Source organism: Triturus cristatus, chromosome 6 (assembly GCF_964204655.1).
Source record: "Triturus cristatus chromosome 6, aTriCri1.1, whole genome shotgun sequence".
Taxonomy (NCBI): Eukaryota; Metazoa; Chordata; class Amphibia; order Caudata; family Salamandridae; genus Triturus; species Triturus cristatus.
Window position 1 is genome coordinate 795,584,379 of NC_140589.1, and position 72,089 is coordinate 795,656,467.

Sequence of the window (72,089 nt, forward strand, 5' to 3'; positions counted from 1 at the left end):
GTGGTTTTCAAGCCAGAATATATTTGCCAACAGGGCGCCCCCACCCCAAGTCAACGCCCGGTGCAGTGGCACCGATCGCACCACCCTAGAGCCGGACCTGCCGTGCTGCGTTAGTTTCTTGTGAATCTGTCCCTCTGTGTCTATAGATAAATGCGTTGATACATATAGGCCAATGTCTTTTTGCATATGAAGCTGTTCCTTAAAAAGTTGTGGTTAATCTTTACATTTTGAAAACATCATGGTTTTACTTCTTTTTTTAACTAATTTCAATCTTCAGAGCTGTAACACATGAGAATATACCTTCAGCTTCCCCCATAACCAATTGGTGTTAGAATAAAAAAAAAATATAGCATAATCGGCATACATTAAGCATGCACTGGCAGGAGGACAGGCCTTGCGGCCAACCCCAACCGAGGTCAGTGTGCAACGAGGGCTGTACACCCAAAGGCGTTAGCTGCCCTCAGAGGTTTGGGCCCAGGGAACTCTTCTATGTGGTAAATGATTAAAAAAATTATTTTAATGTGTTGAAAACAATTACATTCAAATTCTGGAAAATTATTCAATAGGAGATGATTCCACTTTTCATAACAATTCTTTAAGTTTTAATCTTTTTTTCTTGCCAGAGATTCCAAGCGCAACATATATCACGTTTTATGAGAAATAAACAGGGAACACCAACAAAAAGTGCCAACTGCTCGAACACCAATGCTGCGACCAGAACAGAGATGGTGCTGTTCCCCCGTGCAGCATTATTAGTCAGTCCAAGCATTCCTAGGAGAAAGAACAGATTCTCATAGCAACACTACAATGAGCGCGTGCTGGCGCCTCTAAATGTGCCACCGGAATTACAAAGCATTTCTAAACTATTACCATGCACTTAATAAATAAAGAGTATCAATAGTTGTGAATGTGAGATACAGACAGGCACTCCCGCCCAGTTTCTCTTTATATTACGGTAGATAAGAGACTCCAAGGCTGTTCTGGATGATAATGGTTTGTTAATGAAAATGCTTTATAAATAATATATTTTGTTACGCAGCCTCGGGTCTTGTATTGGCGCTTTTAGGGGTATATTCACAAGAACATGTGATAACTACCGCAAGAGTAGCGTAACACAACTTTCAATATCGCAGCCCATCGTGGGAAAATAACCCTGTGACAACGTGGGATTCACAACAAGGCGGTAGCATGCGATAGTCCACCGAAACTGCGGACAATGTCTGCGATAAAACCACCTCGATGGAGAAAAAAAACACAAACCACAACACCAAAAAACCTGCGATGGGCCAAAGCGTGATGAGGAAATCAGTGATAAGCAATGCCAGGCCTGCAACACATACCTGGCAGGTGGGAAAAATCCCCATAAAAGCAGAAAAAACACCTACACTCAAACTGACCTACACCCATGCACCATGGAGGCAGACGGAGCAGGCACAGAGGACGAGCGCAACCCCACAAGCACCCCGGACGACCAGCCTGGGACCTCGGGGACAGGGAAGGGCAAGGACAAGAAGACGAGGAAGACGAAGTTGAGTCCGCAGGTGAACAGGATCATAGGCACGGAGGTGATGGAACACCATCAACAACTCTTCGTCACCTCCAACGTGTCACTGGGCACCAAAATTACAATATGGGGGGACATTGTCGACAAGGTGAATGCCGTCAGAGAGCACAAGCGGACGAGGTCAAGAGGCGATGGAATGACATCAAGTGGAAGACCAAGCAGAAACTCTCCGCCAACCAGAAGGCAGCAATGCAGACTGGAGGTGGGGGCCCAGCGCCACAGCTGAAGCTGGATGACATGGAGGAGCTGGTGTCGACAGTCATCAGTGTGGACACTGTGGCCGGAGTCGGGGGTCGGACACTGCTCGACAGGACACAACACAACCGCAACAGGGTGAGTGGCCACCAGGTACAGGGGGGACGGGTGGAGATGGGCACAATGAGACACATGCACAATCAAGCAGAGCACAGTGCACACCCACAATGACTCTGGGTCATTGCCCAGATCTACAGACTGTCACAATGTACAATGCCATGCTGTCTGAATGTCAACCTGTACCATGTGTCTACACACATGTGGACACATTGTAATACACTATCTCCCCTTCACATCGCAGGGGCACTGTCAACACCTCCTGCAGAGCAGTCCCAGCCACTCTTCATGGATGACGAGGAGGACAACGCCAGCATCGACATCCAAACCATCCAAGACATCATTGACCTCATCCACCACTCACCTCCAGGCTCAGGGTAGCCCAGCTACATCGATGAGACCCCACCCACCACCCAAACGACCCAGCAGGAGGCACCCACAGCCCTGGCACCCTCCCAAGACCTCCAGGAACAACACATGGCCTTCCAATGCCGTGTGCTGGAGTGCCAGATGGAGACGGCTTAGCAGGTGCGGGTGGGCTTCGGCATCATGGCTGCCAAACTGGACACCATCCTTGGTTGTCTATGTCCGCCCCATGGTCTCCAACGAGCCCTGACGGACTTCGCTGGAGTCATGACGCGGAGAGAAGAACAGTTGCTCAAAATGGCTCCAGCGATGCCAGTTGTGAGCTGGCACACATACAAAGGCTCATGGAGGACATGGTGCGGATGAAGGCGGAAAGGATGGCAGCCACCGCTGCACATCATCGAAATGTAGCTGGGATCTATCATGCCCTACAGATCTCCCCCATGACATTGCCACCACAAGGCGTGGCGCTAAGGAATGCTGCTGCCCCCACACCATCCACATCCCCGCCCCCTGGTGTGTCAGTGCCACCCAGTGCGGCAGCCGAATCCACTCAGGCCTCTGATGAGTCAGTGGCATACAGTGCGGCAGCCGTATCCACTCAGGCCCCTGATGTGTCAGTGATACACAGTGCGGCAACCGGATCCACTCAGGCACCTCATGTGTCAGTGCCTCACAGTGCGGCAGCCGGATCCACTCAGGCGCCTGATGTGTCAGTGCCACACAGTGCGGCAGCCGGATCCACTCAGGCCCCTGATGTGTCAGTGGCACACACTGTGGCAGCCGGTTCTGCAACACCCACAGGTTGGGCGGGGCACACACCCTGGGATGAGGACGTGGATAGGACTGTGGTCAGAAGGACCAGGCACTAGCATTCATTTCCGCCACCTGGCCTGTTTCTGCTTGGTGCTGCACATGGCCTCATAACCTTCCACTGACGCATGATACACTCCGATGCACTCACCTTGGAGAGCGACATGGACTTCCACTTCCGGATTGATGACCAATGACACGGCGACCAGGCTGCGGACTGTACGCTTCCCTTTAGCAGGACTTGTCATCCCTGAATGGACTCTGGCTGGCCCTCCACGGGCCCATATTGTGTAGTGTGCTGGGCATTGCCCTGAACCGCTCCAGCTGCATAACAGCACTGGATGTGCAATAAACATCCATTGATGCACTGCTGTGTCATGTCTTTCATCAGTCATGTATGCATGTGTGGATGAATGTAGGGGCAGTGATTTCCCTTGCGTCAATGATGCTCATCCTGTGGGATGCCAGTCAGAGGGTGCTACATTGCATTTTGTGTACCGGGTCCCGTGGACACTTCAACAGGCACACATGCATCACTCACTTTGTTGTCCGGACATGGACTGAACCACGCCCAGAGCCCATGTGTCATTGTGGCAAGCCCTGCGCTGGTCTGGCATATGGCAGGCCAGACCACTCTGCTTACGCTCAGAGGGGGGCCCTCTTTGCTCCCCATCGCAGGCGAACTCGCTCGTGGTGTGCAGGTCACTGGTCTAGCTGTCAGCATGTCACAGCCACTCCCTGAGGGCAGGTTTGCATGCACACCACGCCCATCTGACACAGGCGTCACAGGCCATGTGACTCCGCCAACAGAAGGGGCCGACGACGTCACATTCTCCTCTGCCCGTGGTGACTGGATGATGGACGCCACGGTTCCCAATCATGAAGGGCACAAGAGTTTTGTAGCGCACAGGGTTAGTGGGAACCCAGGCCTGCGTATGGCACGGGCCAACCACCACGTGGTGCTGACTGGGGTTGCACAGGGTTAGTCGCACCTGGTGCATTGCGACAGGCACCCCGCCACGGGGCGGTGACTTTGGGTGCACTGAGTTAGTGGCACCTTAAGCTGCTGAGCGGGTGGGCACCCTGCAATGAAGCCCCGTCCCGGCGGTCCGGGCAACTCAGGTTTCGTGTGCCCTGCTGGACCGCAGTGTAGGCCAGAGCCAGCGGCCAGCGAGGGCCTAACGCCACGTGGCCTCGCTTCCGGGTCACAGACTTAGTGGCACCCATTGGGCTGATCAGGTGTGCAAAAGACACACAATTGATGTACGTAATGCTGAACAAATCAAAACTGAGCAGGTGTGCAGCTTTCAATGTCCCTGGGTGCACTGGTATGTCCTCTGCCATGGAGTATTGAAGACCCAGCACCAAATGTGAGACCTGTTGTCCTGTGGAGCGTGGCTGCATGGTGTGGAGGGTGCCATGTTCCCGGGCCCCAGGCTTGTGGCTTGCAGCGGCACGTGGTGGGACATCCAGTCTACACGCCGATGGCAGAAGGTGAGCAGTGTGGCCTGGGTGTGCAGGGGCGTCTCTCTCTCTCTCCCTCCTCTCTCTCTCTCTCTCTCTCTCTCTCTCTCTCTCTCCTCTCTCTCTCTCTCTCTCTCTCCCTCTCCTCTCTCTCTCTCTCTCTCTCTCTCCCTCTCCTCTCTCCCTCTCTCTCTCTCTATCCCTCTCTCTCTCTCTCTCCCCTCTCTCTCCTCTCTCTCTCTCTCTTCTCCTCTCTCTATGCCCCTCCCTCTCTTCTTCTCTTCTCTCTCTCCCTCCCTCTCTCTCTCTCCTCTCTCTCTCTCTCCTCTCCTCTCTCTCTTCTCTCTCTCTCCTCTCTCTCTCTCTCTCTCTCTCTCTCTCTCTCTCTTCTCTCTCTCTCTCTCCCTCTCTTCTTCTCTCTCTCTCTCTCTCCCTCTCTCTCTCTCTCCCTCTCTCTTCTTCTCCTTCTCTCTCTCTCCTCTCTTCTTTTCTCTCTCTCTCTCTCTCTCCCTCCTCTCTTCTTCTCTTCTCTCTCTCCCCCTCTCTCTCTCTCTCTCTCTCTCTCTCTCTTTCTCTCTCTCTCTCTCTCTCTCTTCTCCCTTTCTTCTTTTTCTCTCTCTCTCTTCTTCTCTCTCTCCCTCTCTCTCTCTCTCTCCTCTCTCTCTCTCTCTTGCTCTCTCTCTCTTCTTCTCTCTCTATCTCTCTCTCTCTCTCTCTATCTATCTATCTATCTATCTATCTATCTATCTATCTATCTATCTATCTATCTATCTATCTATCAATCTATCTATCTATCTATCTATCTATCTATCTATCTATCTATCTATCTATCTATCTATCTATCTCTCCCAGTCTTCTTTTCTCTCTCTCTTCTTCTTCTCTCTCTCTCTCCATCTCTCCCTCTCTCTCCATCCCTTCTTCTCTCTCTCGCTCTCTCTCCCTCTCTTCTTCTCTCTCTCCTCTCTCTCTCTCTCTCTCTCTCTCTCTCTCTCTCTCTCTCTCTCTTTCTACTCTCCCTGTCTTCTTCTCTCTCTTCTCTCTCTCTCTCTCTCTCTCTCTCTCCCTCTCTTCTTCTTCTCTCTCTCCTCCTCTCTTCTTCTCTCTCGCTCTCTCCCTCTCTTCTTCTCTCTCTCTCTCCCCCTCTCTTCTTCTCTCTCGCGCTCTCTCTCCTCTCACTCTCTCTCTCTCTCTCTCTCTCTCTCTCTCTCTCTATCCCTCTCTTCTCTCTCTCTCTCTCCCCCTCTCTTCTTCTCCCTCTCTCTATGCCTCTCCCTCTCTTCTTCTCTGTCTCTCTCCCTCTCTCTCTCCCTCTCTTTCTCTCTCTCTCTCCCTCTCTTCTTCTCTCTCTCTCCCTCTCTCTTCTCTCTCTTTCTCTCCCTCTCTCTCTCCTTCTCTTCTCTCTCTCTCCCTCTCTTCTTCTATCTCTCTTACTCTCTCTCCCTCCCTCTCTTCTTCTCTCTCTCTCTCTCTCTCTCTCCCTCTCTCTCTCTCTCTCTCTCTCTCTCTCTCTCTCCCCCTCTCTCTCTCTCTTTCTCCCTTTCTTTTTCTCTCTCTTCTCTCTCTCTCTCCCCCTCTCTCTCTCTCTCTCTCCCTCTTCTTCTCTCTCTCCCTCTCTTCTCTCTCTCTCTCTCGCTCTCTCTCTCTCTATCTATCTATCTCTCTCCCTGTCTTCTTTTCTCTCTCTCTTCTTCTTCTCTCTCTCTCTCCCTCTCTCTCCATCCCTTCTTCTCTCTCTCTCTCTCTCTCTCTCCCTGTCTTCTTCTCTCTCTCTCTCTCTTCTTCTCTCTCCCTTTCTATCTCCCTGTCTTCTTCTCTCTCTCTCTCTCCCTCTCTTCTTCTCTCTCTCTCTCTCTCCCTCTCTTCTTCTTCTTCTCTCTCTCCCTCTCTTCTTCTCTCTCTCTCTCTCTCTCCCTCTCTTCTTCCCTATCTTTCTCCCTCTCTTCCTCTCTTTCTTCTTCACTCTCTCTCTGTCCTTTGATGTGTGTAGGACACACCTTCTCATCATTTTTTTTGTCTTGCAGGCTGTGACCTACGGACTGTGCCGCGGGGAGCCCGCCATGTGTCTTCATTTAATTTCGGTGTTCATTTCAATAAAGTTTTATTTGTTACTTCGAAAGTGAATATGTGATGCTCATTTCTGTGACGACACATGCATTTCAACTGTTGTCATTGTGCGACATCATGCAGAATATTTTGGACATGTTTTTGTGTAGCTGATGTGGCATGTCTTTGTTGGGGGGTGCCGGGGAGGTGTGGTCCAGAGGGTGGTGTCGGAGGGTGTTGGGGCCCTCTTGGGTGTCCGGGCCGCATGATGTGTGGCTCCATGGCATCTGTTGCCTTTCCGATGTGGCCCTGGGCTGGTCTCCCTTTTGTGGTGCTGGCTGCCGTCCGACTTAACACCAGGTCAGAGCAGGTGTAGATTTCCTGGTGCTAACGCGCCTTATCGCCGGTTTTGTGTTCTTATCCCCGATCAGGCTGGTCGTTGAGAATGTTGAGGTGTGGTGTTGTCGCAGCTTTTGGCATGGGAACGCCTACTCTGCATCTCATTAGCGATAGTTGTGGGGATCCTCTGTGGCGATGTTTTTAGTGGCTGCTTTCGAGTGTAAACTGGTACTGTGGGCTGTTAGCACCAGCTTGTGAATGGGGAAGTAAATTTATCACGGCTTTGGCTCCGATAAAGTGACGTTAATTCGGCGATAGCTCCTTGTGCATATGGCCCTTAGTGTATTCACTATAGTGTGAACCAGTGGATATATGCTTCCTCAGCCTATGCATGAAGAAATATTTATTTATTTATTTATTTATGTATTTTGTGGGATTTCTATAGAGCCGCAAGTGTAGCATCATTGAGACTTGAGAGGATTTTAATATACACAGGAAGCTGTGCATACAAGTGGTGAGTTGTATCAGTAGAGAGCATCTTGTGTGATTTGTTCTGGTTAAGTCGTGTTTTGATACAGAAGGCTGTATCAGATAAAGAGAACACTAGCGGTGGCTACAGTTTTGGCCTGACTAGTACCTTAAGTGGTTGAAAAGCTGGAGCAGCGCTATTTCACCAACCTTAGGAAGTGGTAAATTGTTGCTTGTCACCAGAACATTCAAAGCATGTGCTGCTTTTGGCAAGAAATATAACAGTGCTTATTGACATATCAAAATCAAACAACTAAACATAACATGACAAAGCAACATAGCAACACAATTGAAACATGGCAAAGCACATCACAACAAAACAGTCAAAACAGAAAACAACACACAAACTGCAGTACAACACAACAAAATCACATTGCAATAATGCAGCTCAAACAGACAGCTGCACATAAAGCAACAGAACCAATCACTAAACACACAACCAAATCAGGCATGGCCCAAGCAGGTAAGAGCGGTAGGTCGTGGGAGGGGGGATTCGACATACGATGACAAGGGAAACTTAAATTTAAAAAGTAAACCATGGTTTCCTTTTTTTTACTTAAGTTTCCCTCATCGCCATTTGTTGAATCCTCACCGACCTTACCTGCACGGGCAGCGCCTGAACAAAATGGCATATATCAACTGTGCACAAATGTTATTGTCACACTTTACTACCTATAGGATCCTATTTTCCTGATACTGTGGTAAAGGATATTTAGAGCAAGCACTATATTAACAATGCCCAACAATGCCTATCGAAAAGATTTTGTGATCTGGCCCGTTTAAATTCAGGCTGTACGAGACCTGCTGGGCTTTATATGTATAAAACACCAAAAATAAATAAATATTGATTTTACAGATAATGGCAGAGCTAACTTTCAGGGATGGTTACTAAGAATTGAAGGATGTGCTGTTGGTTCGTCATGCACATCGAGGGGCCTTAGGAGTTGCATCGAGCATTAACCAGTCACTGCGTGTACAGTCACAGTTCTCAGTCAGAACTAGGAGTGTGCAAAATATGTATAATTTGCTTTTGCATACTTACAAGAAATTGTGTATATTTATGCAAAATAAAAATCCACAATTTTGTGCTATATTGTAGTACAAAATGTGTCCTCGTGTCCATTTTGCACTGAAAAAGGGCAAAACACAAAACAATTGAGAATCTCTACAGTGAATGGCACAAAATTATACAAATTGGTGCAAAGGCGTAATTTTGGGAAAAATCTTAAAGTAAAAAAAAAAATGAAAACCTTGATTTGGCGATGGTCATACTCAACCTATCACTGAGGATTTAAAGAAGCAGTGGTTCTGTCTCTCCCAAAAAAAAGCCGTGGACGATCCCTCCATTTTAAAAAATTACCTCCCAATTTCCCTTCTCCCCTGCCTAGCCAAGATTTTGGTAGCCCACATTGCCAATTACCTCTGCTCCTTTATTGAAGGCTCCTCCTTTCTAGACCCCCATCAGGCAAGCTTCCACCCCTTTCACTCAACGGAATCCGTTATTCTTTCCGTAGTAGATGATATGAGAAAAGAGGCTGATAAAGGTCAGGCCCAGGCGTTGGTTCTCCTGAATCTATTGGCGGCCTTCAACACAGTGGATCATGACATCCTTTCTGACTGTGTCAAGAACCGCTGGCCTGCGGGGTGGTGCTCTGGATTAGTAAAGTCCTTCCTAATTGGTTCACCTCCCCCATTTTGTTCCTCCAAGCTCAATCTTAGCCTCAGAGTTCCTCCTAATCCCCCATCCTATTCAATTTCTATATTTGCCCAATGGTAAACTCCCTACAAAGGCTAAAAGAAAAAATATACAACTATTTGGATGACATGAAACTAGTGTTTGACCTTGAGGACGCCCAGAATTGATAGCATTCTTCCAGAACACCATGATCTTTATATGGGAGTGGAAGAAGTGTTATGTTAATGTTATGTTAACAGGGTATTTGCAGAGCGTGCAGCCACTCAAATGAGTGTCCCGGCGCTAAGTGGATGTGGCAATTCATTCATACGCAGAGGCTATTGCTGGAACAACCACATTTTTAGGGACTTCCTGAACAAAAGAAAGTCATGCATCTGTCTTAGAGTTGGCGGCATACAGTTCCAGAGTTTGGCAACTTGCACCTGAAACGATCGACCTCCAATTCAAGAGCAGAGGAACACAGGAGTGCGTGCCAGCGACAGCGCCAAAGAGCGCAGAGTGCGCCGAGGGTGGTAAAACTGGACTCTTTTCCTAAGATATGGGGCTCCAATGTCGAGGAGGGCCTTAAAAGCCAAGACAAGAGCCTTGAAGTGGATCCTCTTGCAGATCGGGAGCCAGTGAAGGAATTTCAGATGGGGGGACATCTGTGACCTCGGGCCGAGAAAAACTATAGCCTTGGCTGCAACGTTTTGAACCACCTGTAGGCGGGTATGTAAGTATTCTGGTAGTCCTAGGTACAGGATGTTAACGTAATCCAGTCTGGAACCGATCAAGGCCTGGACCACTGTTTTCCTGTGGGGGATCGGGAGGAGGGGTAAAAACTGTTTTAAGGTTTTCAGAAGGCCGAAACATTGTCCGTCTACCACTTGGATCTGTGATTTCATATTTGGGTTTCTTCCATTTTCACCCTCAGGTTTTTGACTACACTAACCAAGGTATAAGGCTGATTCATATCCTGTTGCCACCAGTTGCACAACAAGTTATTAGGGGGGCAGGCCGAAAAATATAATTTCAGATTTTTCGGAGTTGCATTTCAATTGATTTAACGGGAGCCAGGCAAACACCTCCTATAAGCAGGAGTTGATCGCTTCGCCTCTGAAGTCTGCGTCCTTATCACATGTAAAGAGCAGTTGAGTGTCGTCAGCATACAACACTACCTTTGCTCCATGAATCTCAGCCAGGTTCGCTAGGGGAGACATATAAATATTAAACAGTGTAGGGATGGGAATAGAGCCCTGTTGGACTCCCACTTTTAAGTGGGGAATGGAAGCTGAGAAAGGCGGAGCCCAGACTGTTTGCTGGCGGTCTGTCAAGAAAGAGGCAAGCCACTTGAGTACCATCCCCCCAAAACCGGATTCCTGGAGCCTCAACAGGAGTCGGTCGTGAGGGACGGTATCAAAGGCCGCCGATCTAGTAAAATCAATACGGCTTTGCCGCCCCTGTCTAGGATGTCCTTGAAGTGCCGTTTCAGTGCTGAAAGTAGGCCTGAAACCGGATTGACTCTGATGCAGAATGTGGTTAGTTTCCACAAAGGAGGAGGTAACCTAGTGGACATATTTTTTCAATTTTTTGGACAAAAATGGTAGAAGAGATATGGGTCTATAGTTTGAGGCTATCTCCGGGTCCAAAGTCGGCTTTTTCAGAAGGGGAAGTATTAACGCCTTCTTCCACCTTGCGGGGACCTGCCCGAGCTGCAACGAGGCATTCAAAATCTGATTTACCTATGGGTTTATGGTCTCCGCTATTGATGCTAGTGTGGTAGCAGGGCATGGGTCAGAAGGAGCCCCCGACTTCAATGTTTTCATAGTTTCAGAGGAAGTAACCATGGGGAGAGGGGGGAATTCCATAAAGGATGGGATCCTAGTCCAGGGGGAAGGGGAGGTGGGCTCGGTAACTGCTGCTAGAGCAGGGAGGTGAGGGGAAAAGGTATCCTAAATATTTTCGATTTTATCCAAAAAGAACAAGGCCATGTCCCACCCATGTCTCAGAGGGTGAGAAAGTCCTAGCGACCGCTCTAGGAAAGGAGAATTCTTTCACTAATTTAAAAATCTCCTTGCTTTTGTAATCTGCCGTCTCGATTTTCGAGGAGAAAAAAGTTTTTTTGTTTGCTTTGCTTGAGGGCAGACATGAACCAAGGGGCAGAAACACGCGTGGACTTGACTGAACGAGAGGAGGGGGGGCAAGTTCTGCTGTTCGGATTGGAGCCAATTGTCCAAACAGGCAACATCGTCCTCAAGAGTGCCACTCAGGATAAGAGGGTACTTTTCGAGAGCCCCACTCAAAGCCTCTGGAGTAATGAGGTGGAAGGGTCTAAAACTGCCCATAAGGGGCTTTCCGTGGGGTTTAGAATAAGTGAACTCACGTTTAAGAGGGAACTCGAGGAGAAAATGAACCGACCACACAAGCGGGGGATGGCTAATTTCAATGTTTACAGAGGAAAAAACCTGATCCAAAATGTGGCCCTTCTCGTGGGTAGGGGACTGGATAAAAGGCATCAACTTGAAAATAACTAAAGATTCCCTTAGTCTAGTGGCGCCCGAGTCATGCGGTCTGTCCAAGTGGATATTAAAGTCACCTAATACAAGACAGTGTTTGTATTTCATCGCCAAAGGGGAGACTGCATTGCTAATCGACTCATGGAACAGCCCGGTAGGACCAGGGGGTCCATACACTCGAATACCCACCAGCGATTGATGGGGGGATACCACCAAATGGAACCCAAGATTTGTTGCTCTGATGACATCATCAACAGGGACCAAAGTGCAAGAACAACAATTTTAAAAAATAATAGCTGTGCCCCCACCCATACCGCAGAGGCGGTCTTTCCTGACCAGTTGATAACCCTTAGGGATAGCCATAGTAATAGTCAGGTTGGAGGCATTGTTAAGCCAAGTCTCAGTTAAGAACATAAAATCCGGGCTTATGTCCTCTAGCAAATCTTAAATATTTGGGGCATGTTTCCTCATTGGCCGAGTGTTAAGGAGCAGGCCTCGTAATTTGCCTGGCTCATGGGACCGCCCTACCTTGCAGGGACCGGAGTTGCCTGGGGCTCTCTGTTTACATGAGACACCTTTCTCGGCAGTTGAGGCCGCCCAGCGAAACCGGGGACACAGCACTGTAACGGGATCCGGGTGAGGGAAAAGAGGGGAACGGCAGCTCGCGCCCCCACTTAATTCCCGGAGCCTATTACTGCTGTAACATAGGCGAGGGCTAGAAGCGGGGAGCTTACTGGCAGCGTGGCCGGTGCCGGTTGCCTCCGGGATGCTGACGGGCGCAGACGGGCTTGCCTTTGGCACTCCCACTGCACGGAAGCAGCATCACGGTATGTATAGTAAAGGAGGAGAGAACCACTAGAGCGCTAACTGACCCTGATGGCCCGCTCTGACAGACGGGTAACCGCAGGCACGTAGGATACAAAAATGGGAGGTGGAGAGGAGCCAAGAATTGAACAAATAAGGGAGGTTAAAAGGTTAAAAATACTTCCAGTCAATTTAATAGTTTAAAAGCGAGAAAGTGCATAGTGCAGAACAATGAAATATTAGCAGCAAGCAGCAATTGCATGCCGCATTCGAAGCAGCCACACCTCACGCGCTGCGTGGTGGCCGTATCGTGGTATTTATACCAAAGGAGGAGAGAACCACTTGGGGGCATATCTACAAGGCGGCGATAAAAAATTATCGCCGCTTTCGCAGCTGTTTTCAGCTGAAAAGAGGCGATCATTTTATCGCTATATCAGCAAGGTCACGCTATCGCGTGAATCCTTGCCTTAGCGCCTGTTTACTGAACGCCCAGCTTTGCATCTCTAGTGAGATGCAAAGTGGGCGTTCCTTCCCGAAATTACTGGAGAAATGTCACTAACCGACATTTCTCCAATTATCAAGGGAATCGCTAAGAAGCATAGCGATAAGAAAAGTAGCGCTAACCATGGTTATCGCTACTTTCCTTATGCCTGCTTTAGTTCTGACTTAGCCCTGTAATCCAATGGGAGGTGGATTACATGGCTAAGACCACCCTGCCCTATCAGCAAGGTATCGCCGGTCACAGTGCGATTATCGCTGGATTTCCAGCGATAATCACACTGTTTTCCAGCTAACGCTTACATTTCTATCGCTTTGGAGATAAGCGTTGCTGATAGCACACTACATCCGCGATAGAAAGCAGAGATAGCCGGCGATAATTATCCTAGCGCTATGTGCGCTTAGCGATAATTATCGCCGGCCCTTGCTGATATGCCCATAGATCGCTAACTCTCCCTGACGGCCCAGCTCTGACAGACGGGTAACCGCAGGCACATAGGATACAAAAATGGGAGGTGGAGAGGAGCCAAGTATTGAACAAATAAGGGAGGTTAAAAGCTTAAAAATACTTCCAGTCAATTTAATAGTTTAAAAGCAAGAAAGTGCAAATTGCAGAACAATGAGATAATAGCAGCAAGCAGCGATTGCACGCCGCGTTCGAAGCAGCCACACCTCTCATGCTGCGCGTTCGCTGCATCGCGGTATTTATAGTAAAGGAGGAGAGAACCACTAGAGCGCTAATTGACCCTGATGGCCCCCTCTGACAGACAAGTAACCGCGGGCACATAGGATATAAAAATGGGAGGTGGAGAGGAGCCAAGCATTGAACAAAAAAGGATATTAAAAGGTTACAAATACTTCCAGTCAATTTAATAGTTTAAAAGCAAGAAAGTGCAAAGGGCAGAAAAATGAAATAATAGCAGAAAGCGGCAATTGCGCACCACCTTCAAAGCAGCCACACCTCACTAGAAGTGTCATCAACTAAAACTGAACTTGGAAAACACTGAGGTGGTGATTATCAAAAGAAAATTGCATTGCTGGAGTACCTCCTTTTGGCCTCAAGAGCCAGGCTCCCACCCCATTCCAAAAAAAGCAGCCAAGAGTCTTGACATACTTGTTGATGAAGACCTCTCAATGAACCCTCAGATTGCAGCAGTGACTTCTGCCTGCTTCTTTCAGCTCCACAAAATTAAAAAACTCAGGACATTTTTCCTTATTGAGGCCACCATCCAGATTGTACTCGCACTCATGATGCCCCATATTGACTACCCCGACGCTCTATACCCAAGTCTCCCTAAGTGTCCGAGCCAAAGACTGCAGCTTGTTCAAAATCAAGCAGCCTGATTGGTCTACAAACAACAGAGATACTGCCACTCTAAACCCTTGTTATAGAAACTGCACTGGCTTCCAGTCGTACAAAGAACCCTGTTTATAATAGGCTATATCATCTTTAGAATCCGGCAGAGTAAAAGCCCCAACTTTGTGTCTTCCAGAATACAGAACTACATCCCTAGGCATAATCTCAGATCAGCACCCCTCAATCTCTTAGAGGTTCCCAAATTCAATAGGAAAAGTTTTGCATTGCATTGTAATGGATGTTTCCCCATGCTTACAATGCATGATTGATGACCCCACACCCATCCTAAGGCACTGATATATTGCTTGTTGGATTGTGATTAGCTCATATATGCCTACTCTTTCTTTACCTCAGCCCCCTGCTTTTCCTCTCCTTCTCCTTCCCCTTCTTCTGAAAATTTTTCTTTCTCTTCTTTAACAAGCATAGTTCTCAGGCTTAAATTCTTGTGTCCTGATGATGATCCCTAGACCCTAATCGGGATCGAAACATTGTGGACTTCAGTGTCTTGACTTTAATTGCTACATGTATAATCTCTAAAAAAGCAAACACAATTCTATTGTGACTCAGAATTTGTATTAAGTCGTAAGTCACCCAAATAAAAAATGCCTGAGGCCTGGAAATCTTGTGATTTCTGTGGTTTTTCCCCACTCATTTGTTTCATTATTGGTTTTAGGTCTGAACTATTGTTTGACTAAATAAATGATTTAAAGTCTCCATTCTATGTTTGTAAATATAGTCTTTTATTGTAAATTCTATGAATTTTTAATTAATCTGTCTTGGAAGGGACCATTGTTTTTGTGATCCATATGTAATTTTATTCAACTATGAAATTCCAAAAGAAGTTGAAGACCTGGCTTTTCAATTAACCAGCCTACCATAAGTAGGGATAGGTACACACACTTGCTCAGTGCCTCTTTGTTGGTGATAATGCGCTTTATAAATACACATAACATAACATTGACCAAAGACCCAATGTCTCAATGAAAAGCAAGAGAAAGAGAAATTAAGACAGGAAAATAATCTTAGAACACGAGTTGAAGAAATTAAAACACTGTTGGGCTTAGCCCTCTGTGCAGGTTCACCCCCAAAGGTTTTGCCCTTCATCCCTCCTGTTTTCGGAATCCGTTTTATGTTGGCTTTTAGAACTCTGTGCACTCTAACACTACTAACAGTGTTAAAATACTTGTGCTCTGTCCTTAGTGAAATGGACTTACACCCAATTGGCTCATTTATTTACTTATAGGTCCCTGGTTAAAGTGGTACCACTTCTTCACAGGGCACTATAAATTAAATACTACTAGTGGCCTGCCCCACTTAATGTGCCACCCACTTAAGTAGCCCTTTTAAAATATTTCTCAAGCCTGCCACTGTAGCCTGTTGCAGTTTTAAACTTCTATTTCGACCTGGCAAAATAAACTTTTGTGCCAGGCCCACAACTTCCTTTTTAATAAAAATAGGTCACGCCTAGAGTAAGCTCTAAACAGCAAATATGGCAAGGTGCATTGTATTTAAAACATTGCACAAGTCTTTTTAGCCTTACATGTCCTGGTAGTGAAAAACTCTTAAAATGGTGTTTCACTACTGCAAGGCCTACCTCTTCTATAGGATAACATTGGGTTAACTCATTACATTAAATAAGTGATAACTTGTTCTCAGGAACAGGTAGAAATGTCAAGCTTGGGTTTCTCGACAATTATAATTAGAAATGAAATTCTCTTTATGGTAACGTTGAATTTTAAGTCCAAATTCTGAAAAGGCCATTTTTAGAAAGTTGGCGTTTTCTTCTCCTAACCATTTAGTGCCAGCAGTCTGTATCCTGGGTCACACTAAGTGTAGTTGGCAGTTGGCCTTTGTGTATTCCTCTCAGACAGTAACACACAGAAGAACTGGGTGTTGGCAGGATGGGCCATCTTGACTTGATGGGAGGGGGAGGGAAGGAGCTGCTTCAGCACATCAACAAAGAACTTCACACTAGTTTTTTGTGACTCCAGAAATCCTGGACCAGAGCAGGAAGGAAGCAAATTCCAGAACCAGATGTGGCGGGAAGTCCAGACGTTTTTCATACTTCAAAGCTGGTACTAGCTATTAACATTGGACCTTCATACCAACTCTTGAGTACACCCTGGACCTGTCGATACTACAGAAAAAGGACTGCCTTGCTGCCAAAATACTGACGTGCTGTCTGAGGCCTTCCGTGCTGTCCGAGAAGGAAGACTGGACCTGCTTCCTTTATCCCAGGCAGAGTGACTCCAAACATCAGCTGACTGACCTCATGTTCAGAGCTATAGGGACATAACAAGTTCCAGAGGCCTCTCTGCAACTGGACAGCAGACCAGCTGCACTGACCTGCCTGGACCTATCCACAACAACGGGCAAAGCAATGCTCTGGTGAACCGATTCTTCTTGCTACACTGATCGCCAGCGACAACTGGCAACATTAATTTTGCACTTCTGCTACAGCACCGACAGCCCGCGAAGCCCTCCAACACAAAGCTCCAGAAATGACCTTCAGTGCAAACGACTGGATCTTTGCACAACAATGATGATCGTCAGCAATGCCTGGCTTGCTATTCGCACTATAGAGGTGACCATTGTGATGTAGTCCCAGCTCTCAGCAACATCCTCCACAGCGAACTGGACTCTTTGCGCCGGACTTTAAGAAGGTAACTTTTTCAGCGGGGCTAACTTGGTCTCAGTATCCAGTCCGCACCCTGAACTTATGACTTTCTTCCAGCTTAGCAAAACCAGATGACTGCAAGTGCCATTTTGTGCTTTTAGGCACTAAACCTACTTAAACATTTGAAATTGAATATATCTGATTCGACTGATTGGATTTTTGATATTTTGGCTTGAAATCATTGATTGAATTTTACCCTGTTTTTCTAAATCAATATAGGATTTTTCTTGTGTTTTGCTTTCTCTTTATTACTGCTTTTGTGCTGCATAAAGACTTTAAACATTGCCTCTAAGTTCATCCTGACTGCTTTTGTGCCAGGCTACCAGAGGGATAAACAATGGTTAATATAGGGACTTTTTGTGGTTCACTCTGACAAGGATGGTGGCTGTATCTTGAGCAGGGTTCACACCCCCCACAACCAACACCCCAATTTCTCACAGCCAGCCAAACTATACCTCTGTCGCAAGATATGCAAATCGTTGATCAATAAATCAAAAAGAGTCTACTATCCCTATTAGCTCTCAAAGGTAAATTGTCCATCCTGGAACTACATAGCATCATCTCATAATTTCTAAATCTGGACTGCACCACCTCAATGATCCCTCACTTCTAATCTTTCTCTGATGAAATATCAGATGATGTCATCCTGAATGGAAAAAAATCCTGTGAAACGCCCCTGAGGTCCACAAGTAACAAGATGATAACAGACCCTGGCCTCTTTTCAAGAACTCCACAGATCCCAGTTCTTGGAAATGGCCAACCTCAAGCCTTCAAGGACTTTCAACTGACCACCATCACGTCAGTAAGAATAATTATCAACAATTCCATAACCTTAGAACTCTACCCCAGCAATCAAAAGGCCTCATACTTCAAGCCAATATTCAAGAAAAAGAACCTTGATCCAGCAGACCCAGTCCAGCTAGAGACCATTCCCAGTGGTTAATTCTTAGAATATGTTGTTGTAAGGAGCATCCTTCATAGGAATATCCAACTTTTTAGAAAAAAAACAGTCTACAGACTGGTCTACAAACTGGCTTCTTCCTCGGCATTGTAGTATAATTAAAATTTATGTTCAAGACCTGCAGATTATGGAATATTTCAAAAACCCTAAACTGGGTGCAAAAGACTCTCCTGGTTATGTCTCTTGCCATCCTAAATGCAGTACTGAAGCTTACAGCATTTACATAATTTGCAGAATTGGTCAAGAAAGATCAAAACATAATACTGCAAGCAGAGGACTCTATAGAACACATTTCCAATAATACAATGAGGCCCATTTTAAAGCATTTAAATAACGCCAAACACTGAGAATCAAAGTTAACACTGACAAACAAATTGCTTAGTATTGGAGCACTGACATTTGATAACATGCTACTTCGTGAGATAAGAAATTACATCAAGAAGAAAGCAAACAAATATAAAACGCTCAATAATCCGAATTAAATACTATGGAACCAAATGTTTTGCTTGAAGGCAAATCAAACCACACACGATCACTTTGACGGTTTATGCCCCTCCTCTGTATCGTCAATACCACATTCATCCAAGGAATCTACTACTATGAACTCAAAATATGATAGAACTGTAGCCTGGCCCTGCATGATCTGGTCAACTATGCCCCCCTCACCCACACAGGCAGGTGGAAGAAAATATGTTGAATGTCCATGAAAGATGTAACGTCGTCACTATAAAAAAGAACCAGTGAAGATTGTAAATGGGCACTGGTGGCATTACACCAATTTCTACTGTTTGCCTACGATAACAGAAATAGACTTGTTTCCTGCTTAGGAAATGATACATACCATACCAAGCAGGTGCAGTTAAAAAGCACGTAGAAGCTTTATCAAGCCACGTTGGTATGTTGCCTCTTTCTTCTTTTTGCTTCCAGTTTTTGTCTTCTTGTCTTCAAAGAACATATGGCTGTCAATGATTAACATTTTAACACCATTTATACATGACAATGCCATGGCAATTATAAATAGGACTGATTTATAATAAAAGAATAATTCAACATTTACTAAGTTGAGATAGTAATAGGAACATTGTATTAAATGTGTAATATGTTTTAATATATTGCTACAATATATTGCAAAAAGATATTTCTAAGTTTTTCCAACACATTTCAAATTTTATTACTTCTACTTCTCTGAGAATTTAACTGAAATGTTACATTTTTCAGTAATACGTTATGAATAACTTTTGTAAATGTATTCAGTCCAATAGTAGCAATTTGCAATTATAGACATAATTGAACTCCTTAAGCAAATTAAAATAATTTGCTAAAAGTAACTTGTCTGACTAATGATACTGGATAAAAATTACTTGTTTTAGCTTCAAAAACTGAGATTAGGGTGTACAATGCTTTAAATAGTTTTAATGGCATTTTATGAAACCATTGCAATTTTTTTTTTTTATTATAAATTGTATTAGTTGGCAAATGCTTACGTGGGGCCTCATGTAGGTAGCCAAATACCGGTCGGTAACGGCCGAAATTCGGTAAATTTCCCGTTACCGACCGGTATTTAGTCAAGTGAGATGTAGGAGGCCAAAAACCTAAAATCGGTAAATATGAAGCGGTAAATACCGATTCATATTTACCGAGTTCTAAAATACCGATTCATATTTACCGAATACATGTTTACCGATTTGGTAAATACGAAGTGGTAAATATGAAGTGATAAAACGGAAAAAGACATGTAGGTAAATTCGGTATTTTAGAAATCGATGAAATTCGGTAATTAAGAGTCGGTAATTAATACAGATTTAAAGCAGGTGGTAATCATCAACAGTGCATAAAAGAAATCCCAAAATGCATCAGCGTGGACAACATGGCCGCTCTGTATGTCATTGCAAGGCGTCTACGTCTACAGGCAGCAGGACTGAGGATTTGGAGACGGGAGGAACGCATTTACAGACAGCGCATCACACTATTTCAACTGACTGAGGATGAGATACATGAAAGGTACAGGCTACACCCCCAAACCATCATGGACCTGATAAGGGACCTGCACCCACTCCTGGACCAGCCAACACCAAGGGCGCATGCTATACCACCACATGTGCAGGTACTCTGCAGCCTACATCTCCTCGCATCTGGCAGTTACCAGGTGGTGATAGCTGCGGTGGGCGGTGTATCCCAGAGTTGCCTGTCCCGTTTCTTCAGGAAGTTCCTGGATGCCATGATGCAGAGAATGCACCACTACATCAGCTTCCCAAACACACAGGCTGACCTGCAGAAAACTAAAACTGACTTTTATCGCATGGCACAGTTCCCCCATGTAATTGGCTGTATTGATGGCACACACATCCCAATCTGCCCACCAGCTGCCACTGAGCACATCTACAGAAACAGAAAGTCCACCCACTCCATCAATGTGCAGGTTATCTGCGATGCAGGGAACATCATCACTGACATAGTTGCCAAGTTTCCTGGGAGCACCCACGACTCCTACATCTTCCAGAACAGTGGGATCTACACACGACTGCTTGCCGGAGAATTTGGAGAGGGATACCTGCTAGGTAAGTAACAGTGACGCACCATGAAACTAGCAAATTAAAGTGTATTGAGGCATGTGACTGATGGTTCCCTTTCACTCACCCAGGCGACAGTGCATATGCCGTGCGCTCATTCATCCTCACTCCCTACCTACACCCATCAACCCACAGTGAGAGACGATACAACGTGGCACACAAATCTACTCGCAACGTGGTGGAGCGCACGTTTGGACTATTGAAAAGCAGGTTCCGCTGCCTCCACAAGAGCGGAGACGCACGCCAGTACACACCCATCATCTGTTGCAAGATCATCGCCACTAGTGCAATGCTGCACAACCTTGCCACGAAGAGAGGTACAGAGGTGGAACTCACAGATTTTGAGGACAATGAGGATGATTCAGGACAGCCAGAGGCCAACGCAGATGGAGTGCCAACAGCAACAGATGGGAGAGTGAGACGGGCAGAGATCACATGCAACTATTTCTGAGTAAGTAAGGGGACACAGGCAGATGTTGGTTGTCATGTAGTAGTTTAATAATGCGCCACTACGCCACGAAACCAAGATTATGCAAATCAGGTAACATTGCACATTCACAAGTGTGAAGACCAGGGTTACGTCACCCAATAGTCTATTGCTACGCGGTGCAGCATCAAAGTTTGCGGCCACGCGCTACATTGTGGGATGGCACGGATTCAGCCTCCTCACTGGTGCCAGCCCCATGCCGCCTGCTGCTCCTGCGTGTTTCTGGGACGGGGGGTGTGATGCTGCTCCTGCTGCTGGTGTCCATGCTTTCAGCAGCATCCCCTGCACCACTTGTGGCCGCCTGACTGGTCAATAGGACCTCCAGGGCACTGGTGACCTGCACCATCCCCCTAGTGACGTCGCTGCTGCAGTGTGTCAGGCCCTCCTGCATGTTCACTGAGCGCCGGCAGAGAAGTGATGTTGCAGTTGCCAGGCGGTTGAGTGCCCTGGTGTGTCTGTCTCCCCTCTGCCGTTCCCGGCGCCTTGCAGCTCTCTCTGCGTCCAACTTGCTGCACAACAGCTGCATGGACTGTGACACGTCCCGCAGGCCCGCTGCCATGTCAGAAATCCCCGCCGCCATTGCGCCGATGTTCCTGTCCATGTGTCTGAATGTTGTTCTGAGTCCCCGCACATGCCGCTGTACTGAAATGACTGCCTTTGTTTGCAGGCGCTGTTGTTTTAACATGTTGGCCTCAAGGCCCCCAAAGACCCCATGGCTGAGATGGATTGGTGGTGGACTTTGCTCACGCGACCTGCGGCGCCGTCCTGCACCCGTGTCTTCTCCCTGTGAGGTGGAGGGCCCAGTGGTATGTCTCCCATCCTGGGGCATAGTATTTGGCTCCGGGCCCCTGCTGTCATCAGATGATGTGTGCAACACGCGCAGCCTGGCAGCAGCACGCCTCCTCGACCTCACTATTGCAGGCGGTGATGTGGCCGGTGACTCCAGCATGAGTGGTGATGCTGGCTCAGGTACTGGAGATGCTGGCTCAGGTACTGGGGATGCAGGCTCAGGTACTGGGGATGGTGGCAGTGGCAACGCTCTCTGGCCAGAACTTGTGCTGCCCATAGCTGAACTGGATTGACGGTGTGCCCCCTCTCCTGTGCCATCTGCAGTCCTGCGCGATGTTACGTCTGTGGACAGAAATGCAACATCAGCTCAGTGTACCTGAAGGCATGCATTGCAAGCAAGACAATAAATTGTTGTAACACTCTCACATTGTCCTCTGTCTGCTTTAGGCTAATGTCTGTACCATGCATCATTGTTCTGTGCTATTCTGTTCATGGTGGGGGATCCCTGACTACATCTCCCATAATGCATTGCCTGTCTGCAGTAACACATGGACTGGAGTGGGATACTCATTTCACATTGGGGGATGTGGGATAGGGGTAGGGGGGCTACATTGCTGTGCATTCCTCTTACCTTGTTGGGTGGCGGCTCTGGCAGAGCTGTCGGCATCCCCAAGGCCCACGACACTCTCGGGCTCGATTGTCGACTGCACCAGCTCCTCCAGTTCGGTGAGGGCAGGTGCCCTGTTAGTTCCACCTCCTGTCCGGCTGGCCTCCTTCTGGATGTCCCCCATCTTCCTCTTAGTCACGATGCGCAGGTCGTACCAGCGTTTTTTCAGAACGTCAATGTCCCTGTGGGTCACTCCCACGGCATTTACCTGCGCCTGGATTGCCAGCCAAATGGTGCGCTTCTCACACTCTGCCACTTGCAGGGATTGCCTCCCAAAAAGCTTCTGGTGCTGCTTCACCACCTCCTCCACTAGCACCTGGAGTTCCTTGGGGCTGAATTTCCCCTTGTGCCTCCTTTCCCCTCCTGTCCTCTGGCTGGACATAGTGTAGTTTGGTCTCACTAATCAGCCACTGGCTCCCTGCCTCTCCTCTGCACTCCAAGCCTCTCCTGAGTCTGTTGATTGAGTGCACCTGCCTGGGTGTGGCCACTTCCTACTTGGGTGGGGTTTGGTTGCACAGGATTGGCTGTTTCAAACAGTCATGTGATTTCGTTTTTCCGATTCGGTATTTTCCGATTCGGTATTTACCGATTCGGTAAATACCACCTCGGTATTTACCGATTCGGTAAATACCACCGCGGTATTTACCGAATCGGTAAATTCCGATTCGGAAAATACCGAATGTTACCGAATCGGTAAATGTTACCGACTTGTTACCTACATATAACTTACCGATTCTTAAATACCGATTCGGTACGGTTCGGTATTTAAGAATCGGTAAATTTTATTTACCTACATGAGGCCCGTAGTCTTTAATTTTTACATAGGTGTCCCAGCTATTTTTGCAGCTCGAATACATTTTAAAACAATCGAAAATAGCATGGATTGTAGTTAAAAAAAAACTTTGGATAACTGACGTTACTGTTGGCCAAACAATTAAGATGTTTTCCTTCCATTATATAAGTTAATGGAATTGTTTAAAAAAACTGAGATTATTTGTTACATGTTGCCTATAACTAACACGTTTTTACAGCTAACCCTTACTTTCATAACTCTTTTGAAGTGAACATATCATTAAACTAACATTTTACATTTGGAATGTTAAAGAACATTCAGTCATTTAGTTTACCTTTAAAAATGGAAAAAGCTGCTTCAAAATAATGACCCTAACGTTTAATCCTATTAACGAACTCCTGTGCATGCACATATTCGCAGTTAAAATGAAATCTCCTTTTAAGACTCAGAGTAAAGTACTTCATCTAACGCTCACCATGACAAAACATTTAGGTACATATTTATGATTTTTGTGGCGCTGGGCAATGCAGCCAGTCACCTTCCTGTGCTACCCTGCATCACAGAGAAAGGGCAGAAATGTGTTGTATTTATCCATTATGGCGTATTCCTGTCCTTTTCCCTTGCGCTGGTGTCATTTTGGCAGCCTAGCGCCAACGTAGGCACCCTTGCACCAAAACCCTTGTACCATGGTGCAAGGGTACCAACATTGTAGGCAGGATTGTTTTGTGTAAGAAGGGACACCTTGTTGCACAAAAACAATCCTAAGAGACTTTTTATCTTTCTATGTGTGCTGCAGAATGCAGCACACATAGAAAGAGGAAGAAACAAGGAGAAAGAAAGATATTTCTCCTCGCTATGCATTCCCAGGTTTACCTGTTGTAAATCTGGGAATGCGTCAAAATACACCCATGCCACACCTATGGAAATGCCTCCCTGGCGCATATTAATGCAATGCAGTGATTCGGACTGCATTACATTACTTGCGATTTTTTAAGCCACGCAGGGCTTGCGCGGCTTCATACATCTCATTTTTTATTTGCTTTGCTCTTGCACCAAGTTGTGTGGTGCAAGAGCGATGGAAAGGAGCTCATAAATATATGTCTCTTATTTTCAGATCCGCAATGTATGACTGAAGCCTACATTGATATCTTGGATCAACTAATTGAAGATTCAGAATAGATCCCATTTAATGCACTGGAGGTTAGAGGACTGCCAGATAGCAAATGATCACATTTCACCATTTTCTATCAACCTGATGTGGCCACGGTGAGTTTTTTTCCACAATAAGCATCTAAGGGTATATTTATGAGCCACTTTGAGTCGCTCTTGCAACACGCAACGTGGTGTAAGAGTGATGCAAATGTAAAATGAGATTTATGGAGACAAACAAGGCCACCTTGCTTGGCCCTGCATGGCTTCATAAATCTAGAGTAATGCAACAAAGCGCAAATCACTGTGTTGCATTATTCTGCATCAGGGAGGGATTTCCATGGGTGTTACCTGTGTGGTTCTATGCAACATCCATGGATTTTGATGCATTCCCAGATTTACAAGAACAGGTAAACTAGGGAATGCGTCAAATGGATACGCTGCCCAGGAGAGGCATAACGAGGAGAAATATGTTTCTTTCTCATTGTTTTTTCCTTTTGCTATGTGCATTCTGCAGCACACATAGAAAGATGAAAATACCTCTCAGGATTGTTTTTGTGCAGGAAGGTGCCCCTTCCTTTAGAAAAACAATCCTGCCTACAACACAGACACCCATGCACCATGGTGCAAAGGTGCCTGCTTTGGCGCTAGGCTGCCAAAATGACACAAGTGTAAAGGAAAAGGAAAGAAATGTGTCTTATTGGATAAATATGGAACATTCCTGCCCTTCCCCTGTGATGTAGGACAGCACAGCAAGATGACTTGATGCACTGCCCTGCACCACAAATATCAAAAATATGCCCCTTAATTTGTAAAAAGGGCAGGCCTGAATTTAAGGTTGCATGCCACTATGTTTCTCCTGTTAACATACTATGGATGGGCTGCAGTTAAAATTATTGTCATTGAGTGGATATCTAAAAATGGCTCACATCTTATCCGAGCCACAAACACACATGTTAAGGAGGATATTAAGAACGATGATTACATTTACCCTGACAAATAGCTTTAATATGGGAATCACTGCTATATGTTTTTATAAAGGGATGCACAGGACCAATGTAAGTAGCAAAGATAATAAATGTGCATTTCTAAGGTTGAAAATGGAAGGACAAATCACAAATGTAATGACTATTAGAGGAAGAACACACTCTACAAGAAAAATATATGTCCTGTGGAGATACAAGGCAAACTAAGGTTTGCAGTGCACATCACTTTTCCATGCAAATGAAAATTCTGCATCAGTGTTTTGTCAATTGGAGTACTCTTGGAAATCTATAGGAAGTAGATTCCAGGAACGCACTAGAAATTGTTTGTTGATCTTACAAAAGTCATATATGAACTCCAGACCAAGAAGCAATCCTCCAAGTGTGCATTCCTGACTTTTCAAAGACAGGCCCCATGAATCGGGTCTTTGGTGAACTGTGCAATGATACTCAGCTTCCTGGGGTCCATACACAGTAGGCAGTACTTTCTCCAATTGCTCAATACCTATGAAAACCATTAAAAAAAAAACTATGAAAACCTCATGATCTGGGAAAATGCTCACATTAACAAAGTCATTTCTGCTTCAGTACCTTCTTGGTCAGTTTTCGCAGACCGAAGCTGGTTCAGCAGATCTGTAAGTTTATTAATCTGGCTCAGATAATCACCCAAAGGAACATTGTAATGTGCTGGAAAGCTAGAGTGGCTAAAGAAATCCACAAAATGGCTGCTCAATGTGGTCAGAGGAAAAGTGGCCACTCTCACGGCCTTGTGAAGGTGCAATAGCATGGTCCCCTTGATGAATGATTGGAACACCATCCTGTTTACCTTGGAGGGTGACTGACATGCCGCTGCATTGAACAGTGGCAACATAGAATGGCATACTTGTTCTTGTGGTGTTGGCGGCTTTGGGGACTTCCAGACTAATTGTTGTGGCTGGTTTGTGCTCAGTGGTAAGCTCACACATATTTGAGGACTTGCACTAAAAAAGGCAGCAGGACTGATTGGGTGGAAGGAGTTGGCTGGTTTCAATAATTGTGATTTAGACATTACTTGATAAAGGTATTTAACTTGAGCATATCTGAGACATAAAATATTGGGTTGTGCGATGTTAACATTATCCGATGTAATACATTACCACGTGGGGCAAAGGAATGAGGAAAGGTTGTGATTAAATAACTGAAAAGCATAAAAAAGATCTATTCAAACACAAATAAATTTCACCATCTTTCCCCTTCTTTTTAATATTCGTACCTATATTTTATCTTTTCATTCTTCTTGTGGAGTTCTCTGCCCAGGGTTTCTGGTACTGTTAAGTGGGTTAGAGTCTTAAACTATTTGCCCCTGCATTAGTTATATGCCTTGCTTTGGCTACCACAGTGCATACAAAAACGTGGAAAAATCTTTTAATGAAATGATCTGTAAAACTGCATTTGTCTTTAAAAGATTCTGACAAATAAAGATTAGTTGAGATATGTATTTATTAAAAGAACACTGGCCGATATCTTCAAATTCTATTTAACAATAGCAATAAAAGTAATTTTTTTTTCATAGAGAAGTGTTAATCTATCCTCTAAAAAAAAAAATGCTTTCTTTAAGATGATACTGCCTCTCTGACTATTCAGGGTGAGTGGCTGCCACCCCAGGTGGCAAGCATCCTTCTTTGGCTTCTTTTATCAGTCCAGTGGGAACACCATGAATCTGGTCAGTCTGTCTTACATGCCCTGTGTACCCTTGGTACCTTATACTAGGAACCTACAGGTAAGCCAGCCTATACCAATTGGGGGAAGCCAATTCAACATATATTTTAAAATAGGTTAGAACACTGGCACTGAGGTCTGGTTAGGAGACTCAGTGCACTCCCAAGCGGCCTCCCCCCACGCCACCCATAACGAGGTCAGCGCCAGGTGCAGCTGCAGCGGTCACACTGCCCTAAAGCTGGCCCTGCTCATACCCAACAGAATCCTGCAAATAGCCATCTTGGACTGGACAGAGCTCACAACTCATGCTCCCATTTGAACACACACGCGCTACTCTGCAACCAACATTTCTTGTAAATACCCTCAAACCTCCCTAGGTATGTAATACGATTTTACATCTTTTCTTCGTAAGTATCAGGAAAGCCAACAGTTGAAAGAAAATGAGGTCTGGAGGAGATTACCTAAATCCTCTTCAGAAAGAAAGCGCTTTTCTGTTGAGCATTTTTTTTATGATTTGAAGGACTCTGTAGATTTTCTTATGCACATATTTTGTCGACAGAGATTCTTGATTTGCCTTTTATTTCAAATTCATGCGACACTTCTTTGCTTTCATGCACGAAACTGATTTCTCTGGAACAATGTGTGAAATGAGCTATTCATACATGTCTACTTGGTATTCCACTGGATCGGAATTCTTCATCGTCTGCAATTTCAAGGCTGTTCTGCATGCATAAAAGATGACTGTGGTGCCACCACAGAGCCCCTGTGTTCCATGGCCAGTGAATTTAAAAAATGTGTCCTTCTCATAATTACGTCCCATTCTAGCGAGGATCCTGCTCAGCTCCGCGGATCACAGAGGCCACTGAAAGTGAGGCCATGTTGCCACGAATCCGGCCTTGGAATGTAGGGATAATGGACACTGTTCTCGCTGCCCCTTTCCGCATGCTGCCTCCCGACCTTGCCCGACCAACACGAATGTAATTGATTTTCCATTGCCATTTAAAGGATTAACAAGCAGCAATTAATCTTCTTACAGGTCTGGTTACATTTAATCCTATAAACCTGTCTAATATGCTTAGAGCAGAGGTGTATCACAGAGTAACTGCCTGACACAATGTACACCCTGCCATAGTCACTTACGTTTGTTAACTTTCTTTTGATAAAATGCTCAATATTTTTTAAAAGAATGGCGGCTTCCAACTCACACTTCAATAATATTAAACAATAGCAATGTGTTTCAGGAAACTGAATCATAGATTTTAAAATCAATTTCGTACAAGATCAACATAAAAAAACTTGCTGTAACCTTAATTAAAGGTAAAATGTAGGCCTTATTATGCAACTAGGTTTTTCCAACAATTAACATTCAATTTGAGCTAAAATAAAACCCTAAAATGTATTTATATCCACGAGGCAGAAAAGCATAATGCTATTGCTTTTCAGCCAACACACAATGTCTAGGTGTTTACATTTTAAAATATTATGGTTTGTGTTTATATTTGTATAGACATGTGCTTACTTTTCAATATTAGCCTGTAGTATTACTACTATTTAAACACCCACATCGTATCCTAGTGAAAAATGGCAAACGTGTAAATAAAAATAGAGGAGAGAAACAACCTGAGCAAATAAGAAATGGAGTAATGAAGTATACCACAATACAGATTATTAGAGAACATTTCTGTTGAAGAAGCACCTGAGTCTCGATGCCACATCTTTATCAGCATGAGGACTGTCGAGTGACAAGTAACTGAGTGGCATAAATCCCAAATATAAACACACCTACAACTGAAGGAAAACCAAGAGTGACAGGGCCAACAATGTATCATGATCTCTCTGAACACACATCTTACTTCTGAAACACACAGAGGCATTGAGATCTATATAATTGGTGTGGATGCAGATAGACAGGCATAGTTAGAAGCACGTTTTAGTGGCATAATATTCCATGAAAGGGTTGCACCAAGGTCCCCAGATTATCTAGTCATTTTGTGGGCGTCCCCTTGTCTATAGTCTTATATTCAGTTGCCTCTGCCTGACAAAGTAGCCCATGCCTCTTCATCATTCTGTGAAGGGGCCTGTGAGTCTGCTCGCCAGTTGCCATTTTGCCACCATTATGTTCCTGGGTACAAATGTATGCGTGTGTCTTGGCTCTTCTATTTCTTCCACGATATCGAGTATGGCTATTACAGAGTTAATTATAACCAGATGTTCCACTACCTTCCCAAGTGTAGCATGGCTTCATGGTCAGTATTCACTGATGTTCTGGCATTCCCATATTGGTGAATGTATTTCCTTATTGTGTTTTGCATCTCAAGCAATGAGGGCCATGGTTTTTACTCATTTTCCAGGCCCTTTTGGGTGGGACTTTGCTCTCTTGAGGTATTTGAACTCTCCAAGATGAAGGTAGGATGATCTAGCCAGGGATGGTGACGATGTTTAGGTCTCCGTCCTCTCTTAATCTTGAATTTTCCCTATGTCAGACTTGTATCTGGTTTGCAAACCTCTCAATGGGTTTAGCATGTTAAGTACTAATGGCTTATATGTTACGGAGAGTCTCTTTTTGCTCATTTATTCCATTATCACCTTTGGCTCCCGTTGGTTGAATTCGGGAATAACTGTTTAATTAGTGATGTGTACTGCTACGGTGTGCTACTCTGTAAATATTGAAAATGGGACTTTTGAAGGGAGAATTTCTCTGTTAATTGATCAAAGGGTTCATATGGTTGCCCTCCTAGATATGTCTCCTAATGTTTGTGATTCAGATAACTTCCCAAGCTTTGAATCCAGTTAGGCACATAGTATGGGCCAGCCATGTCCCATGCCACAATGGGGTTTCGCTGGCTCTCATTTGATCTATCTCAGAGTGCCGCACAAGAATTGCAGTCGGATCATGTTGACTTTGGCAGTGTTTGTGTTATTCCACCACATAGAGCAAGTCAAGCAGGACTGGATCATTTAGTAGAGTAAGACTGGATCATTTAGTAGAGTAAGTTCTAATCAATTGGTTGGTTCATTTCTATTTCTAAACGGCCAATTATTGATTGGAATGAATTGGGCTGTACAGCAACATACTCCGATTTCTGCTAGGCCCAGTCTACAGTCATACGTGGTTGTGTACCCTTTAGAAATGAGACCCTCAGGACTCCACCCTCACATGAAAAACGTATCAAGGAAGATTTGTGTCTGATGGAAAAACGGGGAAGAATTTCTAGTGGGTAGTGTTGCAAAACATATATGAGGCAGGGAAGGGAAATCCTTTTGACCCCTTAGTTGCCGAGGCTTTTTCACCCCCATGGCCAAACCAATGTTTGGGGCACTTCACACTTAGGCCTTCATAACACTTTTCCACACTTTAAAAGGACAGTAACGGAGACCGGCCCGGTACCTGCAAAGAGTTCAGTGGGAAATCTCTGACTTCGGCAACAGAGTCTACACGGTAGAATCGAGTCAAACCACCAGGGAAGAAGAGCTGGAACAATTGCGCCAAGAAATAATACGCCTTTCAGATAGACAAATCGACCTCCAAGCGCATGCTGAGGATCTGGAGAACAGGTCGAGGCAAAATAACATTAGTATTCGGAATGCCCCCTCCCTGGCGGAAGCAGGACAAGTGGAGGAATTCGTCCAGGCCCTTTTTGCCCAAATCTTAGGCGACACGTTCGAGTCAGAGATCCGTCTAGATTGGGTCCACCATGTGGGACCTCCCAGAGCTTCAAACACGCCTCCTCTGGACATCCTTGACTGCGTCCACAGCTTCCCCTTGAAAGAGTGCATCCTACCAACTGTGTGAGGGACTGACGCAACGCTTTTCAGGGGACACTCGTTGCAACTGTTCCAAGACCTTTCAGCCATCACACTTCAAAAGGGATGGGAGTTTCGCTCAGTGACTTCTTTTCTTAGAAACCACGACATCTCATATGCCTTGGGCCATCCCTTCTGCCTGATCGTTGAATGGGAAGTGAAGACCCTCCAGATACGCTGCCTCAGCGCGGCTTGTGCTCTACTACGGATCGAGCAACCGGAGGCCGAGGTGGGGAGCACGGACTAGGCTGGGGATGGAGTAGGTCGGTGGGAGCAACAGCGACGGAGGCGGTGAGCCAAGAAACCCTCAAAGCCTGACCCCGGGGCTATGGCGCAAGAAAGAAAGGTAGTGCTTGAGAGCCTCGCTGGGGGGTACGGTTATAGGGGAGGTAAGTTGAGCAAAACAGCCTATCCCGACAACCACTGGGTACACGATGGACGCTATGCAGGTCCAAGAGGGGTGCGGTCTTCATGATGCCCCTTTGGCCACAATGGACCCCACCAAGAAACTTTCTCGTCTGAAGGCAAGGTTGTGTTTTGTGACCCTGTCTCCCCCAGAGACTCTATTCGAGTTTGTAAGCAGGTCTGTTTTTGGGTGTTTTTTCTTTGAATGCTTGTTTTTTAAGTACCATTGTGAAATGCAAGCAGGGGTAGATGAGAATTCACTCTCAATAATTTGAGTTCTGGCTCGGTGGGCCGCCGTGGAGGTTGGGGCCGTGAGACAAGTCACCCCAACACAGAAATCCCTTACACTCCTATTATGACCATAGGCGACACTCTAAAGATTATTTCCCTGAAAGTTAAGGGGTTTAAGAATCCTATTAAACATGGGGCAATCCTCTCCTATCCTGAACATACCAGAGCAGACATTTGCCTTCTCCAGGAGACGCATCTTCTGGCTGGAGATGCTAAGCGACTCAAGGCTAGGGCCTTTCCACAGCAGCTATTCTCTTCTATGGGGCGAAAAGCAGGAGGGGTGGCTATCTTGTTTTCACGCACATTCAAAGGTACTGTAGACCCTAAGCTAGTTGAGCTTAAAGGTCGCCTCCTTGTACATCAAATACAGTTGGGCACACACACACTCACGCTGGGCTCCCTGCACGCACCAAACGAGGGGCAGGAGGACTTCATTCGGGAGGCACTAGACGAGAAGCTCACTTCACCGGATCATTTGGTCCTGGTGCGGGGCGACTTCAACACAGTCTTCAACAAACACTTAGATCGCTCGGTACAAAGGGAGGGGCGGTCTGGGTCCCTGTCGGGTGCGGGTATTGCATGACTGAGGGAGGTGGGGCTGGTGGATTTATGGAGGGCCTCACACCAAAATACTAAGTCTTACGCCCGACTAGATTATTTTCTGGGCTCCCTTGATCTACACCGGCTTCTCCACTTAGTTGAGATAGAGCCGAGAACTCTCTCAGACCACTCAGCCCTCGTCCTAGAGATTCACTCCCCCCTACAGCAACGTGCCCGGCGACAATGACACTTAAGAGAGACTCTATTGCGGATACCAGACATCCAAGCTAAGATTATAAAAGTCATCACTGATTGTTAGAAGTCAATGACATCAAGGAGGAACCCCTCCCAATGGTCTGGGATGCATTAAAGGAAGTGGTCAGGGGGAGCTTATATCCCTCTCGGCTGCCGACAACAGACAGAGGAAACTCAAAAGAGCCGAGCCCCGAGGCTAGTTGGAGGCGGCTCGGAAACAACTAGCCAGACTGGATCAAGACAGGGCAGAATTTGCTTTACTGCGTCATAAGCACCTGTATTATTTCAATGGCATCAGAAGCGGCAGGCTTTTGGCTGCGCGACTAAGAGCCCAACGACAGGCTAATACCGTTCACTCTCTTCAGACAGAAAGTAGGATAGACCTGACAGATGATTCCTCTATAGCAGACCAGTTTGAGGACTTCTGCGCGACGCTGTACTCGAGGCAATATGCCCCTCCATAGCAGAATACCTTGGTGATGCCTCTGTTACCAAACTGAGTGACTCCCAGGCATCCACTCTAGACAAGCCTATCAGGCTGGACGAGGTTATCTCGGCCATCTCAAGGGAGAATCCTTTGAAGTCCCCAGGGCCGGATGGCTTTTCCGCCATTTTTTACAAGGCTTTTTGTGTGGAACTTGCCCCAATTCTCACTCGACTCTTCAACTCAATAGCAAACTCGGGTTCTCCCCCGGCTTCCAAGTTAGACGCAATTATCACAGTTATCCCCAAGCCAGGCAAAGATCCAAAACTCTGTGCTAACTATCGCCCCATATCACTCCTCAACGCTAACTCAAAACATTTTACGGGCATTCTGGTGGCACGCCTGAACCCCTTGATGCATGGGCTTATTCACCCCGATCAGTCGGGATTCGTTCCGCAGCAGCTTTGCACAGATAATACTAAGAGGCAAAGGCCCACCGGTGGCAAGTGTCTAGCATGCTATTTTCAGTCGATGCCGAAAAGGCCTTTGATCGGGTTGATTGGCTCTTTCTTAGAGCGACAACGGAACACATCGGCTTTGGCGAGTGATTTCGATCCTGGGTCTTCAGCGGATACCGGCCCCCTCGAGCTTCCGTGAGGGTCAATGGAGTGGGTTTGGAGTACTTTTCCATTTGCAGTGGTACAAGGCAGGGCTGCCCACTCTCCCCTCTCCCTCTTCTATTTGCTCTTTACATGGAGCCCTTGGCACAGAGGGTCCGCGACCATGGCCTCATCAGATGGACCCCCTTAGGGGGAAAAGAACATCGCATCAGTCTGTATGCAGACGATGCAATGGCGATACTGGACGACCTGGCTAGGAGTTTGCCTCCCTTCCTGGTAGAGCTGGAGAGGTTTGAGGTGGTAGCAAGGTTTCACATGAACCTCCACAAGTGCTCTTGGACTCACAGTTCCCCCTCTAGAGCTTGAAGAGCTAATGCGTGTGTATCCTATTTGCTGGGCGGACCACTCTTTCCCCTGTCTGGGCATCCAACTGTGTAGGACGACAGAACAAACAAATACTTTAAACTATGGGGCGCTGCTGACCCGTGTCCGATCTGAGCTTGATAGATGGTGACATTATGCGCTCTCCCTCCTGGGTCGAGTAGCAGCCACTAAAATGACTATGCTACCCAGGATCCTCTTTTTCTTTCAGGCACTGCCACTGTCTCCTCCAGCTGGTGCGATAGCGGGCCTTCAGGCAGCATTGAGTCACTATGTTTGGGCGGGCAGAAGGCTAAGAATGAGCAAAGAGCGGAGCTGGTTCCCCCCAGCGGAAGGAGGACTGGGGGTCCCCTGCCTCATCAGATACTATCAGGCAGCCCAGCTCCGTTATCTTGTGGAATGGTCCAGACTCAAATCCGAGAAGAGGTGGCTGTTCATGGACAGAGCTCTGGCCGGTACATCATTGGCGAAAGTCCCGTTCCTGCCCCGATCACACAAATCCCCAACCCTAAACATCTCTCCCAACACAAGATCCTTACTTCGAGTCTGGGACAGGTGTATCCGCAAGGGAAGATTGACCTCTTTGCCCTCCCCCCTGACTCCAATCGCAGATAATCCAGCATTCACGCTGGGCATGGGGGCATCCTTTCAGGCATGGCGGAGGCACCCTGTGGGGCGATAGGCCATTTCTTCAATCATGGGGGGCCGGTGCCCTTTGCCACCCTGAGAGCGGACTATTCCATCCCCGAGGCAGAGCCGTTCAGATATCTCGAGATCAGGCATTGGGTGACACATCAGGCCATTCGCCCGGGGGCAGAGAGGCCGCTGGCGGCATACGAAAAATGGCTCATGGGGAAAAATTCAGATAAGCGCCTTGTCTCACAGTTATACATTCTCCTGCAGCCTTCTCGGACCAGCGACAAACCCCCCTCGCAAAAACGCTGGGAATCTGAGCTTTTTTGCTCGCTCACCCTCAAGGAATGGCACAATATCTATTACAGGGCCCGGCATACCGACATAGCGAGCACTGAAAATGGCAGTCAAAATCACCACATATTGTTATGTTATGTTAAAAGTGATTTGTAGAGCGCACGTTCACCAGGCGGTTTCTTGGCGCTGAGGCAGGACAGCAGTTGTATAAGAGTGAATGAGTCTTCAGTTGTATGCCTGGGTAAATAGCCAGGTCTTAAGTAACTTTCTAAACTCGGTGTAGGAAAAGGCGGTAAGCAGATTAGAGGGGAGGGTATTCCAGAACTGGGGGGCCAAGATCGTATATCTAAGAACTCCATGGTTCTTTCATTTGAAGCTGTGGGCAACCAACAGATTTTAATTTGAAGAATGTAGGTCACGAGCTGGAATGTACCTCTGTGTTATTGAAGCGATGAAGGTGGGCCAGCGTCCTGAGTGGGCTTTATGGATGGTACAGCCCAGTTTGACTAGGCAGCATTGGTACTTAACCCCGGTGCGATTACACAAGGATAACCTGGCCAACAGTGATGCCTGCTGGAGACAGTGCATGGCTAAAGGAACGGTAATACACATTCTTTGGGAGTGCCCGGTATTAGCTGCATTTTGGTCTACAGTCTTAGACAACATTGATACCCACTTTTCCACCCAGCTCCCTAGATTCCCCTTGTACACAATACTTGGATTGCCTAACCCAATCACTTTCCCACTCACGTCCCGTAGAGGCTCCCAGATCAGTATAGCCCTGGGGGATGCACATCAGACCATCTTGGCGCTATGGGATTCCCAATCTGCTCTGTCCCATCTGGCATGGCTCAGACGCTTGTGGTACACTTTGGGGATGGAGAAGCTCACCCTCTCATTGACGTCACAAGATGACACTTTCCGAACAATCTGGCAGCCCTTCATAGCCTTGTTAACCAAGGACTTTAGAGAGTTAACTTGCCCTCGATACCTGCGGCTACTTCGCTTGACTGAACCCGATACATCTTAGTTCGCAGATCACTCAAAAGGAATATTGCACTTCCCTGTGCATTTCCTCTAGCTAAAACATGTTTCATCAGGCATTGTAGCCTTGACTTCTTCAGGGTTTTATTAAGTCGTATTCAGTTTTTTTGTTATTGTCTTCTAGATTCTTTTTCAAAATTAAGGGTAGGACAGGTGTCAGCAAATTGTCACTGATAACTATCTCTAAATGGTGTGCTGTGCTCTGTTGTGATCATGATAAGTAGTGTCAGCTCAATTTGTTTTATTAAGGCACTTCAGGGCATGTTTACAAGTGGATTTGCATCACTCTTGCAGCACGCAAAGTGGTGCATGAGCGAGCACAAGTCCTAAATGAGATTTATGAAGCCATTCAAGGCCACTTCGCTTGGCCCTGAGTGGCTCCATAAATCTGGAGTAAAGCAATGCAGCACAAATCGCTGCCTTGCCTTACTGTACCCAGGGAAGGTGTTCCATGGTCGCTGTGTGGGTGTTTGCACGTAACTTCCATGGTTTTTTATGGTTTCCTAGATTTACCTGAACTGGAAATTCTGGGAATGTGCCCAAAAGACATGCCTTCCCAGGGGAGGGATAATGAGGAGAAATATCTTCATTTCTCCTCATTCTTTCCTCTTTCTATGTGTGCTGCATTCTGAAGCACATGCCTCTCGGGATTGTTTTTGTGCAGGGAAGTGGCCCTTTCTGCACAAAAACAATCCTACATGCAATGGAGTCACCCTTGCACCATGGTATAGGAGTGGCAAAAGGGCGCCAGTGCAGGGGAAAAGGCAGGAATGCACCATATTGGCTTAAATACGATGCATTACTGCCCTTTCCCTGTCACACAGTGAACCGTAGGAAGGTGATTTCCTGCACTGCATGACAAGTTCGTAAATAGGCCCCTTAGTATTTATTCCAGATGTCTAAACATGCTGATTACATGTGAATGGATACTGCAAATATGTCTGTGAACATCTTTGGAATTTTGGCTGGAAACATACAAGCTTGCATGGATGGCTTACAATTTAGAATATATGAGACAGATGACAAAGCAAGTAAACTGCTATATTGGTTGGGCAACGGAGAAATGGCAGGGTGAGTGATCCCCACTATACAATTTCTCCTCTACCTCCTTTTGAGGGATAAAACTTCCCTTTCCCACCTTTTGAAATTCTTTGTTAGTAGGACATGGCCTTCCCCTGGACAGTGCTTAAAGGATTTCTATAGTATGGCCATAGACTGTACCGAGGTCCCAGGTGTGTCACTAAAGAAGGCTTTTATTTCCTCTTGAAGGAAGCTTTCAAAGAGTCACTAGCCATTAGGCACCAGACACCTACAAGTGACGTAGGAGTAGTTATAAGGGACAGTGGTCTAAGAGACACTTTAAAGGATACCTATACCAGACGCGCCTTGCCTAGCATTATTTCTGGCATTAGGAAGTAGTCGATTTTAGAGTGTAAGTGGAGGAGAACTGAGTAGCATTTTTACACTCCATCTGCCATTTGATCCAAGTGCCATGCGCCCCAGAGTCCTAATGTAGTAGCCCAGCAAAAGAGAAAGGGAGGGGGTTTGGTGTGAGGTATCAATGCTTCTTGCATAAAGTTCAGGGTTTACCACTGCATATTTATCTCCATCATATATAGCCATCCACGATGGGGAGGTGGTCACGTGCTTTGACAGTGCTTATTGTTGTATTTTGTATTGTATGTCAGGGATACTGATTAGGATGTTGGGGGAAGAGATTGTGGAGAGGAAGGTTCTTAGGATGGCAGTTACTGGATGCGCTTGCCTGGGCTGCTCGTATGTTTATAGCTAGAATAAATCATTTATTCGTACCAGTATGTTTGATAGATTATAATGCGATACCAAAGGGGATGATGGACAGAGCGTTTGAGCAAATCAAACACTCACCCCCACTCAACTGATCTGGGTTTAATCCATCATCATTCTTTAGCTCACTCCACCACCCCAGTTCAGACATGGCCATATGCAAATCAGTATGACCCTGTGCCTCATGGGAACAGTCCAGCCCGAACTGCCAAGCCATGTCTTCCCTGGACCGGAAACAAGCATCCTGGGACCGGTTTCGGGTTCATAACCCTCATCAGCCAGGCTATCTTGAATCCAGTGGCAAAGTGAGCAAGGGACCCAAGTCTGTCCATACCCTGCCAACTTAGGGCGAACAAAGCGATACCAAAGGGGATGATGGACGGAGCGTTTGAGCAAATCAAACACTCACCCCCAGTCAACTGATCTGGGTTTAATCCATCATCATTCTTTAGCTCACTCCACCACCCCAGTTCAGACATGGCCATATGCAAATCAGTCTGACCCTGTGCCTCATGGGAACAGTCCAGTCCGAACTGCCAAGCCATGTCTTCCCTGGACCGGAAACAAGCATCCTGGGACTGGTTTCGGGTTCATAACCCTCATCAGCCAGGCTATCTTGAATCCAGTGGCAAAGTGAACAAGGGACCCATGTCTGGGCATACCCTGCCAACTTAGGGCGAACAAAGCGATACCAATGGCTTAACTTTGCTACAGTTGCGATGAGCAAAAGAAAAGAACCCAACCAGCCCAACCTGAGAATTAAGAGGGGCAAGTGGTCTCTGGACCGAACGGTTATCCTTCTGACTCAACTCACGTCAGACACTGATTGTAAAGAGAACCATTCACTGGAATCAGCGGTATGGGGTCATTGGGTGCCCTAAAACGGGGAAGTGCTCTTTGTGAACTGCTCAAGCAACCACATGTGCTGTTTCAATTATGGGTTGTGCTCCCCTCATGCACCTACTTGTACACGAGTTGTGAGTGTACAGGCTCTTGAGCATTCAAAGCGCAACTGCCCCGAGTGTTCACAGCATGATTGTCCACATGCTAACGTTGTATGCTTGAGCTGCTGCTATGTGTTCCCACTCCGGAACAACATTCAACAATTGACTATATGGACATTTTTCTAGAAACACTGTGTAGTAATTACACGAGGCAGAACGTAGTAAACTGCAAGTCTTTAATCATACCAACTCCTACGGGCACAACCGCTTGCTTGTTGCTGTTACAGTGATCTAAAACCGTCCTCGCCCAACTGTCAACTGTCAGCACCCCCACGTCACGGAGGGCAGCGCGAGACATTCTAAGTACGCCTCGCGCTCTAGCAGCGCGAGGCAAAGCAGGCCACTACATATCTCCTTTCCTTAGAAAAAAGAGAAGCAGAGAGAGAGAGAGAGAGAGAGAGAGAGAGAGAGAGAGAGAGAAAAAGTGCATAAGAAACACAAACATCATTGACGGTATCTAACCGGAATATTAACAGTTCTGGTACTCCTCCTGACAGTGGCGTGGCTGGGAGGAGAATTTGGGACATCAGGTTTACCGTGAGAGATCTTAAAAGAGGCCTCACTTCTCGACCTGGGATACTTGACATCATTGAGCATATTTTTAACTTTCGCCACCTTGTTACTATTCCACCAGTCTTTTCCATTTACTCGAACAGCATTACCACACACTTTATCCACCACTACAATTTCCCCATACTTGGCTTCACCTTTCCTTACAAAGCCTGGTTTCTTTATTCTGATCCTGTCTCCCACAGTAAAATCTCTGGTCTTAACACGCTTCCTTCCATCAAAGTACTCCTTTTGTTTGACCTGGACTTCAGCAGACTTGGACCTCACTTTTTCATCCAATTCTTGGGGAGAAGAATACGATTTATTCCATTTAGACATCCAAGCCGGTCTAAACTCGGTACATGGTTTCCTACCTCTCAGTAGTTCAAAGGGGGACACCCCAGTAGACGAATGGGGGGTGGTTCTATAAAACCACAACATAGTCCTAACACTATGGGGAACATCTTTGTGGTGGGCGAGAGCCCATTTGACACAATCACCTATGACTCTGTTTAGTCTCTCCACCAAGCCATTGGTTTGGGGATGATAGAGAGAACTACGGTGATGAATGATGGCAGATTCTCTAAGAAACTCTTGTACCTCAGATGATACGAATTGTACCCCGTTATCTGAGATTAAAGTTTGAGGAAACCCTTCTCTCATAAATGTATCCCTTAAAAAGTCAATGATTTCTTGGGAATCAACCTTAGAAACAAACTTGGCCTCGGGCCACTTAGTGTAGTAGTCCACCATGACAATGGCGAATTTGCACTGATGGGGAAGGCTGTGAAAGGGACCTAGGACATCTATGCCGAGTTTCTCCCACGGGCCACCCGGGAGAGGAATGGGAGTGAGGGGGGGACAACTAGTGTGGAAACTTTTGTCACTTGACGCACACACGGTGCAATCTTGCACCATTTCCTCAATGTCTCTATCCATTTTGGGCCACCAAAAGTACTCTCTTACTCTACGCTTGGTTAATGTGGCACCCAGGTGCCCCTCATGTGCTTTGGTGAGAAGAGTGGGTCTGATGTCCACAGGTGGAACAAGTTTCTCTAACCTGAAGACCAGACCATCCTCTATCGAGAGTTCATCACACACCTTGACATAGGGTTGTAACCAGACATCTACATTCCTTTCCCTGGGCCACCCTTGGGAAATATATTTCATCAGTTTTATAAAGACTTCGTCTCCAGCTAACGCCTCCCTCCATTTTTGCTGATCAATAGTACAAACATTACTAAGTTCAACACTGGCTATAATACAATCCTCCTTCTCATCAAAACAGCATTCATCTACGCCTTGTATGTCCTGACTCGTATTAGCAGGCAAGCGTGACAGTGCGTCCGCTCTTACATTTTTTCCCCCAGCAATATGTACAATTTCAAAGTTGTATTGTAGGAGTTTGGAGGCTAGGCGTGCGATACGGGGAGTGGCCCCCCGGCTGTTGGTGCACCCTAAAATCGCCACTAATGGTTTGTGGTCCGTTTGCAGAATGAATTTCTGTCCCCACAAATAGTTTTTAAACTTTTCAATGCCCCACCAACATGCTAGAAGCTCCTTTTCAATGACCGAATAGTGAGTTTCAGCCTCTCTTAGTACTCTGGATGCAAACCCAACAGTGTGTTCCTCTTTGTCAACCATCTGTGTCAGCACAGCGCCCAGACCATAACTGCTGGCATCAACGGTTAGCGTACACTGGACCCCTTGTACGAACGGCTTCAAGGCTTTGACCGTGCTGAGTTGTTCCTTGATCCAGTCAAAGGCGGCCTTGCATTCGTCATCCCACACAAATTCATTTCTGTCTTGGAGCAACTTTGAAATGGGACGAATTTTTGTAGCGTAGTCTTGAATAAAGCGGGCATAAAATTCTGTGAGACCTAACAGAGACTTGACACCAGCTTTGTCTTTGGGAGCGGAAGCATCAACAATGGCTTGAACCAAACTCGGTTTAGGCATGACACCCTCACTCGATATAGTGTGACCCAGATAATCCATCTTGTCTTTAGAGAATTCACACTTGTCCCTTTTTATGACCACCCCATGTTCCTGAAATATGGACAGGATCTTGTTTAACGCAATGTCGTGTTCTTGTTGGTCTCTCGCGAACAACAGGATGTCATCCTGGAATATAGCAACATTCTTTATTCCCTTCAGTAGGTTAACCATGACCCTCTGAAACACAGAGGCTGCTGAGGCCAACCCAAAGGGCATGCGACAAAACTGGAACAGTCCTGCCGGGGAGTTGAACGCTGTAAAATGGCGTGAATCCTTGTCCAGTTCAATTTGGTGATACGCCGAGGCCAGGTCGAGTTTGGTGAAAACCTTGGCACCTTCGACTACACCCAGCATTTCCGAAATGTTCGGTAGGGGATGCGAATCCACCCAGATGACCTTGTTTAAATTGCGCAAATCGATGCAGATCCTGAGATCATTATTTTTCTTCCTTGCAACGACCAATGCTGAAGACCAGTCAGACGACTCTATGGGTTCAATAACCCCTCTTTTTTGCATTGACAAAAGTTCTTTCTCCAGGTCTCCTCTGATACTGAAAGGGATACTCCTTATTTTGTGTTTTACAGGTACTGCATCATTCTTTATCTTGATCTTGTGTTTGAATCCTTTGATTTTCCCCAATTCACCTGAAAACACTCTGGGATATTTATTGAGTAGTTCCTCGACCTGTGTTTGGTCCCGAACCACTAGAATCTGTTCCTTGGCTCCAGGGCACAACATCATACTGAACAGACCTTGGTGGAACCATCCTAATATGTCTAGTCCATTGACAGCGACATAGACTTTTCCATAAATGTGTCTGTTCTTGAAGATCAAGATGTCCTCAAAGTACCCCATCAATTCTATACTTCTCCCTTCATAGGATACAGGCTCACGGTCTGGCGGTAGCAGAGGTCTGTTACCCCACTTTCTCCTGAACAAAGATTCACAGATCATAGTGATCCTTGCCCCAGAATCTACGAGCAGCCTTACACTCTCTTCCCCTACCCCGATGATGGCATAGGGATCGACACAGTCATCAGGGTTACCACTTTTTATGTCCCCTTCCCTGACAACCACTACCATGTCCTTTAGTTCGCACAGGGTGTCGTCACTGTCACTCCCACTAGCATCCATGGCACATGCTACAGGTTCTTTTTTATATTTGTGGCTTTGACATACTTTGTCGAAATGTCCCAATTTCCCACATTTGCGACAGGTTGCATTTCTCGCAGGACATGGTCTACCGTTTTTCACATGGGAGGGATATCCACACCTGTAACATAAATCTGTCCTTTTGAAGAAATTATTTTGTTGATAATCCTTTTTTCTTTCATGCTTTTTAAAGCGGACAGGGGTAACAACTTCAATACTTTTACTTTCCAGTTCCTTTATGGAAGTTTGTGACGTTTCAATGCTTTTCGCTATGCGAATAGATTCATCCAGTGAGGGATTTTCCAAAGATAAAAGTTTTTGTCTTATAGTTTTGTCCAGACACTTCCCTATAAACTGATCACGAATCAACTGTTCACTGAAATTTTCAAATTCGCATTCTGCCACTAACTTCCTCAAAGCAGTAATGTATGTGTCTACATCTTCCTCACTTTTCTGCATTCTTTTAAAAAATTTGTGTCTAGACACCACCACACTGGGTTGCTTATCAAATCTGGCTTTTAATTTTTTCACTGTGTCTTTGTATTCATCATTTTCTTCATCTTCTTCCCCTACTACATCCGGTAAATGTTTAAGGGTTTCTCTCCCTTCATACCCCAGGGAATGGAGTAGTAAAAACTTTTTCCTTTCAGCCCTGAACCTATGTGCTCCTATAGCACCCAAGTAATTTTCAAATGCGTCAAACCATTTCCTCCAAGGCACAGGAGGTTCACCGGGTGTGTCCAGAAAAGGAGAAGGTGGAAGAATGGACTGCATCATGAGAATTTTCCTCGTTCTAAGCAAGTCACAACTTATGAAACAGCCTCTGTGACCCCTACACAGAAGATGAGGTGAGAAATAATGTTTATATGATTGTGCAACTTAAGGTCGTGCCCACATAACGTCGTTTTTGCCAAATGTAGATAACCCTTGTACATTGCTCCAAAACGTGTGTTATGCTGCCCAGGGTTTTTCAGTCCACGATGACTTTTCCATACTAATGTTACTCAAAATTGGCCCAAATGTGCCTGTCGCTTTAAGAGCTGGGCGGGGTTACCACAACAACAGAGACGCGCGAAACGCCTCTGGTAGCACGTTCCCTCACCTCTGCTTGTAACGAACAGTAACCGGAGACGTCAGGAGGCAGGCGGTCACCGCTCCGTGAAAGGCTGAGGCAGGGAACCTTCACCGATCGTCGAATGAGGAGTGCGCCGGGCATCCAATACTTCAGGTACGATAACCGGAGTATGCTGTGGGTTCTGTAGGAGTCGTACTCGTCGCCAGTAAATCGTGTAGTAATTACACGAGGCAGAACGTAGTAAACTGCAAGTCTTTAATCATACCAACTCCTACGGGCACAACCGCTTGCTTGTTGCTGTTACAGTGATCTAAAACCGTCCTCGCCCAACTGTCAACTGTCAGCACCCCCACGTCACGGAGGGCAGCGCGAGACATTCTAAGTACGCCTCGCGCTCTAGCAGCGCGAGGCAAAGCAGGCCACTACACACTGTTTACCCGCTGTACAGTCTAATTGATCGCAGGGATGATATGAAGTGACTCGATGGTTGCCAATTCCGAAAATAACCATATGGGCAGTACTTAATGCAAGAAGCGATCCCATTGGCTGTTGCTAGAATCGATGATTGGCTCATCAAAAGCATCTTCTGATTGGATAACCCTGGGGGCACCTTGTCCCGAGGATAAGGATCAATTGAGATTTATTTTGGGCCTTGCGGAATACTATATTAAGTGTGTGGAGCACTTCTCTACAAAGTCCAACCGATGAAGCTGTTGATGAAGAAATGTCAGAAGTTCAAAGGGTCTTGAGAATGCCAAGAGGTGTTTGTAAAGATTAAGAGCTGTATTGTGAATGCTGTAGAACTTAAACTATTTCGGGGCATATTCATGGAGGCTACAACGCACAGACAATGACAGTAATAACCTAACTTTACCGCTCTAGTGAAAGTTCACAATGAAGCAGAAAGCACCAAATTTTCTTCAACAAAACCAAAAGTCCCATCTGCTGGAACCTTTAAGTAGCTCTGGGTAGTAAATTCCACTCTGTCGATGGAGTTTGCAGAGTTTTGCCACTCTGCACTCCCCTTGGAGAATGGAGTTTGGAAAAAAATCTCCGTCAACCATCAGCGGAGCGGAGTTTACCAGTGCACGCTCACCCCAACGTAAACTACCTCAAATAGAGCTTCCTCATAATGATGAAGAGCACAGTGAGCAATAGGCCAGTGCAGCTCTCGCATTTCTATCATTGTCTGCCCACAAACACTGGGGCCCCCGTCACTGATTGCCTAATTACACAATCACACCATCAGCAAATCAGCCCAGCAACTGTGACCCTTTATGTCATGGCTGCAATCTATACTTCAAATTTGCTCTTAGCTTCGCTGAGGTGTTTCTACTGACATCATTTATTAATTAGTTTGGTGAAGAAGCAATAGCAAGCTGTCTATTTAATCTGGGGTTAAAACATTCAAGGCATCATCAAAACAATTATAATCACAATCTGTGCCACTAATAACTACTGACTAAAACCTTATATGAAAATATTTTATTTCATTATGAAATCTTTTTTTGTTGGTTTTTGTTTTTGATCAATATTTTAAATATACATATGTACAGATACAAAGGGTAAACACATATAATAAATACATAGAAGGAGAGAAAATAATCAATTCAAATAATACAGTCAATACTTGTATCTTTGCAACCTACACACATTTCGGCACTTCTGCCTTCGTCAGGAAACCGTCTATAGCGATAAAACTGTATAGGGCACAGAAGAATTTTTCTTAGATTACATCTTTCTAATTTACATACAGACCATATTAACAATTTTTAAAAACACTTAAGTCTAAACCTCGAAGGTTTTGAATTACCTCACATCATGGTATAAAATTCAATACAAGGAATCATTTCAAAGACGGACAATCAGCACATATGTATCCAAAAATAGAAGGTCCATTTCATTCTGGTTGTAAAAAATATCTGATAGAACAGACATATTATTAAGAAATAAGTTTAATACATTGTTGATTCCTTTACTCAAAACAATCTGATCAATACGTCAATGTATCTCAGCTCATGCGGTCAAAAGGAAATGAAGAAAACAGAATAAAGACAAGGGTGACAGAATAGTATATATGAATTCTATGAAATCTTTAGCAAAATAAGTTTAAATTCTAGGCATAGTAGGAAAAGAACGACAAGAGAATACATATACAATGTCGGACCCTAATAAGTAGTTCCAATGGTTTTTGGGAAATTGTGATAGTGTAATTACTTTTTTTATGGAGCTGCTGCTTGTTTGACCTAGTGAGTATTTAGGAACCTGTCCTCAATAATAGTGCTGTTTTATATTAGACGGCAAAAGAACATTGATTATTAGAAACTACTGGAAAGATTTTAACACAAGTTAGCTAAATAAAGGATAAATTAAATATATTTATCTAGTGGTTAATCTATATATTGACGGTGGTTCTAAAGTCTCGAAATTGAACGCTTACTAGGTCAAAATGGTCCCATGATATACTTACTTAGAAATGTAGTAGTGGTATGCGACCCAGGGTAGGATAAAATACTGCTTTGGTATTATCAAAAAGCATGAACAGATGATAAAAAGGAATCTGAAACAGGAATGAAATCTTTTTGTTGTAACCAACTCTAATGTGTACTAATTATAAACAGCATTAATAATCAAATTGCTGGCAAAACTTACTGCGTGCAACGTCTGCCACTATTGTTAATATTGATACTCTGGGGCAGATTTACAAGAAAGTGACGCATCTGTACAGATGCGTCACTCTCCCTGCGCCACCCTTAGAAACCTTAGAAAACACTCCTCATGTTGTTTTATAGCATTCTGCTTACTGATGCTTTGTACATACTATGTTAATTTTTTTCATAGATTTAACCAGGTTTGGGAACATTACATAACAGCTCATAAAGATCTATTTCGACTCCTCGGTCCAACTAGTAATTGCGCCATTTGTGGCCCTAACCACCGAAGGATACAGAGTATCAATATTAAGAATAGTGGCAGACGTTGCACGCAGTAAGTTTTGCCAGCAATTTGATTATTAATGCTTTTTATAATTAGTACACCTTAGAGTTGGTTACAACAAAAAGATTTCATTCCTGTTTCAGATTCCTTTTTATCATCTGTTCATGCTTTTGGATACTACCAAAGCAGTATTTTATCCTACCCTGGGTTGCATACCACTACTACCATTCTAAGTAAGGACATCATGGGACCATTTTGACCTAGTAAGCGTTCAATTTCGAGACTTTAGAACCACAATCAATATATAGATTAACCTCTAGATAAATATATTTCATTTATCCTTTATTTAGCTAACTTGTATTAAAATCTTTCCAGTAGTTTCTAATAATCAATGTTCTTTTGCCGTCTAATATAAAACAGCACTATTATTGAGGACAGGTTCCTAAATACTCACTAGGTCAAACGAGCAGCAGCTCCATTAAAAAAGTAATTACACTATCACAATTACCAAAAAACCTTTTGAACTACTTATTAGGGCCCCACATTGTATATATTCTCTTGTCGTTCTTTTCCTACAAAGCCTACAATTTAAACATATTTTGCTAAAGATGTCATAGAATTCATACATACTATGCTCTTACCCTTGTCTTTATTCTGTTTTCTTCATTTCCTTTTGACCGCATGAGCTGAGTTACATTAACGTATTGATCAGATTGTTTTGAGTAATGGAATCAACAATGTATTAAACTTATTTCTTAATAATGTGTCTGTTCTATCAGATATTGTTTACAACCAGACATGAAAGGGACCTTCTATTTTTGGATACATATGTGCTGATTGTCCGTCTTTGAAATGATTCCTTGTATTGAATTTTATACCATGATGTGAGGTAATTCAAAACATTTGAGGTTTAGACTTAAGTTTGTAAAAATTGTTAATATGGTCTGTATGTAAATTAGAAAAATGTAAACTAAGAAAAATTGTTCTGTGCCCTATACAGTTTTTTCGCTATAGACGGTTTCCTGACGAAGGCAGAAGTGCTGAAACGCACGTAGGTTGCCATCTACCGCTAGCCTTCATCAAACCTGTCAAGTTTTTGAAAAAAGATACAAGCATTGACTGTATTATTTGAATTGATTATTTTCTCTCTCCCTCTATGTATTTATTATATGTGTTTACGCTTTGTATCTGTATATATGTATATTTAAAATATTGATCAAAATCACAAACCAACAAAAAAAGATTTCATAATGAAATAAAATATTTTCATATAATGTTTTAGTCAGTAGTCATTAGTGGCACAGATTGTGATTATAATTGTTTTGATGATGCCTTGAATGTTTAAACCCCAGATTAAATAGACAGCTTGCTATTGCTTCTTCACCAAACTGGTTTTTCCGTGCGACTAGCAAGCTAATTGCAATTGTAGGGCCCCATCCTCTTTCAAAAATATCAATTATTAATTATCCATTAGATCTGGCACACCTTCTGCAGTGCTCAATTACGATAAAATCGAGAGCAGAGCTTGGTGTTAGCCAATTTAATGACCTTCTGATTATCTTGCTTTAAATGATGAATGGAAAAAAATGCAGTGCTCTCACCAAATATAAGATTGTTAGGACACCAAATGGAAATAGTACACAGTCCCTTTACAGGCTGGTGGAAGCTTTATATAGAGAAACTAGCCTGATTTCAGTATGGGTGGGTAAGTAATGTCCTTAGAGCTTGCTTTGTCTTTACTGTGGAAAGGGTTGCTAGTAAGGCACCTTTGATATGCATGGATGTGCTTGCAATGCATTTGATGTTGTTATTAGATCAGTAATACATATTTCACTTCTGCTTAAAGGGCAGCATCAACTGCCATAGTCTGCAACGTTTGTTCTTTTGATCATACGAGGATGTTCTGGGTTAAGCAAATTATTGCGTTAACCATTTGTTGATCGCCAAGCATGACTCCAAGTCAAATGTACCCTCGTTTCCATCCCTAGGGTTTCACCTATCACACCAGTTCTTAAAGTTATGAGGTCATTTTATGACATTAGGGACACGATTTTCCAGGACTAATTTTTAGCCGAATGCATTCTGGGAGTTATAGTCCGTAGTTCATTTCAAGTGAATGGACTGCAATGATACGTGTAAACACAATGATTTGCAAAATGACGGCCTGGACTACGGTGTCCTACACCAACAAAAATTCATCAGTAACTAAATCAGAGGCCATATGTCCCTGGGGCCACCAAAGTAGAGCATTCTCACGTATGACATGGCCTCATCAACAGCTGATGTGCCAAGAAACACACAGGGCAGATACGCTGCCTCTGCAAGCCGAGCGGCCAGGATCGAGCAGGAAGAGGGCAGACAGAACTCGAAAGAAACACTGGGATGCGAGGGGGCTGCAGCCAAACACAGCCCGGCACCTTATTGGTAAGTGATAAACTTACATTACGTGTAACATCAGCCACATGGAAACTCTACTACAACACTTCGATTGCAAGTGTAGCAGGGGCAGGCTGCAAAATGAATAAATGATCTCACAGGGAGTTGTATTGGGGCCAGCTATTAAAGCAAATCAAATGTTGAGCTCATTCGCCAGACACTGTTTAAACAAGCATTTGCAATGCAATAGGTCTCGCATTTACATTATTTTGAGCTATTGACATTGTAAATGCCAATTTTTTTTAAAATAAATAAAAGGCATTGTCATTTACAATGCCAATAGCTTAAACTCTTGTTAGACCTATTGGCATTGTATTAGTTCAGTAAGTATAACATTAAAACAAATGGCATCCATATCAAACATGGCAAAACAGAGAAAATTATGTGGCATCACTCTTGCAAGACATTATCAATGAAAGGAGTTAAAAAGGTATTCTTCTCCAAGGGAGTGTTCTCGCTGGCGCTGCTGGCAGGCCCGGTGTTATGTGCCTGGCTGGGTGTGTTGTTATGTGCCCGGTCAGTCATTGTAGTTAACTCGCAAGGATCTATTACAGCACAGTAACAGCAAAGGCCTCATTGGAAATGCAAAGCCCTGTTTGGGGGCGGGAGGGGGGACCAAAAGTGTAAACAAAATGTGTACCAATACCCGTAATCTGAGCATTCCCCAAGTGTTGTTGCCCCTCCCCCACCCAGCATCATGCAACTACTCATGTCTTCTGCTCCGACCCGACCCAGCTCTTCCCTCCCATTCCGAGCCCCCTCCATCCCCGACCTGCCCACGCTCCTCTGCTGTCCCGTCCCGATCGCCTGCTAAAGAAATAAAATAAAGGCGCGGCTCACCAAACTCTTTTTTTCAATATTTTATACTTTTAGTAAGCTGGTAGCATGTTGCCTGTGCCGCACTGCTTATTAAAATAATAAAATATTGAAAAAGTAGAGTTTGGTCGAGCCGCGCCTTTGTTTGGAGTGGGGTGAGGCAGGGTTTGCAGAGAGCCCAAAATGAGTTTGGTGAGCAGCGCTGTGTAAAAGAAAGGCGCGGTTTGTTAAATTTTATTTTTTCAATAGTTTATGATTTTAGTAAGCAGCGCAGCATGGTGTATGTGCCGCGTTGCTTATTAAAAACATAAAATATAATGGTACTCCAATACTTGAAAAATGAAACAGAATTTTCAAACTCCAAGAGTCGGAAGGCCGACACAGCACAGTGGAGATGAGGCATGCAGGCAGGCAGGCAGGCAGCACTTACCGCTGGCGGGCGCACTAGGCTCTCCGGAGCAGCCTCGGGGCACGAATGGTTCGGGGCATACTCGCACACAAAACGTGCAGAACAAAAGTAAAGGCGGGCTAGCGAGTGATAAAACTCGGGGACGTGTTTATTCATGCTAGAGAATGGGGGTGTTGCAGGTTTCAATTCTGGCAAAGCCAACTTAGAGTTTTAGTCTCCTGGGGCAACTGTAACTGGCACCACGGAAGGGCACATATTTAACAGTTTTTACTCACAGCGCCACACAATGATACTTATACAAAATGGTGTCCCCGAAGGACACGTACAACACTGTGGGAGAGTAAGTGTCTAGTTACATGCCCCTGTAAGGAACAAAAGGCTGGGTCAGCTGGATTAAACGTTTAAACTTATGGGGACGGACAAACGCATACACACACACACCACTATAACCGGAGCGCAACCGACTGAGCTGCAAACAACTCAATACATTTGTCACACCCCCAGGAGTGCACACCGGCACCCCCCAGCAGAGCGTAGGCATGCATGCAGGCCCCAGCAGAGCAGAGGCATGCATGCAGGCTCCACACACCCCCAGAAGTGCACACTGCCCCCCCCCCCAGCAGAGCGGCAACAAGGCATGCATGCAGGCTCACACCCCAGCAGTGCACAGAGGTACATCACGCACTTCCCCCTCCCCAGCAGAGTAGAGACCAGGCAGGCAGCACTCACTGCCGGCGGGCGCACTGGGCTCTCCAAAGCAGCCTCAGGGCACAAATGGTTCGGGGCACACTCGCACACAAACCGTGCAGAACAAAAGGAAAGGCGCAGCCCGCCATATTCAAAGCTACTGCTCGGCATGCTGTGCTCCCTCAAGTTGCCATTGTGCAAATCAAAGAAAAACCAGCACAGAATCTTGCCAAATTGCATAACGGGAGCTTGTTAAAGTGCGGCCGCGAAAGTGAAAGTGATCAAACATCAAAGCGGCCGAGCGGCCGCGAAAGTGAAAGACAACGAGTGCTTTCAGGCTGCCAAATGGTGCGCGTGCCCGGAGCACATGCACTGTAGTTGGCGGCCTGAAAGCACTCGTTTGCACTTCCAAAAGTGCTTACTATAAGTCTCGCCAGAGCAGCGCTAAAGCGCTGTCTCAGGCGAGACCTAAAAATGAGATTTGCACGGTGCAAGGCAAGTGATTAGGAGGCAAATGGCAGTGTTGCCATCTGTGCAAGACTTTTTCTGTGAAATGAGTAATGGCAAAGTTGCGTCTGAGATCGCCTGCTTGCTTGGCATTCAGCAGTCATTTCTGCCTTATATCCTGCCACTTTGGCCCATTTGCGTTTCAGTTTCTCATGCTGCAAAGTGACATTACCACAGCCAATAAGCACACTGTCTTCAGGGGATAAATACTGCATGATAATAGCAAAACGATAGGTGGTTGTCGGAACTCCACGGAATTTCACCGAGATTTTGTGCACTTCTACCCTCAAAGTCCCACTGCTAAGAGGCCATCCATTGAACTCCAATGAACACTCAACACAGGAGAGTTCATTCACAGTATAAAGTCTATGGCCCTGATTTCACATAGGTATGGTAGTCTAACTTTACACCTTTAGTCTGAGTTTAGACCTGAAGTCTAAGTTTAACCCTTAAGTCTAACTTAGACCAAAAGTCTAACTTTACTACTTTTCGATATTCACAAAGGTAAATTACTACAAGTGTGTTTACTGCTATTGAACATACTAGTAGTGAAGTTACTCATAGTAAAGGTACTAAAGTTAGACTTTTAGTATAAGTTAGACTAGACTTTAGGTCTAAACTTAGACTTCAGATCTAAACTCAGACTTTAGGTGCTCTTTCTATGTACGCGGTAGAATGCAATACTAAAAAAAGAAGCAAAAACGAGGAGAAATATAGGTATTTCTTCTTGTTGCACCATTCTACTGCCTGCTTTTGCATGACATTAGCCTTTACCACTGCCTCAGATCTACAGATCCTTGTAAATCTGGTGCAACGTCAAAAGCAATGGGTATTGTGTTGGAATGCCCACAGTGACACCCATTGCACTCCTCTTTTACGCAATTACCTGCGTGAACGGGTGCCAAATTTACAAAGCGGCGTTAAGACATAAAAAGTGACTTAATGTCACTTAGTAAATATAGTGGAGGGCATTGAACCACCGGAATGTCAGTAAAAGTGATGGTGGTGCAATCCTCTTGTAAATATACCCCTTAGACTTCAGGTCTAAACTTAGACTTTTGATCTCACTTTACCTGTGTGAATCGGGCTCATAGTATATGTATGACTTAAATGACCAGAGATCCAGAAGATAGACAAAGATGGAGGTCCGCCATATATTTATGATCCAATTAACTTTCTCATTTAGCCAATTCAAAATACTTGAGCCAGTGTTTGTTTTTCACAACAGATTTATTCTTCATATGGAAAATTCTCAGCTCAGGCCAATGCGTTTTGTCCAAAGATGGACTTTGTCAGAGATGTTTGGTTGTCATGAAGATATCTGATGCCAGTATGCATAGTCAGGTGCAGCGCTAATGCAATCTCATAAGGGACATGAACGGGTGGTAGCCTTCACCTCTATAACCTTAAGAGATAGAGATACTAAAATGAATTATTTTACAATAGAGAAGGAAGCATTAGCTTGTTGGTGGGGTGTACATCATTTTTGAAATTGTGTCTAGGGTACTGAATGTAAGCTAAGAATGGATGATAAGCTCCTTAATAGACTGGTTCACCATGAAGGGGGCAAATAAGGCAACCCCTTGCATTGCAAAATGTCCCTCGTATTGAAAAATGGTTGTACCATCTGCAGGAGTACATCATTATTACCGATCAAAATCCGGGAGTCAGCAATGTCAATGCTGACTGTCTCTCAAGGATGCCAATATGTGGGGAGACAAATGATGTTTAAGATGAGTGGATGGAGGCAGTGGTGGGGTGCAATGGGATGAAGGCTATATTTGGGGATGAGTGGAGGCAGAGATTGCAGAGTGATGTAGATATACAAAAGATTTTCGAGTTATTCTGAAGGAAATCTTTATCAAGAGGAGATGAACTGTAAATAACTGATTATAAATCTTTATGGAATGAGTTGTCTAATCAAGATGCTATCTTGAGAGGAGGAGACAGATTGTTAGTTCGGTCAGTGTTGCATGAAAGAGTTTTGAAGATGCTGCATGAGGGACACAACAGGATGTCTGGCCTGAAAAGAAGAGTGCAAAATAACATTTGATGGCCAAGCCTGGACCAAGATGTAGGAAGATTTGTGAGGTGGTGTGTGTTTTGTGGGTGCAGTGGCAAATCCCATAAAGTGAAAGAAACAGCAGTATTACCCATTGCGTTTCTGGAGAAAATGTGGCAAAAGGTGGCCATGGATGTGTGTGGTCCATTTGAGTTGCTGAATTCCAGTAGGAAGTATGCTGTTGTCCTCCTGTGTTATTATTCAAAGTGGCCAGAAGTGAGTTTAGTGAATGAGGTAAGATCAAGGGCTATTATTGAGTTCTATGTGGAATTATTCATGAGAGAGCGTTATCCGAGGAAGTACTCACCGATAACAGTCCACAGTTCATGTTGGTGGAGTTTTAGAAGTATTTTGTCAGCCGCTGGATATCCTCATGAAAATGGTCTCGTAGAGAGATTTAACAGGGTGTTAGAAGAAAACTTTCAATTGTCATTACAAAAGGGTTTGGATTGGCAGGATGAAATGAAAACAAGGATATGGAGCTATAGGACAACCCCTTATTCCACAACAGGAGAGTTCCTTTTTGTGTTGCTGAAAGATCAGAAAACTTCTACGAAAGGTGTTCCTGGGTGGATGATTTGTGGCAAGGTGGGACATATCTAAAAGACCGGGTTACGAAGGAAGGTGCATGTGAAGCGACTGAAATATGCTCTGAGTGAATCTCTAGAGTTAGGAAGGAGAGGTTGTCTGTTCAAGGAGAGTGATTATGTGAGGGGTAGAATTTTGCGGAGTGAAGAAAGGTTCCTCTAAATGGTCTGTGCAGCGAAGTGTGGGAATAGTTGGCAAGTGTATGGTAAGGTCACAAGATGACAAGAGTGGGAATGTGAGGAATGTGGTGAAGTGTGGTGAGATCGAAGTGAAGGCATGGAAGGAACATACATCCCAATTGGAGGGAAAATGTGATGCTGATTCCAAACTACGAGCAATGGTGTCTGAAGATCTGCAGAGAAGTACTAGTCGAATGAGGACACCTTTGAAATTGTAGGATTATGTGTGAGGTTTACATTAGGAACCTTGAGGGGACCAGATATGTTGATGCTACAATTTTATTTAGAACTATATCATTTATTAGTTATACTATATTTCTATGCGTTTTGTAGGTATTAGTGTAGGCAACATGGTTTTAGAAGACAGATTTGTTGAAATGTTATTATTGTTACTATTGTGTAGAAGGGGTGTGTGTAGTATTGTGCATAATATGTCAAAAGCCCTGTTTAGAATGTTGGGGATGAAATGTGGGGAGGAAGGTTCTGATCATGGCAGTTATGGTATCTGCTTGCTGGGGCTGGCCGTATGTTCATAGCTGGAATAAATTCTTTATTTATACCAGTATGTTTTGTGGATTAGTAAGGTTTAACCTAGCCTCACTTATGATATGCAATCTTTCAATGTGTGTGTTACATACACTTTGCTCTTGACCTGGGACTGTTCTAAAGTAAACTTGAGATTTCCACAACTTGTCTTATGGGATCACCCGCACTGTCAGGACTAAAAGTTGAGAGGATTTGAGGAGCAGTATGGCAGCTCTCTTATATCATTTGGTGAACCATGAGTGGTAAAATTGCACAAACCTGTGTCTGCATAAGAATTCACATTTAGTGCTTATCAGATGTGCTTCCTGCAGTAAGAGCAGAAGACACACAATTGATGGACGGAATACAGAACAAATTAAAACATTCACCCACAGTCAAGAGATCTGGGTTAAATCCATCATTTTTTTGCTCACCATGCCAGGATGCCTATTTCCGGTCCAGGGAGGGCTTGCCTTGGCAGTTCTTGCTGTACTGTTCCCATGAGGAGCAGGGTCAAGACAGCTTTGCATATGGCCAGGTCTAAACTAGGATGGCATGATGAGCAAAAGAATTATGGATTTAACACAGATCTCTTGACTGAGGGTAAATCTTTTGATTTGTTCTGCATTCCGTCTATCAATTGTGTGTCTTTTGCTTTCTCGCCCTAAGTGCGCCCGGTATGCCCAGACGTGGGTCCTGGACTCACTGTACCACTCAATTCAAGCTATCCTGGCTGATTAGGAGTGAAACCCCGAACCCGGTCCTAGGATGCATGATTCTGGTCCAGAGAGCTCCTGGCTTGGCAGTTCGGGCTGGACTGTTCCCATGGGGCACATGGTCAAGACTGATTTGCATATGGCCAGGTCTAAACTGGGGTGGCGTGGTGACCAAAAGAATGATGGATTAAACCCAGATCTCTTGACTGGGTGTGAATGATTTGATTTGTTCTGCATTCCATCCATCAATTGTGTGTCTTCTAACCCACCAACTTTCAACTATAACATTGAGATAATTTGCGTTCCATGAAAACATTCAGAAACACCCTACATGTGCATCCTGCATTAAGGAAGGTGCATCAAACACTATTGTTGCAATTGTGAGTAGTGCACTGTCCACTGCATGTAATATTCACATCTTATGAACTGAAGTAAGTCCCACACCTAACACAAACCCACCCCATACATCTTCCTGTGAAGTATCAGAGGAGTTGCCTACAAGAAGAGGTCAGGATAAAGGCTAGTAACCTAGCTAGCCCTGGTCAAACTACAGAGGGAAAATCTCAGCTGCATGTGCTGTCAGTGGTGGCCATGTAGTGGTATCTTTCATGTTCCTGTTATAAATCTGCAGCCTCCAAAGGTTTAGTGCCACCCACCTGAACTCTCAACTGTTTTCCCAAGTCTCATGCTTAGAGGTGGCATTTGCCACTTTATGCTTTTATCCTTTTTTTGGGTGGCCAATAAATTGCTAACACCAGCAGATAGGGAACACCAAGCACACAGCTCTTGCAGAATGTGTCAATGCCAGTACTAGCAGCAGCAAGGAAATCTTAACCATCATCAAAGATTTCACCGAGCCTCCTGCCATCTCCAGCAACATCAGCCCCTCCTCACAGACCTTTGCAACAAGCTCTCAGCATTTTTCTAGAACAAAATCACCCTCATGTATAGCAACTTCGGCCCTCAACCAAACCCAGTCACTGTCACAAATCAACTTCCTATCACGTCCAATGAACAAAACCTGACCTCATGGCCTGGTAACACCATCATTGAAATTGAAGCTACTATGAAGACAATGCAGTAAGGGGCTGCACGTGACCCTGGCCTCCACCAGGCCTGCTTCAAAGATCTTCATCGATCAGCAAAGCACTATCAACCATCCTCAATGACTCCATCAACTCAGCCACAATCCCGGGCACCTAGAAACACGCCACCATCATGCTCGTGCTCAAAAAACTATCTGCTAGGGGGCATGGCCAGCAGCATGGCGGACTAGTCGTGTCCGACCGGAGCTCCGTGAGCCTGGCGATTCAATCCTCCAGAGAGTCACTGGAAAGTAAACTCGATGAAATTAAAATAGATGTGAACCTGCTCCGCCAAGATCTCCAAAACGTCTCAGAAAAAGTCGTGCAAGCTGAGCAGCGTATATCGGAAGTCGAGGATACTTCTCACACACTCTGACGAGAGGTCAGGGCCTTGACCGTGGCCATGAAGGATGTGCTCTGGAGGGTCGATGATGCTGAAAATTAAGCCAGGAGGAACAACCTCTGCTTCCTTGGCTTTCCCGAGGCCATAGAGGGCTTGGACACTAGCACCTTCCTGGGTAAATGGCTGTTGGACTCACTCCCTGGCGCACAATTTTCTCCATGCTTTGTGATTGAAAGAGCTCATAGAATACCGGGGGTGCGGCCGCCACCGGGAGCCCGACCACATCCGCTGATTAGGGGTGGGCGGAATTTGCGGAATTAACCTTCACAAATTATCGCGAGAATGTTTAAAATTATCGCAAACAAGCAGAAATATCGCGAAGATGCGGAAGTTTTTTTCCGGCATGTTCGCGAGATTTTCTGCATGGTTGCGGGTCGCCAACTTACCCATGTGGTTGCTTGCGGGCGCGGCCATCTTGTTTTGAGTTGTTCTCGCGGTGCATGATCGCGAGAAGAAAGACGTGATCGCGCGACGCATGACGTCACTGCGGGCGCGAACTGTCGCGAGACAGCGCAAATGGCTAAAAACAATACAACATCTCATGGAGAACGCGACCGGATCAAGAAAACTTGTCGGCGAACGCAGGGATTCAGGTAAGGCGATCGCGCGCGCGCGAGAATGTATTATTTTACAGCGCGAGCAAGAAACAAATTATCGCCAAGCTGCGGAAACCGGAATTTTTGACATTTTCGCGCTCTCCGCGGAACGCAAAAATGTCAAATTATCGCAATTTCCGCGAACGGAACGAAATTTTTGCCCAGGCCTACCGCTGATAACTAGGTTCCTTAATTATCAGGACAGAGACTTCGTTCTACGAGAAATCAGACAAAAGGGGGAAATACAACTGGACAACACCAAAACAAAGGTGTTCCCGGACTACTCAAGGGAGGTGCAAAAACAACACAAGATATTTGATTCCGTAAAAGACAAAGGGCCCGATTCACAAAATTAACTTAAGACAATATCCTAAACTTACTACTTTTGGTATTCACAGAAAGCACTTACTACTTTTGGTATTCACAGAATGTATTTACGACTACTAACTTTATGTCCGCACTCGGGCCGGAAATTACGGCAAGGAGGCGGAGCTTCCATCTGGAGGCGGAGCTTCTGGGCCAGAGGTGGGGCTTCCGGGCCAGAGGCGGAGCTTCTGGCCTGGAGGTGGAGATTTTGACCATGGCTAAATCCCCACCTCCAGGCTGGAAGCTCCGCCTCTGGCCCGGAAGCCCCACCTCCGGGCCGGAAGCTCCGCCTCCGGGCCGGAATTTCCGGCCCGAGTGCAGACGTAAAGTTAGTAGTCGTAAATCCATTCTGTGAATACCAAAAGTAGTAAGTGCATTCTGTGAATACCAAAAGTAGTAAGTGCATTCTGTGAATACCAAAAGTAGTAAGTTTAGGATTTTGTCTTAAGTTAATTCTGTGAATCGGGCCCCCACTGCGGACTCTACAAATCACATATATGTTGCTCTTCCCTGCGAAACTCAATGTGATTTATCAGTCCAAGACTCTGTTCTTCAACACCCCAGAAGAGGCCTGGCACTGGAAGAGAGCCCTCTGAACAGGAAAATAGGGAGCCCGGCAACACTTCCCAAACAAGCCCCACCGGCGCGCGGAAACAAGCCAAGACTGCAACGCTTAAATGGAGGAGTAATGTGGCCACCTCAAGTAAACAACTTAGAGCGACACCGTACCGGAACAGGAGGATGACAGGTACGATGTCACGGGCTTCGGACTCTGAAAGTACGCATCGCACGGACAGGCCCAGCAGACTGCACGGATCAGGACATTACTGTTGCAGAACATTAATCTCCTTGAAAATCCTGTGGGTGACGACTCTGAAAACGGCATGGGCACTCACACCCGCCAAACGGAAACCGAAGAGTGATGAGCAGCAGCAGGCCCGGAGAACCGACAGTAAGCTGACGGAGGAGCTCGCACGCCGCCCCGCGTGTAGGTATTCTCCTGGTGTACTTGACCTTCCCCCCTTCTTTTTTTCCCTCGCCCTCTCCCTTCCATCCCCCCTTGCTTTGCCCCTCCCTCCCCCCCTCCTTTTCTTCTTTTGTTTTTCATTTTTGGGTTTAGGTTGGACTTATTGTATTGTTCGCTTTCGTGTAGAGTCTCCCTCATCTCGTAGACAGTACTGGATATTGGTAGCCAGAGACCCCTGACCCTCCAGAACGTCTAATATTGACTAGCAGGCAGGGGTGGGGGGGGCTGGAGGGACAGGGAGACGATTGAGGAAGCAAGTTTAGGGGGGTGGGCGACAGACCTCACCAATCCGCACACGACCATTTAACACTATGGGATAGGCAGCATTCCCAGACTGGTGCCTACTCCTTTTACTCCGGTGCCCACAAAGCCTCTTCAAGAATAGATTACATATTCGCCCCTGTGGGCGACCCAGGGGAGTTACACGAGGCATAATTTCTGGCAAGAGGCCTCTCGGATCACTCGCCTTTGTGGCTCACAGTAAGCACCCGTACGTATTGGCAGAACAGGGAATGGAAACTTAACGCTTGGGAATTAAAGGACTTTCAGGTCGCAAAGGAACTCAGGACAGACATGGAGCTCTATTTTAACGAAAATGTGGGGTCGGTGGACTCGGCCATTACACTATGGGAGGCATACAAACCCGTACTACGGGATAGGGCGCAAACCATTATAGCCCATAAAAGACGGAAAGAGGAGGAAGAGATCACTGGGATTGAATCCCGAGACTAGAGCTCGAAACACAGGCAAGTACGGGCAATGATCCCTCCCTGCTACGCAGTTTACAGCTTCTTAGACAGGAATATTTTACACTGGCTAGAAAAGATGCGCAACATGCAATACAAGCCATGCACTGGTGACTGTATGACGCAGGCGACAAGACAGGTATTGCATGGCTTAGCAAAAATGAGCTTGACAGTAGATGGGTATCCCAGATACAAGAAGAGGATGGACGGACTCATGTGACCCCAGTCGCGATAGCCAACGCCTTTGCGGACCACTATGATGCCTTTTACATGCCACGTGACTTGGCCGAGATATCACAAGTCCAAGAGTATCTACGGGCGATACAGCTCCCTAAATTAGCAGACAGTGAGTCAAAGACATTAGACAATAAGATTACAAAAGAAGAAATCATGACAGCCATTGGCCATTTGAAAACTGGGAAGGCCCAAGGGCCTAACGGGCTCCCTCCGGAATTCTTTAAGCAACACGTGATTCTCTTTAGCCCACACCTCCTCCAACTATACTTGGAGACGCATGAGGTGGGAAGTCTCCCCAGAGACTTGCGGACCGCCACGATTGCGGTAATCCCTAAGAAAGACCGACCACCACAGATGTGTAGCTTGTATCGTCCTATCCCCCTTATCAACTTGGGAGACCAAAATACTAGCCAGAATATTAGCAAACAGGCTCACAGCGGCAATCTCTGGTCTCATCCACAGGAACCAGTCGGGCTTTACACCGAAAAGATCAACGAGGCTCAATCTGAGGCAATTGCACAATTGGTTGGAGGTGGTGATCAAAAGAGATGATCCACACCTCGTCCTGTCCCTTGATGCCAAAAAGGCATTTGATACTGTGCATTGGACCTTTCTCGTGTCCACTTTGGAGGATTTTTGCTTTGGACCGGTGTTCCGGCAATGGGTCGCCGTACTTTATGACAGACCCATGGCAAGGGTTAGAGTCAACGGGGTGGCATCACGGGAATTCCCCATAGGTAGGGGTGCACGCCAGGGATGTCCACTATCCCCTCTGCTCTTTGCTTTGGTGCTGGAGCCACTCGGCTGTGTGATCCGAACACACCCGGACATAACGGGATTCCGGACTGGAGAGATTGCAGAGACTGACGAATGCATATCTTTACACGCTGACGACATATTAATGTATATCACAAACCCAGACACAACACTCCCTCATATTATGGAAAGTTTTGAAATGTACGGTGCACATGCGGGATATAAGATCAACTGGAGGAAATCGTATCTATACCCAGTAGACAAGAGCAGTGACTATACTGTAGGCCCAGGCCAACTCCAGCTGACTCGAGAGGGCATAAAATACCTTGGGATTTATATCACAACGAATGCGACCGTGGCGCTGGATCACAATCTCTATAGGGTGCTCAGGGAATTTTGCGCGGATGTGGAGAGATGGAGGACCCTGCCACTGACCCTACTGGGAGGGCAGCTCTATAAAAAATGATAGTGCTCACAAAATTCCTTTATGTGCTGCAAAATACCTATCAGTTAATACCAGTTGAGGTGTTCAATAAAATCAATGACGCACTGCGGACATTTCTTTGGGACGGGAGACTGCCGAGGATAATGCTGGCGACATTATAACGCAATCAATATAATGGCAGTATCTCCTTGCCAGACCTCCGGGCATATTACTGGGCAGCCCGTCTAATAGTTGTGAACGAATGGGAACATGTAGAGAGAGATCACCCCACATATCCACTAGAACATACACAGTTAACCAACCGCCCTTACACACACTATATATATGGGGGAGCGGTGCCACACGGCTCCTCACAGCAACACGGATCATTATGACAGCATGGAAACAGGCTGAAAAACAGATGAAATGGGACGGTAAGGTCACCAGAGAAACCCCGCTGTGGGTCGGGAATCGGCTACAGGAAATTACGAAACTATGAGGTTTAAGGAATTGGGACTTGCTGTGCATTTCACAACTTAAGGACATACTATACCATAAAGAGCTGGTCACCTTCCCATATCTCCAGACTGAGTATGACATGAACACAACTCAACACTACAAGTACCTGCAGCTGGCCCATGTTTGGCGGGCGCAATGTTTAGACACTGATGACATCCCCGAATACGCACCTTTAGAGGGACGTCTCTTGATGGGGGAGATAGCGGAAAAGGCAGTCTCTTGGACATATAGAACGATAATTAATAACAAGCCAGACACATTGCAGAAACTACGGACAAAATGGGAGTCAGAGTTGGGAGGGATAGACAACCTAGACTGGGAAATGGCATTGATGCATCCTCGAGAGGTGGCCATCAGGTCGCGCTTCAGGCTGATTCAATTCAAATATCTGCATAGAGCGTTTTATGACAGAGCGCGACTACATCACATAGGGATAGCAGAAACGCCTGACTGTTTGTGCTGTACGGGGTCAGAGGGTACATTCTTTTACACGGTGTGGGAGTGTTCAAAGATTCAACTGTATTAGACAACTCTGCTGAAGGAGTTGGGAAGTATTCTGGGTGGCACAATTCCACTTAGTCCCTTGTTTGTTTTGCTAGGAATATCCACGGACATTGACCTCCCCAAACCAGAGTTAACCCTACTTCAACTAGTATTAGTGGTGGCAAAATGTGACCTAGCCACGGCATGGGGGGCTGTGGAGAGTCCGTCTCTGGTTAAGTGGAGAAAGAGTATGAATATGTATATGTTAGGGGAGAATATGACTTATAATGCACGGGGCTGTCCCAAAAATTTTGGAAAATATGGAAGCCATGGCACACACACTATGGACTCTCGCTCTCTCATTGACAATGATTTCTTACGGTGGGGTGTACGGGTGGAAGGAAAGGAAGGTCCCACAATGATGTTTTGGTGCATAAAAATGCTATTTGATTTTCCGCCACTGCTGTTTGGATATGATGTTGACATCAAACTGAACATGTTTCTATGTTTTACTGATGAACAATGTTTCTGTAATGCAATTAAGAAAATGCCAATAAACATATTAAAAAAAAATATATCCACTAACTCAGCAATGCTGACCAACTGGAGACTAATGTCCCTCCTACCATACCTAATGAAGATCCTAAAGAAACTAATCAACCCGTGCCTCACTGCCCTCCTCAGCAACCACCAGCTCCTCAACACAATAATGTCTGGATTCAGGACCAACCACAATACTGAAACAGCACTCATCGCTGCCACAGATGACATCCACATGATTCTTGATAGAGGAGACATGACAGCCACCATTCTCCTGGACATCTCTACAGCACTTGACACAGTCTCAAACCCCTTCCTCATCATGCGCCTGCACAACTTTGACATCCAAGGAAAGATTCTCCACTGGATCTGCTCCTTCTTAACAGATAGAACACAAGCTATCAGCCTGGCATCTTACTCCTTGGAAGTCCACTAACTCATCTGTGGAACGACTCATGAATCAGTGCTCAGACCCATCCTCTTCAAAGTATACATGATCCCTCTGGCCAATATCATCCGTGCACACAATATCAATATACCCCCCTCCGCAGATGTCATGCAACTCATACTCTCCCTCTCAGACAAGGCATCCCACACAAGAAACAAGTTCACTGCCTACGTGACCAAAGTCTCAAGTTCAACACCAACAAGACAGAAGTAGTGATCTACAGCAAAAACATCACTCCATGGGATTCCAAATGGTGACCGGATGACCTCGGAACACACACATACAGAACCCCCGCCAAGAACCTCAGAAAATCATAGATAGCAAATGGGATATTATTATACAAATCAACTCCATCGCTGTATCCTGCTTCCACACCCAGGAGATTTTCAAATGGCTTCTAAACAACACTATAAAAACTGTTACTCACGCCCTAGTCACTAGCAAGTTGGACTATGGGAACACCTTCTACACTGGGATCACCAGCCAACTCACTAGAAGACTACAAACCATCTAGAACTCGGCAGCTGGTACCACTTACCTGAACAGCTATATCCCCTTCCACAAACCACCCAGACAACTCTGCTCTGCAGGTCTCCTACTCACACACATCCAATGCATACACAAAACAGAATCAGGAGGACAGGTGCTCTCTTACATCATTCCTAGAGCATGGAACATCCCCTCACTCCACATCAGAGAATCTTCATCTCTTCTTGATTTCCACAAGAATCTGAAGATCTTGCTTTTCAATGAACCAACCAGTGCTTAATTTGTGCCGGTGCTTGCCGGTGCTTAGCACCGGCACCTATTTGACAGGGCCGGGTCTACCACCACGAATCTGCAACTCTGACTTTGCACATCATATAATTGGTCGGCAATGTGAATGTTAGGCAGTATATAAAATTAAATTACCTCAGGCGCGACGCGCATCACATATGAGTCATATTACTGACTCCACAGACCGTCGGTCCGACTTATTTTATTTATTCCAATGATGACGCACGGCATTTCAAATTTGCTATAAGCTGCGCGGCGCCACAGCGGATGGATTGCGGCCCTTTAGTGTTGCTGTCAATGGGCGGGCCGCGGCTCCGGGACACTGATTGGGCAGTGGGCTGAGTTTGGTTTTGCGGCAGGCAGCGCGTGCATGTATTTTTTTCAGTACGCCACGCCTCAGCACACCTACGCACACGCCTGTCCTCGCCATTACCAGGGTTCACAGGCAGAGGGTTAGCCCGACGGCGAGTGCAGGCTGCAGCAGACCTATGCCGCCTATTGAAAAAAGGCAGGCAACCCAGCCAGTGCCCGGCCACCCACCACCAGCAGCAAACCGTAAGTAGCAACGCTGGCTGCTTTTTATTTTTATTTTGGAGCGTGGTGGGTGGAGTGACACTGTCTGCGACCGACGGTCATGGGCGTTGTAGGCGTAGGCTAGCTCCGGCTTCCATGGGCGTGATAAAGTCTAGCCCTCCAGGGTTAACTTTAAAGGCCCTGCAGGCTGCACCGGCCCTGCTGCCCTTCATCCAGCAGACCAGCCTTCTCCTGGCACTGGCAGTCAGTAGAGTAGGTTTCTGCGTGTTTCCCTCACCTGGGCCAGTGGTCCTCCCTGGCAGCAGTGGGTCACCTTCCCTAGGCTTGCGGCAGTGCCATAAAACATGGCTGTGCGGCCTACTGGGGACCCCTACAATGGCATTGTACTTGCACATGGACAGTGCCGACTGCGGAGGCATGATTGCTTAGAGCAGTCCTTGGACAGTGGACTTCACAGTTCACTTCATGCGAGTCCCTGGCCTGCCCTGAGCAATTATGCCCCCGGCTCCGGCTCCGGCACCGTCCATGTGCCAGTACAATGCCAAGGTCTACTCTTGCAGGTCCCATGATAGTAGGGGCCCCCAGTAGGCCTTGCAGTCACAACCATATTTTATCGCAGCAAATCCCAGGCGGACGGGCCCCAGCCTCGCAGCTATCACCTAACACTACGAGGCCCAGGTGGAATTAGATGTTTTTCATTAGATTGATGAAGTAGAATGCTGCTATACTGCGTGAGTGGTGGTTTTCGCATCGTTGTTATGTTTCTTTACCGTTGTATTTTGCCCTGCATTAACTGTGGGAGTTCTATGCTTTCGTTACCAGAGTAAAGCAAGTGTAAAGCAAGTTTGCTGTTGAGGTGCATTAGCATAGAAGCTGTTTTGCTGCTGGACTCGATTGAGGTGCATTGTGCTCAATGCTTCTCTTGTAAGATTTTAAGCGCAGGGGCCTCGAGGATTTTAGGGGCCTGTTGGCGCAGCCGCGTGGCAAGGTTGCTTAATTTCCCCCATTCCTCTTTCTGCACCTTGCACCACTTCTGTTCATATTTCTCACTCTTGCAGGTGCTCTATTCTCCGTCGTACTTTTCCAGTCATTTCTCCCCTCTTCTTTCTCCCTATTCCTCCCCTCTCTTGCTATTTCTGAGGCCAGGGCTGCCCCTTACTCAGTGGAATAAATATTTCTTCACTTGATCTTAATTTGTAATTCTGGAAGGTTCAATACGAACTTGTTTACAGTCCTCTGTATCACCTTTTGTTCTGTCTTTATTTGTGTTACTAATCATTTATGGATAGATGAGATGGGTCTAAAACAGATTTGAATTGTATAATTTCTGTACATATATATTTTTTTAAAGTGTATGTTACAAAAGGGAAAACGCCGGTTTTGTATGATTTCCTCTGTAGTTTTTTTTTTCTTTTCTCTTAATTTTTATTTACCTCGACATTAAAATCCTAACCATGCCTGTAAAATATTGCCCACAAGAGCACAACAACTGTTTTTAATAAGTCAAAATACATAAAAATAGTCTTAATTGTATCACTTTTAGGACTGAGATTGTATGTAGTTGTGCTGGTACTATCACTGGCAGCACTGGCAGGGGTAATGGGTGGTCTAGGCTGTTGTGATCTCCCGAAAAGGGCCCTGTCACTTATTTTTATTTACAAATTAAGCACTGGGGTGGAGCAACTAGAGTAAGTGGGTGGAGCCACTGGTGGAAGTGGGTGGAGCTGAGAGAAGTGGGTGTGGCCTCCTAAAAAAATTGGAGCACCTGCACCTCATATTTTACAAATTAAGCACTGGAACCAACCTACTACAGACCGGCACACACACCTGTTCAGCACTAGGACACCCTCCTGGGTGATAGTACGCTACATAATCGAAGGCTATAAAGGTAAATGTTCAATCCAGCTAAGACTCTGGGACCCAAAGGTTAGTGGTGCATTCCAGTTTGAACATCTATTGTTGCATGCCTCACGCTATTTCCAAACTTGCAGTGGTAATTATTTAATGAGGAAAATGCAGCAATGTGTCGCTTGGTCCGCCAATACTAAAAAACCTTATTCATTGAAACACCTCTATCACACAGATTCAACCAGGGGGGGGACACAATACAAATTGAAAAAGCAGTGTACCAACACACAAATAGTACTGAAAGTATTACATATCCATTTATTTAAAACATATTAGACAAATTTAGCAAATTAAAAACAAGAGAACATTTGATCATACATAATTCATATATTTCTAGGTAAAAAAAAACACACCATCATTTGACAAAAAACAGATTAGATAACAAAGGAAATAAAGAAGAGAGTATTAAAAGACACTACACTTTGTCATTAAAAAAACATATCCATTTAAAATGGTGTTGGGACTGGAAACTGATATACAGAGGACAATCAATGACTAGTGTAACAGCCCGCTGCAGGGATTATGAGGCTAGTGCATTGACGCGTTTCGATGGTATTATCTTGACATAGACCATCTTTATCAAGACTTAAGATATTACTCTCTGGCGATCTATCTATAATTTAAAAACATACAATTATTACACATAGCACATAAACATAAAACATTTGTATTGTTATATACAGTGAAAAGAAAAAACATTCATGACATTAGCAACACGATTAGTCTGATATAAGGCTTAAATGTATACCTAAATGTTAGTTAGTAAATATTGAATGACCATTATTTTGGTTCCCAATGCTCTTGAACAGAGAAAATGCGCATTTGCTCCTACTGTTTGTCTGAGTCCATCATCACAGCGGGGTAGGGGGTGAGGCCTGGGGCTCAACTGGGGGCCCTGATACAAACTGATTCACATAGTGCCCCTGAGCCCAGGCATCTGCAGACTAAACAACCAGAATCCACTAACGAACACGAGCCATGGTCTGCAGGCCTGTGAGGATCTTCACTATGCCCCGGTCATCTCTCTGGATAGGTGGGAGGGGCTGCCACTTCTTTGCTGTGGATCTGCGGTGCTCCCTGCCACTCCCACCAATATGCATGTCTCCTAGTGAATCTTAGTAGGAGAGGCTTCCGTCAGCCCATTCTGGTAGACAGTAGCTTGAAGAAATGCAAGGGCAGCCACTTGGAAACCTCAACATCATTGGTGCAGGTTCTGTAGATGGTCAGGACAGTGGTTCTGTGCTTAGTGGGTTTTGGAGGATGCTGCATGATATTACTGAATATATGTATAGGCAGACGGACCCAATGAACACACCTGGACCTGGATAATCATAATGTAATTAAAAATGGTATGGTGCGACACATTTGTCGGATATTACCAGGCACTTTCAAAGCTGATTCAGATGGAGGCCTCCATCTTCTTTAGTCAGGCCAAGCCATCAACCATTTTAATTGATAGTGATTTTTGTGTGTCAGATGGAGTGGTGAATTCTCTAAATTATTTCTTATATTTCATTCCATTTTCTTCACTATATTCCTTCTTTTCACATTCTCTCTTACCCTTTTGGGTATAGTGATTTGGGTAAAGTGGGTAGGACCCTTGAAATTCATTGGTTGCCCTTCAAGTGGGGGCAAAGGTGACTCTTGGGAAATTGCTCATCATTGGTAAGGAAGTCTGCTAGACATTAGGGGATTGATGTGTCATCATGCAATGTACATGTTTTAGCTGTATTATATAATAAGTTTGAAATGCATTCTGTCATATTGACCTTTCTATATGTGTGTGTGTTTTAACCGCAACTGTGCGACCTTTCCCTGAGGGAAAGGAATATCACAAAGCAACACAGAACAATTCACAATGAAAAACGTATGCCTGTCTCCGGCTAGAAGTGTTATATTTTTTTTACTACTTGACCACTAAAGTGTAAAGGTGTTAGTAGACATGTCTACATGACAAAATGCGAGGCACTATTTTGAGCTGTCATATCCGAAAACGTTTCTCGTTCATAAACTACAATCCCATATGGCGTGTTGTTCACTTGGATTGACAAGGAAGCACATTTCCATTGTTTTACAATGCAAAAATTGAGGCTTCATCTGCTTTGTCATGCAGTGAAACAGATTTTGGTCATCGAATAGCAAGGGGCAGATTTACAAGAAAGTGACGCATCTGTAGAGATGTGTCGCTTTCCCTGCACCACCCTGAGAAACACTTGCGCCACCATGGATGTGCCGTATTTACAATATGGCGCACCATGGCGCAAGGATTGACAGATGCATCAGAAATTCTGACGCATCTGTTGGGGCAAAAGTCACGCATTGTTGGAGTCGTGTCGCAAGCATGACGCAACTCCAGCAATGCATTTTGAGGCCTATTCCCACTACACTGCTTCACTACTTACGCCTGCTTGAAGCAGGCGTAAGTTTTTGACGCAGTGGCGTCCTATAAGTGACGCAGTGAAATCTTGTATATTTCACTGCGTCACTTTTATGAGGCTTTCCTGCGCGGGAACTCCCACCCTGCATACATTATACCTGACGCAGGTATAATGTGACGCAGGGCTTTTTAACATGACGCATCTCCCTAGATGCATCACGTTGTAAATGTGTCGCAAGCTGGCACATTATTTACGCCCCTGCTGCGTCACAAAAGTGATGCAACGGTGGCGCAAATGTGTTGCAAGGGGCTTGTAAATCTGCCCCCAAGTGTTTAGGTACTCTCGTAAAGACGTTGGGCCAGGCAAGTAGTTGAGTGAATAAAGGAGTGAGATGTTAAATAGTGCACGCTACAGAAGAAGGTAGGGGCATATTATCAAGAAACGGCGTTAAAATTATTGCCGCTTTAGCGGCAGAAAACTGCCGCTAAAGCGGCGATAATGGGCTTGATAATATGCCGGTGAGAATTCCAATAGAAGCCCATGTTGACACCAGAACATGGGCTTCTATTGGAATTCTCAAGGGCATATTATCAAGCACATTATCGCCGCTTTAGCTGCAGTTTTCTTCCGCTAAAGCGGCGATAATTTTAACACCGTTTCTTGATAATATGGGACATATTATCAAGCACTGCGTTAACATTATCGCAAGTTTAGCGGCAGAAAATTGCTGCTAAACTGGCGATAATGGGCTTGATAATATGCCCTGGATAATTCCCATAGAAGCCCAGGTTCACACCAGAACATGGGCTTCTATGGGAATTCCATAGAGCATATTATCAAGCCCATTATCGCCGGTTTAGCGGCAGTTTTTTGCCGCTAAACCGGCGATAATTTTTAACGCCGTCCTTCATAATATGCCCCATAGTCCCGTAATTCGAAAGAGGAATGACGCAAGCAATCTCCATTGCTTTCGCAAATTCTGCTGTTCATGCGATAGACCTACTTCGCATGAACTTCGCTGGTATTCCAATTTGCGGACACATTGTGCTACACGCCATCGCAGAATACATGCAACCCCCACAATATCTATAAGGACAGCTGCGACTACAGCCCTATTATTCCTACAAAGATCAATTTTGCAAAACAAGGAATATTTCCCGGCAAAGTCGTTAAGTGTGGGCATTTTTTTCCTGCAAGCAACATCGATATTAACACCGACAACAACTTATTTCACTCCATTATTAAAACCCGGCGTTGTACTACGTTTTTAATACGAGTCATTCAGGTCTAAACATGATTAATTTTCCTTGAGTTCAAAAAATGCTCAACGAAAATCTTTTACAAACAGGTGGCCGAACGTAAGTCCTGATAAATGCGTGTGCAAGAGCTCACGGCCACTGGAACTCAAAAGTAAGCACTGTGAATTTGAAAATCAATCCTTGATAGAAAGAGAATGTTCTGGAAAATCTGAATATCAGAAAATGCCAAATTTGGAAACAATGGTTTGCTTAAACTGTTCCTTACGATCCATTTCACTTCAGTTTACTTAGTTAGTTTCCTAAGAAAATATCCTAAAACACTAATCACAAGTTTGAACGCACATTGCCAATGTTTTCAAAACAAAACAAATAATAACTGATTGCTGGAGTGCAAGTTGGCTACAGATAATCCTGACATAAAATGTCTTCTTTACTCGATTCAGTGTTCAAGGGATTACTTTCATGCAAAGCAAATCATATTTAAGGATGATGCCAATAAACAATTTAAAACTCCCCAGAGGTGCTAAGCTTTTCCCATCCTCAGCCCAAACACGCCTGATATGTTTGAAGACAGAGTGATGGTTGCTAGCTTTTAATCTTTCAAGCGGTCTTATGGTGGTGTCCTTGTATGAACCGAGGCAATCTAACAAGCAAATAGGGAAACAGCCAGGGCCAGCATGCCGCTTCAAAATTCACTCAGGGTGAACTTTATGTATTTTATTTAATTGTATTATTGTAATTTTATATAGCTCGACCACTGCGAGTCAGAGTCCTTTACAGTGCAGCAAGATCAAACAAGAACAAGCATTGCCAAAGTCAGTAGGTCTGGCCTTGAGAGGCTAGTGCAATTATCATTTTTATTTTTTAGTATTGCAAAAACATGGCTGGTTTATAATTAGAATAAACATTTTTAAATAAAAAAACACTTGTGTCAGTTTTACTAGAGATATTTGTTATAAATAAGAATCCTTTCAATTGTACCGTGTCTTTTATTATTATTATGATTTGTAAAGAAGACATGAATACATCACCACCTAACCAAACACTCAAATTGAAGGCTGCTGCAATGGTACAATGTAATTTAAACCTCTTTTAATGGAATGTTTAAAAATGTGTTTTTGGCCTATTAAGAATATTTCACCAAATTATTAATTGTATGCAGGAAGAAACACCCATATATTATTAATTAAAATGTGTTCTGTATCTTGAAGGTCCATCTGGCCAGCAGGCACTATGCTTGCCTGCTTCTAACATTAATGCATAGAATGTAAAGAACAAGCATTCGCAATGCAATAGGTCTTGCATTCACGCGAGTTTAAGCTATTGGCATTGTAAATGACAATGATTTTTATTTATGTTTCAAAAACCAAAACATAAAGAAAAGGCATTGCCATTTACAATGCCAATAGCGCAAACTAACATAAATACAAGACCTGTTAGATTGCAAATGCTTGTTTGCATGTGCTACACTGAACTGATGCGGGCCGTGCTGCAACCTATTAAATAAAACAGTGTGGCCGCTAAAGTCAAAGTGGACTGCGCTGGAATAAGGAAAGAACATTAAAGAAAATAGGGCTCACCCACTAAATAACGGAGACCGTGTAATGAGCCAAGTAAAATGTCCAGTCGTTCTGGGCGGTAACAAATGCAGTCAAGGCAGTACCAAGGCAGGACTAACAGGCCTACGACGAATCAGAAGCCAGCATTTTCAAACGACAATGACACGAGCCAATGACAAATATGGGCGGAGAGTGGGTGGGGCTTCCAGTGCATACCCTAATACAGCATGCCTCGCAGAGCGAACAACGCATGTGGCTCGACCTAAAAATTCATTCCAAGCACACTGCGACAAGAGTTAGGCACCAGGTTGGCCTGGGATGAGGCCATTATAGATGAGTAGGTGTTGGGTATAGAGCTTAGTGAGGGGAAGCCTGTACTCTGTGTTCTGATGGTCCACCATGCGCTGCTCCACTGCGGCTGTCTTTAGAGGTGATGCATTGTTACCAGAAGCTGTACATCACCAAGGTTGGGCTGGGACACAAAATAGGCCTGGGCACCAAAATATGAGTGGCCCCCATTAGCAAACCACATAACTTAAAAAGTGGGCAACATTTGCAAAAAATACCAGTTCGAACTTGTAAAGACATCCTGTATGGGGATTTTGAAAGGAGTGGGGGACGGCAATGTTTGTGGCAGTATCAGGGAAATCAGCACTAAAAAATCGACCCACCAGGCTATGAAACAGGCCATCAGACTGCTAAAAATCCGTCCCACACACTGATCTGTCAGAACAACCTATCTTGCACTGCCTGATTTCCCTATAGGCCTTTCTGACCCTGTACATCACCTCATAACCTTAACACTTTGATTTATAAAACAAAGAGTGAAACTTTTAGGGATTTTTCTACAG